The 72,089-nt window shown below is 43.4% G+C and overlaps 2 protein-coding genes and 2 long non-coding RNA genes across 31 annotated transcripts; 1 reads left to right on the top strand and 3 right to left on the bottom strand.

The window, feature by feature from the left end:
• Positions 1 to 19,399: 19,399 nt before the first annotated feature.
• On the top strand, positions 19,400 to 22,758 carry LOC127318046 (uncharacterized). 3 transcript variants are annotated; one of them, XR_007861650.2, is made up of 5 exons: positions 19,400 to 20,070; positions 20,260 to 20,675; positions 21,446 to 21,597; positions 21,740 to 22,000; positions 22,091 to 22,758. It is a non-coding gene; the product is annotated as an uncharacterized lncRNA (long non-coding RNA). The 3 variants fall into 3 exon arrangements; XR_011746791.1 differs by lacking the exons at positions 21,446 to 21,597; positions 21,740 to 22,000; positions 22,091 to 22,758 and adding an exon at positions 20,940 to 21,433 and having other exon boundaries at positions 20,260 to 20,427; positions 20,546 to 20,675; XR_011746790.1 differs by lacking the exons at positions 21,446 to 21,597; positions 21,740 to 22,000; positions 22,091 to 22,758 and adding an exon at positions 20,940 to 21,433.
• Positions 22,759 to 33,529: 10,771 nt separating this feature from the next.
• On the bottom strand, positions 33,530 to 35,716 carry LOC127317967 (putative F-box/FBD/LRR-repeat protein At1g78760). Its single transcript, XM_051348575.2, has 3 exons — positions 34,547 to 35,716; positions 34,325 to 34,459; positions 33,530 to 34,123 (listed from the first exon to the last, which is right to left on the bottom strand). The coding sequence occupies exons 1-3, from the start codon at positions 35,600 to 35,602 to the stop codon at positions 33,725 to 33,727; spliced, it is 1,590 nt and encodes a 529-aa protein (XP_051204535.1). The 5' UTR covers positions 35,603 to 35,716; the 3' UTR covers positions 33,530 to 33,724.
• Positions 35,717 to 36,154: 438 nt separating this feature from the next.
• On the bottom strand, positions 36,155 to 42,845 carry LOC127317974 (uncharacterized). 26 transcript variants are annotated; one of them, XR_007861628.2, is made up of 11 exons: positions 42,274 to 42,841; positions 42,048 to 42,168; positions 41,654 to 41,783; positions 41,008 to 41,074; positions 40,071 to 40,097; positions 39,869 to 39,969; positions 38,613 to 39,399; positions 38,182 to 38,306; positions 37,751 to 37,895; positions 36,584 to 36,655; positions 36,155 to 36,487 (listed from the first exon to the last, which is right to left on the bottom strand). It is a non-coding gene; the product is annotated as an uncharacterized lncRNA (long non-coding RNA). The 26 variants fall into 26 exon arrangements; XR_007861627.2 differs by having other exon boundaries at positions 39,869 to 39,966; XR_007861618.2 differs by having other exon boundaries at positions 40,071 to 40,159; positions 41,008 to 41,783; positions 42,274 to 42,843.
• A 3,074-nt stretch (positions 42,846 to 45,919) lies between these two features.
• On the bottom strand, positions 45,920 to 47,382 carry LOC127310544 (uncharacterized). The gene is made up of 5 exons (XM_051341239.1): positions 47,135 to 47,382; positions 46,856 to 46,927; positions 46,595 to 46,738; positions 46,327 to 46,398; positions 45,920 to 46,229 (listed from the first exon to the last, which is right to left on the bottom strand). The coding sequence occupies exons 1-5, from the start codon at positions 47,353 to 47,355 to the stop codon at positions 46,169 to 46,171; spliced, it is 570 nt and encodes a 189-aa protein (XP_051197199.1). The 5' UTR covers positions 47,356 to 47,382; the 3' UTR covers positions 45,920 to 46,168.
• Between the last annotated feature and the right edge of the window lie 24,707 nt (positions 47,383 to 72,089).

Raw genomic sequence — 72,089 nt, 5'->3', positions numbered from 1 at the left:
ACTAGAGGTGGTGTCTCTACCCAGGATCCTCTATATCCTGAAGGGCATCCCAAAAGAATTGAACAAGATTCTCAACGCATTGAACCTAGTGCTCATTCTAGGAAGAAAAAGAAGAAGAAACATAAAAATGTTGTAGAATCCTCTGAACCTGCTAATGATCCTAATAGTATTTCTATTTCTGATGCTGAAACTGAAAGTGGTAATGAACATGATAATGATAAAGATAATGATAAGAATGATACTCCTGATAAAGAAGAGGTTGAAGAAGAACCTGAAAAGCATGCTAAAAATAAAAAGTACACTAAAGAAGATTTTATTGCTGAGAAACATGGTAATGAAAGAGAACCTTGGGTGCAAAAGCAAATGCCTTTTCCTGCTAAGAAACTAAAATCAAAGGAAGAAGAACACTATAATAAATTTTGCGATTGGATGAAACCTTTATTCTTGCAAATCCCTTTGACTGATGCTATTAAATTGCCTCCTTATTCAAAGTATATGAAAGATATTGTTACTAACAAAAGGAAAATCCCCAATGAGGAAATTTCCACTATGCTTGCTAATTACTCTTTCAATGGCAAAATTCCAAAGAAGTTGGGCGACCCAGGTATACCTACTGTTCCTTGTTCTATCAAGAATAATTATGTTAAAACTGCTCTATGTGACTTGGGAGCCGGTGTTAGTGTTATGCCTTTTTCTCTTTATAAGAGACTTTACTTAGATAAGTTGATACCTACTGATATATCTTTGAGAATGGCTGATAAATCTACTGCTATTCCTGTTGGTATATGTGAGAATGTTCCTGTTCAAGTTACTACTAATTGCTTGATATTAACTGATTTTGTTGTGTTGGAAATGCCTGAAGATGATAATATGTCTATTATTCTTGGGAGACCTTTTCTTAACACCGCAGGGGCTGTTATTGATTGCAATAAAGGAAAGGTTACTTTCAATGTTGATGATAGGGAGCATACCGTTTATTTTCCCAAGAGGATTGAGAAAGCGTGTGGAGTTAATACTATTTCTAATGTGAGAACTATCAAAGTGGGAACTATTGATTGTCCTATATATGAGCCTAAGGAAGAATATCAAACTCTTGTGATTGGATCCATATCAATACAATTCAAGGTAACATGATTGATTTGAGGTTTATTTCTTCTTATGCTATGTAAAATTTATTTGGTGGCAAGACTTGATCAACCTTGTTAACGAATACCTTTTACATGCATAAAGAGGGTAAACAACATCTTTTTTTTTCCTCTACTTGCTCTAGTTGCTGTAGCATTTTTAATTTGCAAAGTTCCTTAGTTGTTTGAAGATTTCAAAATTTTTCCTGGCCAGTAATAATAAACTAAATACCCAGAAATGTGCGTTTTTCAAAGTTTTCAAAAATTCGCAAAAATTATACCGTTGGTCCTATTTTTCGACGAGGCACCTGGGAGCACCAGAGGATGACCTGTGGGGCACCAGAGGGCGCCAAACCACAGGCCGGCGCGGCCAAGGAGGTGGCCGCGCCACCATGTGGTGTGGGCCCCCCTTTGCCCCACTTTGTCATCTCTTTCTCCCAGCACCTTCTCTCTCCCGAAAAAACTCGTACCAAGTTCCTCTCTCTCGCGTTTTTGCTCCAGAGCTCCAGATTTCTCGATCTCTTTGCTCAGCCCAGATTTCCTGCTGAAATTTGGCACATTTGCTCCTTGGTATGTGACTCCTCCGCCCATCCAAGTAGAATTTTGTTTGGTTGAGTATATCTTGAATATTTTGCTGCTGTAGGTAACATGTTTAGTGAGCTTGCATGCTTGTTCTAAGTGGTAGAAACTAGCTTTGATGCATGATTAGTACTCTAGCAAGTTCCTATGGTAGTTTCCCTCAATTATATGTCACCAAATCAAATTTTTATATCATTTGTTGAAAATTTCAGAGAAGCTATGAAGAAGTTCAACTTTGGAGAGTTGTTCAAGAAAGGGACAACCAGCACCGGGAGGCCTTCTAGGGCCGCCACCCGGATTAGGCGATCATACAATGAAGACATCATCGCGCCTAGCTTCGCGCCCGAAGAGGACAACGGGCCTCCTAATGCTTCTACTTTTCCATGCTATGATTTTCTAAGGAATGCAGGGATATTGGAGGATTTCTTAACCCTTGTCAACAGGGCAGGGTTAACCACCTATATGGGAGATGAAAGGGAGCAATACTATATGCTCACCAAAATCTTCGTCGAGAGTTTCCAGTTCAACAACAAACAATATGAGCCGACGGTTGCATTCTGGATCTATGGTAATCCTGTTACTATGCAATTGAAGGATTTTTGTCGTGCATTGGATATTGCCCCTGTAGGTACAGCAAGTAGGATTGATGACAACCCCCGGGACTTGTTGGAGCTTTATCGAGGGATCACCGATGATGATTGTCGCACCATTCAGCGTGGCAAGATAAGGAACATTCAACTCCCTGCCATTAAGTATTTTGCATACTACATTGCTACTAGCATTCTTGGTAGGGAGAACACTAGCAACATTTCTAGTTACCATCTTGCTTTCTTGAATATTGCACTTACTGGTCAAACATCTTATCACCTTGGTGCTCTTATTGCTCGCCGCCTGACTACCAGGGGGCCTATTTTTGGAGGAACTATCGCACTGCGTGTTTTAACATATCTTAATCTTCCCATTGATCCTAATGATGTGCCATTGGCCCCTAGGAAACTTGATATTGTTGCTATGAAGAGTCATCATTTTGTTACCACTGATTCTACTTTAGATAATATGGTGTATAGAATGTTGTTTTCTGACGGGGATGAGAAAGAAATTCCTCTTCCCCAACCAGGTTTGTTAAGTATTGACAGGCAATCATGGTCGTGCACTAAGGAGGAAGTGGATGAGCATTTGAAGATAAAAGACTTCCACTAGCAACATGACTTCGAGGACGCCGGGGCCTCCTACGACCACACCGTCACATATCCGGGTGCTTCTTCTAGCACATACCCGGAATACGATCCATCTTCATCATACTACGGAGACACTACTTCATGGGATCGATGGGATTGAACTCCACTTAGGCCAAAAGCCTAAGCTTGGGGGGAGGTATACCGGCATCACTCATTCTTTGCATATTATGGTTGCTGGATACTTGTACATACTTGTTTTGCTCGTTTGAGTGGTTTTCTAATGAGAGGAAGATGATATTTGGGGAAATGCTGCCTGAAAACAGATTCTGGAACGTTACCGTAAAAATTCTCAAAAATAGCCAGAGCGTCATTTTGAGCTGCCAATTTTTGTGCAGGTTCCCCAGGTTGTTATCTAACTTTCATTAGTTGAACACTTTTCGATCTGAGCAACGTAAGATTTTTGTAAAAATTGATTTCTGTACTGCTGTCAGGTTTTGGCAGATTTCTGCCATCTCGCTTTTCTGTGTTTCTTTTAGTTTGCTATTTCTTGTTTTCGCTTTGTTTCTTTCCCAAAACACAAAAAGACCAAAAATATTTCTGTTGTTTCTCTTCACCATTTGTTTGCTTTGGTTTCTTGCATTTGTTTCACTTTATTTGCTATTGCTAGTTTGCTATAAGAAAACCCAAAAAGATTTTGCTTTGTTTGTTTGTTCCCTCTTATTCTTGTTTCTAATTCGAAAACACCAAAAATATTTGCTGTTCTTCTTTGGTTTGTAAAGTTCTTTATGAGTTCAATGGTCTTCGGTGGCTGGAGCGTGGTTTTCATTTCATATTATCCAAGTTACACAAGTGAAAAGGCAATAATGACGATCTACGACAATCTGATTGTGGTGAGAGGCTGGTATGAACTCTATTTGTTTTCATTTTTGTACATATACTCATCCATGTGGGCATGCTTAGTTGGTTCATGTGAGGTATATGTTATTTGAGAAAGTCTAGTAGTTTATGATCTCTCATGATTAGCTCCAATTTATTAATATGAGTAGCATGTCATGGATGTTTGCTTGCATTGTTTTATTCATAAGTAAGTATGGCATTGTGGTATCCTCCTCTGAATAATTCATTTATATCGACTTGGCACATGCTCACGCATGCATATGACTGAACAAAAAGTCAATTAAGCCTCGATGATCTATATTGCTTCAGAGTTCTTGTATCACTTTTATGCCTCCGTTAATTTATTTTGCCGCAAGCATGATTATGACAGTTACTGCTTTCTTAATTTGTCGCTCCCTAGTCTATTTCTAGCCTTCATTTGTACTGAGCGGGAACGCTGCTCGTGCTTCCAAACACCTGAAAACCAAGTTGTTCCAAAAGTGTCCACCATAAATACCTATGCATGGCATTTCAAACCATTCCAAGTAAATTCTCGTGCGCTACCTTTAAAACCTTCAAAATGCTTCTCAATTTGTGTTTATGTTTCATAGCTCATGAGGAAGTATGTGGTGTTTAGCTTTCAACCTTGTCATTTACTTTTGACGGACTCTCATATGGACTAGTGGCACATCCGCTTATCCAATAATTTTGCAAAAAGAGCTGGCAATGGGATTCCCAGTCCCAAATTAATTAAACTTAAATAGACACTCCTCCATGGTTTGTGATTGTTGGACGGCACCCGAAGGATTCGGTTAGCCATGGCTTGTGTAAGCAAAGGTTGGGGGGAGTGTCATCATCATAATAAAACTAAAATAAAAAGGCACTCCTTCATGGTATGAGATTGTTGGCAGGCACCCGAGGATTCGGTTAGCCATGGTTTGTGAAAGAAAGGTTGGAAGGAGTGCCAAATAAATATGCAATAATTCATGGGAGCCGCTCTTGAAAGTCCGGTTGGCGAGGTAGTTGGTGTACCCATTACCATTCGTTGACAACAACAAACACCTCTCAAAATAATTTTACTCCTGTCTTTATAAAAATGAAAAGCTCTAGCGCATGTTAATCCCTGCTTCCCTCTGCGAAGGGTCAATCTTTTACTTTTATGTTGTGTCTCCATTATTTCTTTGAGCACTATCTTGAGAGCACAACTGTCATTCTTAGTATAATATGCTTGTCTCAAAATATGATTGATTGTGGTATAACTTTGATGCATTTATCTTTGACAATCACTACTTCTAGTCTTTCTATGAACTCCAAAGGTGCCCGGGCATTTATGTTTTGCCAACCAAATACAGGCAAGCGAGATACCACTTTATCATACTCTCTTATGAACATTGCAATCTTGCTTATATACATGATTCATGATGCTTATTATTAATTGTTGGTACCTCTCCATGATTGACATAGCTGTTAGATGATCTTATTTGCATGTATCTCATTATGAACTGCTTAAGTATTAGCCATTGCATGAGAATATATACATCATATGAGCAAATGTGTTCGTGAAAGTTCTTTTATCGCTCAGTTGTTAACTGAATTGCTTGAGGACAAGCAATAAGCTAAGCTTGGGGGGAGTTGATACGTCCAAAACGTATCTACTTTCCCGAACACTTTTGCTATTGTTTTGCCTCTAATTTGTGTATTTTGGATGCAACTAACACGGACTAACGCTGTTTTCAGCGAAGCTGATACAGTGTCTCGTTTTTGTGCAGAAATCCAACTTTCGGGAAAATCCTCGGAATTTATGCAGAAGGCCCTATTTTCCCAGAATAATGACGGAGCCAGAAGGACAGAAAAGGTGGAGGCCCGAGGGCCCCACACCATAGGGCGGCGCGGCCCAGGGGGCCCGCGCGGCCCTGTGGTGTGGCCCCCTCGGCCGGCCTCCGACGCCCTCCTTCGGACTATTTATCGGCCTCGACCTAAAAACGCACGGGGAGAAGTCGAAGTCGCCAGAAACCCTCCAGAATGCCGCCACATCGCGAAACTCCGTCGCGGGAGCCAGAAGTCTCCGTTCTGGCACTCCGCCGGGACGGGGAATTGGAGGAGATCATCGCCATCATCACCGCCATCGCCTCTACATCAACCAGCCATGTTTCCCCCATCCATGTGTGAGTAATTCCCCCGCTGTAGGCCGAAGGGGATGGTAGGGATTGGATGAGATTGGTCATGTAATAGCATAAGATTGTTAGGGCATAGTGCCTAGTGTCCGTAATTGGTACTTTGATGATATTGTTGCAACTTGTTATGCTTAATGCTTGTCACTAGGGCCCGAGTGCCATGATCTCAGATCTGAACATGTTATTGTTTCATCATGATATTCATTGTTTATGGTCTTACCTATAAGTTGTATACACATGTCGCTGTCCGGAACCGATGGCCCCGAAGTGACAGAAATCGGGACAACCGGAGGGGATGGTAGCGATGTGAGGATCACATGTGTTCACGGAGTGTTAATGCTTTGCTCCGGTACTCTATTAAAAGGAGTACCTTAATATCCAGTAGTTTCCCTTGAGGCCCGGCTGCCACCGGCTGGTAGGACAAAAGATGTTATGCAAGTTTCTCATTGCGAGCACGCACGACTATATATGGAACACATGCCTATTGATTGCTTTGTACTTGGACACCGTTTTATTATTATCTGCGAATGCCCTGCTATGATTGTTACATGAGTTTCTCTCATCCATGCAACGCCCGTTCATCCGTCCCCGTGCCTACAGTATTTTAATCCTGCTGTTTACTAAAATCACTACTGCTGTCTCTGTTACTCTGCTGCTGTTATTTCTCTACTGCTACTTCTATAAAACTATTACTACTGATAAACTCTTGCGAGCAAGTCTGTTTCCAGGTGCAGCTGAATTGACAACTCCGCTGTTAAGGCTTCCAAGTGTTCTTTGTCTCCCCTTGTGTCGAATCAATAAATTGGGTTTTACTTCCCTCGAAGACTGTTGCGATCCCCTATACTTGTGGGTTATCATGCCCTAACAATCTTATGCTATTACATGACCAATCTCATCCAATCCCTACCATCCCCTTCGGCCTACAGCGGGGGAATTACTCACACATGGATGGGGGAAACATGGCTGGTTGATGGAGAGGCATTGGCGGTGATGATGGCGATGATCTCCTCCAATTCCCCGTCCCGGCGGAGTGCCAGAACGGAGACTTCTGGCTCCCGAGACGGAGTTTCGCGATGTGGCGGCGTTCTGGAGGCTTTCTGGCGACTTCGACTTCTCCCCGTGCGTTTTTAGGTCGAAGGCAATTTATAGTCCGAAGGAGGGCGTCAGAGGCCGGCCGAGGGGGCCACACCATAGGGCCGCACGGGCCCCCCTAGGCCGCGCCGCCTTATAGTGTGGGGCCCTCGGGCCTCCACCTTACTTGTCCTTCTGGCTCCGTCAGTATTCCGGGAAAATAGGGCCTTCTGCATAAATTCCGAGGATTTTCCCGAAAGTTGGATTTCTGCACAAAAACGAGACACCAGAACAGTTCTGCTGAAAACAACGTTAGTCCGTGTTAGTTGCATCCAAAATACACAAATTAGAGGCAAAACAATAGCAAAAGTGTTCGGGAAAGTAGATACGTTTTGAACGTATCAACTCCCCCCAAGCTTAGCTTATTGCTTGTCCTCAAGCAATTCAGTTAACAACTGAGCGATAAAAGAACTTTCACGAACACATTTGCTCATATGATGTATATATTCTCATGCTATGGCTAATACTTAAGCGGTTCATAATGAGATACATGCAAATAAGATCATCTAACAGCTATGTCAATCATGGAGAGGTACCAACAATTAATAATAAGCATCATGAATCATGTATATAAGCAGGATTGCAATGTTCATAAGAGAGTATGATAAAGTGGTATCTCGCTTGCCCGTATTTGATCGGCAAAACATAAATTTCCAGGCACCTCTGGAGTTCATAGAAAGACTAGAAGTAGTGATTGTCAAAGATAAAAGCATCAAAGTTATACCACAATCAATCATATTTTGAGACAAGCATATTATACTAAGAATGACAGTTGTGCTCTCAAGATAGTGCTCAAAGAAATAATGGAGACACAACATAGAAGTAAAAGATTGACCCTTCGCAGAGGGAAGCAGGGATTAACATGCGCTAGAGCTTTTCATTTTTGAAATCAGGAGTAAAATATTTTTGAGAGGTGTTTGTCGTTGTCAACGAATGGTAATGGGTACACCAACTACCTCGCCAACCGGACTTCCAAGAGCGGCTCCCATGAATTATTTGCATGTTTATGTGGCACTCCTTCCAACCTTTCTGACACAAACCATGGCTAACCGAATCCTCGGGTGCCTGCCAACAATCTCATACCATGAAGGAATGCCTTTTTATTTTAGTTTTATTATGATGATGACACTCCCCCCAACCTTTGCTTACACAAGCCATGGCTAACCGAATCCTTCGGGTGCCATCCAACAATCACATACCATGGAGGAGTGTCTATTTAAGTTAATTAATTCGGGACTGGGAATCCCATTGCCAGCTCTTTTTGCAAAATTATTGGATAAGCGGATGTGCCACTAGTCCATATGAGAGTCCGTCAAAAGTAAATGACAAGGTTGAAAGCTAAACACCACATACTTCCTCATGAGCTATGAAACATAAACACAAATTGAGAAGCATTTTGAAGGTTTTAAAGGTAGCGCATGGGAATTTACTTGGAATGGTTTGAAATGCCATGCATAGGTATTTATGGTGGACACTCTGGAATAACTTGGTTTTCATGTGTTTGGAAGCACGAGCAGCGTTCCCGCTCAGTACAAGTGAAGGCTAGCAAAAGACTAGGGAGCGACAAATCAAGAGAGCAGTAACTGTCATAATCATGCTTGCGGCAAAAATAAATTAACGGAGGCATAAAAGTGATACAAGAACTCTGAAGCAATATAAATCATCGAGGCTTAATTGACTTTTGTTCAGTCATATGCATGCGTGAGCATGTGCCAAGTCGATATAAATGAATTATTCAGAGGAGGATACCACAATGCCATACTTACTTATGAATAAAACAATGCAAGCAAACATCCATGACATGCTACTCATATTAATAAATTGGAGCTAAACATGAGAGATCATAAACTACTAGACTTTCTCAAATAACATATACCTCACATGAACCAACTAAGCATGCTCACATGGATGAGTATATGTACAAAAATGAAAACAAATAGAGTTCATACCAGCCTCTCACCACAATCCAATTGTCGTAGATCGTCATTATTGCCTTTTACTTGTGTAGCTTGGATAATATGAAATGAAAACCACGCTCCAGCCACCGAAGACCATTGAACTCATAATGAACTTTACAAACCAAAGAAGAACAGCAAATATTTTTGGTGTTTTCGAATTAGAAACAAGAACAAAAGGAAACAAGCAAACAAAGCAAAATCTTTTTGGGTTTTCTTATAGCAAACTAGCAATAGCAAATAAAGTGAAACAAATGCAAGAAACCAAGGCAAACAAATGGTGAAGAGAAACAACAGAAATATTTTTGGTCTTTTTGTGTTTTGGGAAAGAAACAAAACAAAAACAAGAAATGGCAAACTAAAAGAAACACAGAAAAGCGAGATGGCAGAAATCTGCCAAAACCTGACATCAGTACAGAAATCGATTTTTTCAAAAATATTACGTTGCTCAGCTCGAAAAGTGTTCAACTAATGAAAGTTAGATAACAACCTGGGGAACATGCACAAAAATTGGCTTCGCAAAATAACGTTCTGGCTGTGCGCACAAATTTTTCTAGTAACAGTCCAGAATCTGTTTTCAGGCAGCACTTCCCCAAATATCATCTCCCTCTCATTAGAAAACCACTCAAACAAACTAAACAAGTATATACAAGTATCCAGCAATCATAATATGCAAAGAATGAGTGATGCCGGTATACCTCCCCCCAAGCTTAGGCTTTTAGCCTAAGTGGAGTTCAATCCCATCGAGCCCATGAGGTAGTATCTCCGTAGTACGACGAAGATGGATCATATTCCGGGCATGTGCTAGAAGAAGCACCCGGATACGTGACGGTGTAGTCGTAGGAGGGCTCGGCGTCCTCGGAGTCATGCTGCTGGTGGAAATCTTGTATCTTCATATGTTCATCCACCTCCTCCTTAGTGCGCGACCATGGTTGCCCGTCAATACAGAACAAACCTGGCTGGGGAAGAGGGATTTCTTTCTCATCCCCGTCAGCAAACAACATTCTATAGACCATATTATCTAAAGTGGAATCAGTGGTAACAAAATGATGGCTTTTCATAGCAGCGATATCAAGCCTCCTAGGGGTTAATGGCACATCATTAGGATCAATAGGAAGTCTTAGATGTGTTAAAACGCGCAATGCAATAGTTCCTCCAAAAATAGGCCCCCGTTAGACAAAGTGGCGAGCAATAAGAGAACCAAGATGATAAGATGTCCGTCCAGTAAGTGCAATATTCAAGAAAGCAAGATGGTAACTAGAAATATTGCTAGTGTTCTCCCTACCAAGAATGCTAGTAGCAATGTAATATGCAAAATATTTAATGGCGGGGAGTTGAATGTTCCTTATCTTGCCACGCTGAATGGTGCGACAATCATCATTGGTGATCCCTCGATAAAGCTCCAACAAGTCCCGGGGGTTGTCATCAATCCTCCTTGCTGTACCTACAGGGGCAATATCCAATGCACGACAAAATTCTTTCAATTCCATAGTAACAGGATTACCATAGATCTTGAATGCAACTGTCGGCTCATATTGCGTGTTTTGGAACTTGAAGCTCTCGACGAAGATTTTGGTGAGCATGTAGTATTGCTCCCTTTCATCTCCCACGTAGGTGGCTAAGCCCGCCTTGTTGACAAGGGTGAAGAAATCATCCAGTATCCCTGCATTTGTCAGAAAATCATAACATGGGAAGGATGAAGCATTAGGAGCCCCATTGTCCTCTTCGGGTGCGAAGCTAGGCACGATGATATCCTCATTGTACGATCGCCTAAGTTGGGTGGCAGTCCTAGAAGGTCTCCCGGTGCTGGTTGTTCCTTTCTTGAACAACTCTCCAAAGTTGAATTTCTTCATCTCTTTTCTGAAATTTTCAACAAGTGATATAAAATTTGATTTGGTGACATATAATTGAGGGAAACTACCATAGGAACTTGCTAGAGTACTAATCATGCATCAAAACTAGTTTCTACCACTTAGAACAAGCATGCAAGCTCACTAAACATGTTACCTACAGCAGCAAAATATTCAAGATATACTCCACCAAACAAAATTCTACTTGGATAATCGGAGGAGTCACATACCGAAGAGCAAATGTGCCAAATCTCAGACAGAAATCTGGGCTGAGCAAAGAGATCGAGAAATCTGGAGTTCTTGAGCAAAAACGCGAGTGAGAGGAAGCTGGTTCGAGTTTTTTCGGGAGAGAGAAGACTCTGGGAGAAAGAGATGAAGTAGTGGGGCAAGGAGGGGCCCACACCACAGGGTGGCGCGCCCACCTCCTTGGCCGCGCCGGCCTGTGGTATGGCACCCTGGGGTGCCCCACAGGTCATCCTCTGGTGCTCCCAGGTGCCTCTTCGAAAAATAGGACCAACGGTATAATTTTTGTGAATTTTTGAAAACTTTGAAAAATGCACATTTCTGGGTATTAAGTTTATTATTACTGGCCAGGAAATTTTTTGAAATCTCCAATTAACTAAGGAACTTTGCAAATTAAAAGTGCTACAGCAACTAGAGCAAGTGGAGGAAGAAAGAGATGTTGTTTACCTCCTCTATGCATATAAAAAGTATTTGTTAACAAGGTTGATCAAGTCTTGCCACCAAATAAATTTGACATAGCATAAGAAGAAATAAACCTCAAATCAATCATGTTACCTTGAATTGTATTGATATGGATCCAATCACGAGAGTTTGATATTCTTCTTTAGGCTCATATATAGGACAATCAATAGTTCCCACTTTCATAGTTCTCACATTAGAAATAGTATTAACTCCACACGCTTTCTCAATCCTCTTGGGAAAATAAACGGTATGCTCCCTATCATCAACATTGAAAGTAACCTTTCCTTTATTGCAATCAATAACAGCCCCTGCGGTGTTAAGAAAAGGTCTCCCAAGAATAATAGACATATTATCATCTTCAGGCATTTCCAACACAACAAAATCAGTTAATATCAAGCAGTTATTAGTAACTTGAACAGGAACATCCTCACATATACCAACAGGAATAGCAGTAGATTTATCAGCCATTTGCAAAGATATATCAGTAGGTATCAACTTATCTAAGTAAAGTCTCTTATAAAGAGAAAAAGGCATAACACTAACACCGGCTCCCAAGTCACATAGAGCAGTTTTAACATAATTATTCTTAATAGAACAAGGAATAGTAGGTATACCTGGATCGCCCAACTTCTTTGGAACTTTTCCATTGAAAGAGTAATTAGCAAGCATAGTGGAAATTTCCTCATTGGGGATTTTCCTTTTGTTAGTAACAATATCTTTCATATACTTTGAATAAGGAGGCAATTTAATAGCATCAGTCAAAGGGATTTTCAAGAATAAAGGTTTCATCCAATCACAAAATTTATTATAGTGTTCTTCTTCCTTTGATTTTAGTTTCTTAGCAGGAAAAGGCATTTGCTTTTGAACCCAAGGTTCTCTTTCATTACCATGTTTCTCAGCAATAAAATCTTCTTTAGTGTACTTTTTATTTTTAGCATGCTTTTCAGGTTCTTCTTCAACATCTTCTTTATCAGAAGCATCATTCTTATCATTATCTTTATCATGTTCATTACCACTTTCAGTTTCAAAGCATCGTAAATAGAAATACTATTAGGATCATTAACAGGTTCAGAGGATTCTACAACATTCTTATGTTTCTTTTTCTTTTTCTTAGATGGAGCACTAGTTTTAGTTCGTTGAGAATCTTGTTCAACTCTTTTGGGATGCCCCTCAGGATATAGAGGATTCTGGGTAGAAACACCACCTCTAGTTGTTACTTCATAAGCATGTTTTTCTTTAGAATTATTTCCCAACAAGTCATTTTGCACTTTAGTGAGTTGATCAATTTGAGTTTGAACCATATGAAAATGTTTAACAAGCATCTTAACATCATTGGAGGTTCTCTCTACAATATCATGCAATTCACTAATAGCTCGAGAATTTTCCATTAAATGATTCTCTACTCTCATATTAAAATTTTCTTGCTTAACAATATAATTATCAAACTCATCTAAGCATTGTGCAGGAGGTTTCGAATACGGAATATCTTCCCTAGTAAAGCGTTGAAGGGAGTTTACCTCAATCATGGATGAAGGGGGAATTATCTCACATATATCTTCTATGGGAGGAAGATTCTTCACATCTTCAGATTTAATACCTTTCTCCTTGAGAGACTTCTTGGCTTCCCTCATATCTTCATCATTTAATTTAATCATACCCCTCTTCTTCAGTATCGGTGTCAGGGTTGGTTCAGGTGTAGACCAATCATCATGATTCCGGCCTATTTTAGCCAATAATTCTTCAGTCGTAAATGCAGGTTCTTTTCCTAAAACACAACCAGCACAACTATCCAGGTATGCCCTAGACTCAATGGTTAGTCCACTATAAAATATATCAAGTAAATCATGCTTTTCCAAATCATGATCGGCCGAGCTCTAATAAGAGAGCAAAATCTCGCCCAAGCCTCGTGCAATTTCTCTCCATCTCCCAGGTCAAAATTCTAGATTCTCTACCACGCAATATGTTGAGCACTAGCAGGAAAGTATTTACGGAAGAAAACATCAAGCAATTCTTTTGGACTTTTAATAGAATTAGGTGGCAAACTATTATACCAAGTTTTAGCGTCATCCTTTAATGAGAATGGAAAGATTTTAGCAACAAAGTAAGTACGCTTCTTAACATCATCGTAAAACAAGCTACTCGGAGTAGATAGCTCAATCATGTGTTCAACAGACTTTCTTTTTCAGTACCACAAAAGGGTGTTTTCTCAACAATAGCTATATGAGATAAATCAAGAGAAAAATCATAATCTTTATCCTTAATGTTTATAGGAGATGTGGCAAACTTAGGATCAGGAGACGATTTATATCTAACGGCATGTTCTCGCAAGCAATTTTTTAATTTTTCTTGTATCGGTAGTAGCATTGCATTTTTCAATAAAATCATCATTAAGCTCCACATAATCTTCATCAGATCATCACTAGAATAATCAAGTTCGTGTGAATTAACAGTGTAGTAGCATTAGGAGTTTCAGTATTTTCAATTTGTCTAGACCTAGCAATCGTAGCATCTAGAAAGGATCCCAATGAACCACTATCATCAAGCACAATGAAGCATCATCAATATTATAAGAATTTTCAGATTCAGCAGAAGTACCCGCATGTGAAGCATATGGCGCTGAAACAAGTTTATCAATCACGCGTATGGTGAATCAAGAGCAAGCGAGAGGTACTCGAGTTGTACCTTTTCTTGTAGTGGATGGTAATATGGCGACCTTAGTATCGCGAGGTTTACCCATGATGGAGAATTTGCAGTGAACAATATCAATCCAAGTGAACTTCCAAATAAAGCTATGCTCCCCGGCAACGGCGCCAGAAAATAGTCTTGATGACCCACAAGTATAGGGGATCGCAACAGTCTTCGAGGGAAGTAAAACCCAATTTATTGATTCGACACAAGGGGAGACAAAGAATACTTGAAAGTCTTAACAATGAGTTGTCAATTCAGCTGCACTGAAACAGACTAGCTCGCAAGAGTTTATCAAGAGTAACGTTTTATAGCAAGAGTAGTAGTGAAATAACAAAGAAGCAGAGTAACAAAGACAGCAGTGGTGATTTTAGTAAACAGCAGGATTAAAATACTGTAGGCACGGGGACGGATGAACGGGCGTTGCATGGATGAGAGAAACTCATGTAACAATCATAGCAGGGCATTTGCAGATAATAATAAAATGGTGTCCAAGTACAAAGCAATCAATAGGCATGTGTTCCAATTATAGTCGTACGTGCTCGCAATGAGAAACTTGCACAACATCTTTTGTCCTACCAGCCGGTGGCAGCCGGGCCTCAAGGGAAACTACTGGATATTAAGGTACTCCTTTTAATAGAGTACCGGAGCAAAGCATTAACACTCCGTGAACACATGTGATCCTCACATCACTACCATCCCCTCCGGTTGTCCCGATTCTTGTCACTTCGGGGCCATTGGTTCCGGACAGCGACATGTGTATACAACTTGCAGGTAAGATCATAAAACAATGAATATTATGATGAAACAATAACATGTTCAGATCTGAGATCATGGCACTCGGGCCCTAGTGACAAGCATTAAGCATAGCAAGTTGCAACAATATTATCAAAGTACCAATTACGGATACTAGGCACTATGCCCTAACAATCTTATGCTATTACATGACCAATCTCATCCAATCCCTACCATCCCCTTCGGCCTACAGCGGGGGAATTACTCACACATGGATGGGGGAAACATGGCTGGTTGATGGAGAGGCGTTGGCGGTGATGATGGCGATGATCTCCTCCAATTCCCCATCCCGGCGGAGTGCCAGAACGGAGACTTCTGGCTCCCGAGACGGAGTTTCGCGATGTGGCGGCGTTCTGGAGGCTTTCTGGCGACTTCGACTTCTCCCCGTGCGTTTTTAGGTCGAAGGCAATTTATAGTCCGAAGGAGGACGTCAGAGGCCGGCCGAGGGGGCCACACCATAGGGCCGCGCGGGCCCCCCCTAGGCCGCGCCGCCTTATGGTGTGGGGCCCTCGGGCCTCCACCTTACTTGTCCTTCTGGCTCCGTCAGTATTCCGGGAAAATAGGGCCTTCTGCATAAATTCTGAGGATTTTCCCGAAAGTTGGATTTCTGCACAAAAACGAGACACCAGAACAGTTCTGCTGAAAACAGCGTTAGTCCGTGTTAGTTGCATCCAAAATACACAAATTAGAGGCAAAACAATAGCAAAAGTGTTCGGGAAAGTAGATACGTTTTGGACGTATCATGCCCCAATAGTTGGAGGATTGGGACGCCTTGCGTCTTCAACCTTCGTACATTCCCATAAAACTTATGAGTTTATGTAGTCTCACCAAATTATATTCTATCATCTTGCAATAAGGTCTTAGATATCACATATATCTCATACCTTGATTATTTCTGAAAACTAAATTTTCAGCTCCTTATTTTTCAAACAGATTTGAACTTCAAGTTTTACGGAGACAAGATAACTTTAGGTACTAGTTGAAACCATACTTCTTTGAATCAACAATGTGAGGTTTACTAAAAGTTTGCAATAGGACTTAATCATTTCTTGATTCTTTAACAATACGGTACCAGACCGTAAAGTTTATTGTCAGATTTTAACAGTATTTCTATCTCAGTTACAAGACTAGCGCATGGTAGAAAAACGGATGCCAATACTACAAAATTAATTCAAAATACTACTCAGACTATGTTTATGATAATTAGTCCATGTTTTAATCTAATTACTAATGAACTCCCACTTAATACAACATCCCTCATAGTTGTTAAGTAGTACACAATCCAAATCCACTACACCAAAACCGATCATCACGTGAGATGATGTAGCTTCAATGGTGAACATCAACATGTTGATCATATCATCCATATGACTCGTGTTCAACCTTTCGGTTTCCGTTGTCCCGAGGCCATGTCTGTACATGCTAGGCTCGTCAAGCAAACCCAAGTATTCCGCGTGTGCAAACATGGCTTACACCCGTTGTTTATGAACGTAGAGTCTATCACATCCGATCATCACGAGATGCTTCGAAACAACGAAGTGTTGCAACGGTGCATACGAGGGGAGAACACTTTATTATCTTGATATTAATGTGAGGGATCATCTTATAATGCTACCGTCGCGATCTAAGCAAAATAAGATGCATAAAGGATTAACATCGCATGCAATTCATATGTGATATGATATGGCCCTTTAGTCTTTGCGCCTTCGATCTTCATCTCCAAAGCACGGACATGATCTCCATCATCAACGGGCATGATCTCCATCATCGTCGGCGTAGCGTCAAGGTCCATGGCGCCGTCTTCATGGTTGTTCACCTCATGTAGCAACTATTACAACTACTTTGAAATAGTACTCAACATGAAATTTAAAGACAACCATAAGGCTCCTGCCGGTTGCCACAATACAATAATGATCATCTCATACATATTCATCATCACATTATGGCCATATCACATCACCAAACCCTGCAAAAACAAGTTAGACGTCTCTAATTTGGTTTGCATATTTTACGTGGTTTAGGGTTTTCGAGTAAGATCCAATCTACTTACGAACATGAACCACAACGATGATACTAGTGTTGTCAATAGAAAGAGTAAATTGAATCTTCACTATGGTGGGAGAGACAGACACCCGCAAAGCCACTTATGCAATACAAGTTGCATGTCGAACGTGGAGCAAGTCTCATGAACGCGGTCATGTAAAGTTAGCCCAAGCCGCTTCATCCCACCATGCCGCAAGATGCAAAGTGCACGAACTAAAGACAACAAAGCATCAACGCCCACAAAACAATTGTGTTCTACTCGTGCAACCAATCTATGCATAGACACGGCTCTAATACCACTGTAGGGATTCGTAGCATAGAAAACAAAAAATTTCCTACCGCGAGAACGCAATCCAAGCCAAGATGCAATCTAGAAGACGGGAGCAACGAGTGGATGAACGAGACTAACCCTTGAAGATTTCCAAAGCCTACAAGAGGAGGCTCTCGTTGCTGTGGTAGACGATCACTTGCCGCTTTCAAAAGCGCGTAGAAGATTTTGACGGTGCCACAGTCGGGCAGCACCTCCGTACTCGGTCACACGTACGGTGTTGATGAAGACGTCCTTCTCCCCGTTCCAGCGGGCAGCGGAAGTAGTAGATCCTCCTCGGAATCCCGGCAGCACGACGGCGTGGTGGCGGTGGTGGTGGAGAACTCCGACAGGGCTTCGCCTATGCGCTGCGGGAGTTGTATGTGGAGGAGGGGCGCTAGGGTTTGGGGAGAGAGGGGGTGTAGGTCGCCGGCCACTTGGGGGCTGCGGCCTAGATGGATTTTGTGTGGCCGGCCCCTCCCCTTGGCTCCTCATTATATAGGTGGAAGTCCCCAAGAGTTGTAGTCCAAGTCTTCGAATAAGACCCCAACAACAAAACCTCCCAAAAGTGGGAAACCTACTCAAGGAGGGAGTCCTACCCAAGGTGGGACTCCCACCTTTCCCTTAGGTGGGGTGGCCGGCCACCTATGGTGGAGTCCACCTGGGACTCCACCCCCTTAGGGTTGGCCGGCCATGCTAGGTGGAGTCCTTCCGGGACTCCGCCTTCCATAGTGATTTCTTCCGGACTTTTCTAGAACCTTCTAGAACCTGCCATAAATGCACCGGATCATTTCCAAACTTGGAATATGACTTCCTATATATGAAGCTTATTCTCCGGACCATTCCGGAACTCCTCGTGATGTCCTGGATCCCATCCGAGACTCCGAACAAAACTTCGAACTCCATTCCATATTCCATATCTACTTAAACGACATCAGACCTTAAGTGTGTCACCCTACGGTTCGCGAACTATGTAGACATGGTTGAGACTTCTCTCCGACCAATAACCAATAGCGGGATCTGGAGATCCATAATGGCTCCCACATATTCAACGATGACTTAGTGATCGAATGAACCATTCGATACCGATTCCTTTTGTCACGCGATATTTTACTTGTCTGAGGTTTGATCATCGGCATCTCTATACCTTGTTCAACCTCGTATCCTGACAAGTACTCTTTACTCGTACCGTGGTATGTAGTCTCTTATGAACCATTCATATGCTTGCAAGCTAATAAGATGACATTCCACCGAGAGGGCCCAGAGAATATCTATCCGTCATCGGGATGGACAAATCCCACTGTTGATCCATATGCCTCAACTCATACTTTCCGGATACTTAATCCCACCTTTATAACCACCCATTTATGCAGTGGCGTTTGATGTAATCAAAGTACCTTTCCGGTATAAGTGATTTACATGATCTCATGGTCGAAGGACTAGGTAGCTATGTATCGAAAGCTAATAGCAAATAACTTAATGACGTGATCTTATGCTACGCTTAATTTGGTGTGTCCATTGCATCATCTTCTCTTTCTTAATAGATGGCCCCATTTTCCTGATCTCACAGCGAGCCACGTCACCTCATAAAAAATTTCCACTTCCACTTATTGTTTCGAGGCGTACCCAACGTTTTTGCACCCAGACCGACACGGCACGACTGAGGAGCCGAACCGGAGCAGCTTCCTCGCCAGACCCAGGGCACGAGCGGAACCACGGGACATTCGTCGCCAGCACCACGTCCGTCCACCAGATGGGCCGACGGAAGGCAGCCCATGAATCGTTGGACCGACGTTCGCTTGCCAAAAAAAAGAAACCGGCTCGACAACTGTCTTCGTCTTCCTCGCGTGGTCGCCACGGGATCCCGGTCTCAGCAACTTCGCATTGCTTTGAACCGACATGGGCTGCACATCCGTAGGTCAGCTTGCAAATGGGCTTCAGATCCCTTCCCCCCGTGTACTCGCTAGATGCCCGACTCCATTGACCTGGCAGCTAGACGTTCGTCAGCTCCAAAAAAAAAGGTCAGATTGGTCGTCTTCCTCCGCCGCAGCCAAAATCCGCCCTCCTTCCCAGACTCTGTTCGCCTTCCTCCGTCCGCCACGAGTTAATACTCATCAAAACACCTCTTAAATCCGAGCATTCAACCACTGAAAACTGCTCAATGGAGCTCATCAGCCGCCTCAGTTGCATGCACCTTAAAAGGAGGCCCCGCTGCCATCCGCATCCACACTTCTTTTGGCCTATGTGTGTTCTTCGTGTGTACATAAATTTGATCCTCAACGCCTCAGTAGTTCACGACACCAACTCACCGCTCACCTCGCACCTGCGTTCCTCCTCCTCCTTATCCAATTTTCTTTGTTCACAGAGAATTAGAGGTGTTGCTACCTCAGTACCTAGGTGGCCTCCTCCCTCGAGCTTGCAGTCCTCCAGGCCGGTCCCTTCATTCTCCAGCTCTGCATCCGTTGGCTTCACCATACCTACAGCTTCTTATGTGTCTCTTTGCTCTATCTGTTGAAGTAGTAATCTATTTATATGGACCGTTTAGGAAAATCTTTGTTTAGCGGTTTCTGGGATATGAGGGTGCGATTGGTATTTGGTATCAGCTAGCACCATATTGGGGATTTATCAGCTAGCAGCCGAGCTAGGATTTATTAGAACTGGATCGAAGGTGGGTGCCGTATCCTTTTGTGCCTATCCTTTATTTTGTCATGGTTGTCTTAAGGCTTCCTTGCCGACTTCTGTTAGCAATTTGGGCAAGAATTACTCATTCGCGTTCTTTTTCAATTGCAGGTCTCCTTCAAAGACTATTTTAAATTTGATAGGAATTTACTAATTCACTTTTATTCTACCATTGCAGATTGGCAGAATTTTCTCTAGATATACTACTGGCAGAATTTTGGATCTCACCTTGCAAGATTTCCAGTTTGATTGCAGCGTTTACACATATTTTTTGTTAATTAGTGAAAATACCTCCTTAATTCAGTTCAGTCAAAGGTGGCAGCATCTGAACTTACATTATTATACTGTAAGTAACAATATTCGGTGGCCTCAACTTCATAAAGGTTCTACTGAAATTAGCATGCCTCTTATTCTGAACTATTTAATTGACTGATCTTCATTGTGGGTCATTGGAATTTGGAAAGGCCCATTGTCAAGACACCATTGACAGGGAAAATTCTGTAACAGAGGATGCATTGGAAATATTCTTCATGTTATGTTATACACGTGTTAAACATCGCTTGATCGAATTATCTGCAAAACAAATTAGGGCAGGTATTTCACAATTTCCATTAAGTTGTATGCGCTCCTTCTATTTCTGCTCTTCATCATTTCATTGGCAATTTTTTTTTTCAAATTCAGTGTTGTTGGCCTAACACTAGATGGCTAGTGGAAACCCAATTACTTATTCTAGACAGAAAATAAGGTTTCTTGGCTTTGGGGTAGCATGCTGCTAAATAAAATATGAACTTTTTTCCTTGAAACCTGTAGATGGAGCAAAGTTTTCTATATTCTTGAACTTTGTCTGTTTGTTTGCAGTCAGTGTTCTCAAAGGTTATTATGATGACAGATGCCAAGTGAAGCAACACATGAGGTGTATATCATTTCTAGAGCCTCAAACTTCCACTTCGTGTCTACTGCAAGTTGTGGAGAACGAAACCCTTTTGCGAAACCGGCTTCATTTCTCTAGATGCACAGAAAATAGCAATAGCTATGTATTTTTGAAAAATATGTCTCAATTTGTAACTATATACGTACATACTTATAAAAAGGCTGCTATTTCTCCCCAAGATTTGTATTTCCCTCAACCTCGAAAAAAAAGATTTGTATTTCCGTTGAATCATCTATTCCTAAATATCTAGCCCCCACTACTAGATTTCTCTGCAATTCTATGCAGCCACGTCACCCTAAATAGATAATACAGAACTTGGCACCCATGCGATCCCTTCATCTCCCGTAGTTATTGCGTTTAATCACTATTTATCCCCCTCCCAATTCTTTTCCGCTCTCTCACAAAGTTCTATCTCCATGAGGTGAGGTCGCAGGACTCCTTGAGTGGAAGGAGCACTGAAGAATCCCATTAATGGAGGTCACCCCTGCGGCTGGGTGGCTGCGGGTTTAGAAGCTAAACAATACTCCAATACTCCAATACTGCGTATCTTTGTTAGTTCTCCAAAATCAGACCTCCAGTGGCCGGGTGAGTATCATGCCCTCTTTCAATACTGCGTATCTTTTGGTAATTCTCCAAAAGATCAACATATTCAGCCGCTAGCAATGAAGTTTCTGCTGAGGCTGCCGGTCAGCTCTCTTTCCCCACTTATTTTTTTCTGTGTGTACAGCTAAACTGGATGCATGCAGAAGCAAAGTGGATCCACTAGGCACTATGGACACCAAGTTACCAGCAGTTTCCTTTTTATGCTAAATTTGTGTATATTTACTCTTGCTATACTACATATTTTTCTATGTATTTTTTGTAAAAAACTTTGCACATTTTCCATGCTGAAAATTTTAGAGCAATACACTACTGTTTTGTAGTAAGTTACATGAATGCCTCATAGTTGGTCGAAGGAATGGCTCCGATTCAGAGGGCTTTCTTCTTGGTGAGAAACTTTGTTCTATCACATGAACGTTGCATATGGCATGGTTAATTGTCTGTTTTTAACACATTGTATTGTCTTGGTTGTGTGCAGGTCTAACCAAAGCCTCATCCTACGTTTTCTTCTCTATTTTCTATAAACTGATAGAAATCAGTTTCACCTTGGGCATTTACAACCTTATATCGTTGGTTTGTTTGAACTGCTTATCAGGCTTGCCATGCAATGACAGTATAATTACGGATTTACTTTTTAACCTTGACCAGTTATACCTTTCTGTAGTATACTCCTGGAGATATATGTTAGCTCTATGGAAGTTTGTTATATTTACCACATTTAGGCCAATTTTGTTATGGAATCTAAAATTATTCGCTACAGATGAATGAAAAAATTAGATACAATATGTACTCTAACTGAACTCAGACTAGCACAAATAGGATATCCATAATTAGGTACGGTAATACTCCTCTTCCCTGTCCTGATGTATCTGAATGAGCTATGTCTATACTTGCACTTAACCATTCATATTGCTCCTCTTCCCTTTCCTACTGTATCTAAATGACCTTTTTCTATACTTGGTACTACCAAGTCTAGATTACGTATTCATTGACTAATTTCTTCAGTATCTGTAAATCATTTGCCTTTGTATTATCTACTGCTCTTGGGCACCAATAGAACTGAAAAGATATCGTGCCGATGCACAAAATTCAAGTCCGATTTACTAATTAATTGTTATATAACATGGTGTTGTGCCTGCCCTGCAACGTTCTGAGTCTGTTTTTCTCATACAAAACAAGGTTTGCTAATTCATTATATAAAGCAGATTACCATATTATCGATATAATTTGCCGCTGCAACGCGCGGGGTGTCATCTAGTTCATATAATGACATAACCTTGTTTATTAATAACATCCAATGTTCATGATCATGAAACTATGATCATCTATTAATCAACAAGCTAGTTATACAAGAGGCTTACTAGGGACTCCTTGTTGTTTACATAACACATATATCAATGTTTCGGTTAATACAATTATAGCATGATTATCGGAAATTCAATTCGGCTCCCGGGTGCGTATGCTCCCTATACCAAAAAATTATATTTTGATTGTCGAAATTTTTTGACAAAAAATTCTACATGTACATGTCCATAATATATGTGCATTCGTCAAGTTTCATGAAAAAACAATATTTTTTGTGGTCTATGTAAAAAAGAGAAAATTTATCTTATAATAAGCATTATATTTAGCACTGAGTTTTGTCTTTTTTACACACGTCACATAACAAGTCCATTTTTTATGAAACAACTTTGTGAGCGCGTAGCACGTAAAGATGTACGTGCGAATTTTTCGTTTTTGTTTTTTTGAAATTCAAAATATTTATAAGATGAATTTTAAAATAGAGGGAGCATATGCTCCCATGTTCCAAAACACCACTCCCATCATTATCCCATAAACACAAAGATATATAATAACCATTTATTATTGCCTCTTGGGCATATCTCCAATAAGTTTCATTTCATCCCCCGAGACAACAAATGTTAGTTCCCGAATCAAATTTCACGAGAAGTAACCCTAGAACTAAATACCACAATCGTTTTATGATTTTGAGTAGTAACTTAAGTTTTCACAACTGCGCCAAAAAATGACACGTGTGAGTTGGTGAGGGGAGTTTGTAGATCATGAATCGTCTACTCGAATAAAACGTTCAAACCATAAGGGTCGTCCATTTAATTAACTCTCCTAAACTAACAAGCCACTTCTACGGTTAACTTGGAAAGACCATCTAACAAAGACACCTACGACGACTTGTTTTACGCTAAATGTTTTTTCTTGGGCAACCGTAGAGAGATGATTAGGAAGTTACACTTGGTCGCCGAAGCCAATGGTTCTCCTGCCCTCTGTTGAGCACTATGGCAACATGACTACATGTGTAGGGGAACCTTGGATCGGGTGTACAACCTTGTAGGCTATTTGAGTTAGATGTATTACACCCTATCTCCAGGGGTTGGGATCCCTTTTGATGGGTTAGTGGAATCTTTATGCCCAAAACTTTGATTCGAGTAATTATTTATTTGGTATCGTTCAAGGAGCGGGAATTTCCATTCTAACTCTTCTTGGAGGATTCCATCCACAAAGACAAAGTTTGTGGTTGACCGATATTGCTCATCATCATTTAGCGATTGCATTTATTTTTCTAATTGTTGGTCACATGTATCGAACTAACTTCGAAATAGGGCACAATATCAAAGATCTTTTAGAAGCGCATACTCCTCCGAGGGGGGTGATTAGGGTGTGGGCATACATACACAATCAATAATTCAATTCATTTCAATTAGGTAAAACACCTACTAACCAATCACATCAATACCACAATTGCAGTATGTATAAGCCAGAGAAGAATTCTTCCCGTGGGCATGCTAGAGACAAAATTAGGCATGTATAGTTATAAGCACGGGTTTCTTCCAAATGGGATAATAGAATTCTTATTACTCCCTTCGTATAAAAATAGGTGCCTCACTTTTATCTAGATACAGATACATTTTAGTTAGAGATACATCTATATCTAAAAAAAGTAGAGACACTTATTTTTAGATGGAGGGAGTACTACCTTTCTTTCTCTCAATTGAAGAGGTAATTAGAAGATAAAACAACATGTACAAAAATAAGTAATAAACCCAGTATAGACCGGTACACACCAGTACGATTCCACTCAACATTTGATCATTCGGGTTTTGATTGTGCCATAGTTCTACGGTTAGAATTTTATTTACCGATGGATGAACTGCATTGCTGATATTGAAGACGCATTGACGACGATGAGAATAAAAGCCCTTCAGCCCGTCCTAAAAGATCGATGCTCTTCCCCATAGAGTCGTCGACGGGCTGGAGTTTGTAGTCGATCGGCGGGCATTAGGCCAAGTGTGGCAAGTGTATGTGTACGCCGGTGACGTCCTATGGAGGGCGATGATGTCGCGGCGTACTCGTGTCCTCAAGTTCCACCTCCGCCCGATGACGCTCAGGCAAGTCATGGCTTCGACAGGGAACTTGCGAGTTCGGTGTCCCCCATCTCTCTCTAGCCCAAGCTGGGTTTATCTCGCGACCCATCTGTGTACTAGCCAATTTAGGACCTAGGATCGTGGCCACCGACATCTTCTGGTCTACGGCGATGATTTTTCGGCTGCTGCCCCTACACACCCTTAGGGTTTTAAAGCTTTCTTTGACACGAGCTTCACTACGTTGGAGACCGAGAGGCGACATCGAGATTTGCTCGCGGTGCGCCGTGGAGAGACGCGAGAGGAGGCTAATGCAGAAATTTTCAAAAGCTTGTGTTTTAGTTATTTTTCTTGTAAGGATGTATTTTCAAAGGTTGGTTTCAGATATACATGGCATTATGCCTTTTTGGCAGAAGAAAAAGGACACCCACGGTGGAGACTAGCGTGAAGGGCAAGGGAGGTGACACAGAAGCAAGCCAAAATCGTTTTTTACAGTGGACCCCACGTGCCCTGAGGCTATGAGCACAGAGCAAAGATAGGTTATCTACCTACGGAGTACTAAGATAGAATGACCGAAGAGGCCAACAACGTGGTGGCCGTAATGAGAGCCATAATTAGAACATGGATGGATGGATGGATGGAGGTGAGAAGAGCATTGATTCTGTGCCTCCCAAACGATAAGGTTACTGTTTGAGAGGGGCGACTCGCAGGCGGCGCCGTTCTTGGTCCTTGGCGGCGATTCCGTCGCTCCCCTTCGCCTCCGGTTGCCGTTCTGGCACCGCGAGGTGGAGGGGAGCCCTGGGATCTCGTCGGGGCTGTATATAGGTAGGTCTAGGAGGTGGGGCTTCGCCGTTTGGAGGGAGGCGGCGGTGTTGTCTCCAGTTTGGTGTCCGGTGCTCCAGCCCCTTCTCGACGGCGTCTCTCGGGGTGGCGTCGAGGAGCTCTCGGAAGGTGTGTCTTGGTCGGATCCGTCGATCCAGGTGAGTGTTGGTGCTCGGTGTGGCCGTCTGTGCGAAGGAGACGGCCAGCTGTGGGAGCTTTTGTCCCCTGCCTTCTGCTTCGTCTTCGTAGAGCTGCTCCTGCATCTGCGATGGAAGTGCTGGGGGTGCGGCGGTGTGGGCTCGGCGCTGGTCGACGGGCGTTGCTGCTGCTTGTACAGGAGCTTGTTCTGGGTGAAGCTACAGCTGTTCCTCCTTCTCTGGCGTGTGCTGTTGCAGGCCGGGGTGTTGGTCTTGGCCACTGACCCTGCCCTGACCGCCGGAGTGGACCGGGGCGTGTCCCCCGCCGACGTGCCTTCAGCCTCCTTCAGATCCCGGCGTCCGCGTCGGGTGGCTACTGCGGCGCCTTCTACGAGGCGTGGTCCTCTAAAGGTCCGCTCCGGCGACCTAGCTGCGGCCACTGGAGGGTTCGTCTCTCCGTCCGGCGAGGTGGAGCTCTCGAAGATGGCGGCGGCCGATCGTGTTCGTCTCAGTGGAGCCCGAGGACTTGATTGCGTTTTTCATGTCTTTTCAGGGTTCTATCTGTATGTTGGGGACAGCTGTCCCAGTTTCTGGTTGTTTTCTGTAATATCTTGTTTCCTTACTAAATGAAATCAGATTTCTGGGTTCAAAAAAAAAAAAAAAGATCGACGGGCGGGTGGGTGGATAGGTAGGGCCGTGCTTATCCAATCCAAAGCAGTCTGGGCGATGCGATGATCTTCTGCGGCGCGTGCCCGTGTGGTGCCCCACCCGTGCTGAGTGCTGATCTATGCGCGCGCGCAGGTTGGCGGTTGGCGGCAGCGTTCTGGAGAATGGAGATCGATGCAGAGCAGGGCGTGTGTCAGGCTGTCAGCGTGTGTGTTGGTGGGTGGTAGCACCGTCTAGTAATCCTTATCCAGCTGCGGATCGCACGTACGGACGCACCCAACAATCCCGTGTTTAAAACTGTTGGCGGTGCCTGTCAACAGCGAGTCAGTGCAGTGACACGACACATCTCAGGATTTGCAGCAGGACGTGTCGTGTGCCTCTCGGCCTTTTAACGGCCTGCACGACGTGCGTCCAGCTACGTCAGTCAAGCACGGACTCTATCTCTCTCTTGGTGGATGAACGGGCCGGCGTCTGATCTGTCCGGCCCAAACTCATGCAACAAAAATAGGGAAAAAAAAACAGGACGACCCATCCATTTCATTTTCTCCATGCGGAGGTTGCTCTCTTGTAAGGATTTCTCCTAGGAGGCCAGAAACCCGTCTTCTAAATTTGTTTAAAATTGTAAATTAATTAATATTGTGTATATATATATACTAATTTGTTTAAAATTGTAAATTAATATTGTGTACATATATATACTAATTTGTTTAAATTAATATTGTGTATATATACTAATTTCCAAGTCTAAGCAAGTTTAGGCTGAGAGAAGCTGAGAGAGAGGGTAGCATCTCCTAAAAGCTGAAAGGAAGTCACCCTTACGGTCTCAAACATAGTACCACTTGGCGATTAACCTGGATGCCGACCGATGCACGCTAACTACCCGCTTGCAGTCATCTCCATCTAGCAGCCGCCGTCAAGCAGGCGCGCGGGTAGTTGGCGAAGCTGCACGCGGCAAACAAAACATGACGGAAAATGCATTTATCATCCACTCTGAAGCTATTTAGACTATTGAGAAATAAGTTACTCCCTTTGTTCTGTGGCTCAGTGTGACAATGATAGGTAGTGGTCGATGCAGCGGGAACGATAAGCGGCATGCATACCGGCCAAGCGAAGCGGCGAGGTGGAGCCGTTTGGACAGTGCAATATATTTCTCGCCCTTTTAAGGTTCTCCCAGTTCTTTTCGCTGCTATGCTTTCAGCTAACAATAGCTGTGTTCGTCTCAAAAAAAAAAAAACAATAGCTGTGTTTGCCAAAATATAATAATGTTACTTGTTTTGTAGGTTGAGTTAAGCAAGGTGTATCATGGAAGCTAGGATATTTTTGATCCAGAGGATTATGTTGTGTAACAAAAAAAAATTAAAGGTGTTGCCATATTCTTTCTGTGTTGATCTTATTTGTCATAGTTGTATCCAGTCAATTGCTAATGTGGTACCTTTTGTAGAGGTCATCTTATTTCTCTTTGTAAGGGAGTGAACATTTTCAATTTTGACAATATGAATTTTAAACGAGCATCATTCTGTTGTTATGTTTTTTGGAGAAAAGAAAATCCTGTTTTAGATGCATTGAAGTGCCATTTGGCTACATTTGCTTATGTTGTGTTGATGCCCGTTTACCATCTTTGAATGATATAGTACAGGTTTATTTTTTTCCTCTGGGTGTTTTCTTTTCTTCAGTTTAAACGGGACCTCCTGATACATTTCTCATTTGTGCAAATTATTTGTATTATTTTTTTCATACAAATACTAAAGCAAATATTATACTCCGTAACATCCTTATCTGTCCGAGAAACAGGGGAATTTATCAATCATCGTTTTTTTTATCTCTAACTGGATCTTAATGTATAGCCGTTTTACTCTCTGAGGTTACACAATGGGTGTGGATAACTGGATATGAGCAGTCAAATTCTAAGTTCCTTCCCAGGAGTACACAAACTCACAAAGGCAATAAAATTCAGGAGTGTCTTTGTATGTCTCCCCATTTTGTAGCCTCATGGATATCTGGCACTAAACCAACAAAGACACTGGTATGCCTCTTCGTAAACAAGCATATTATATTCTATTAGTATCTATTCCCATTTAGTACTAACATCTTTATGTTTTGTTTGTGAAACTTTCATTACACTTTTCTACCGTTTATCCCTTCCCAGGTGATGCCATCAGTTTTTCCTGATACGGTTAGCGGCCAATGCATGATTACTGAGTAAGCTAGAAATTTGGTAATATTTTTTTTTGAAAAGTTATGTCATGTATTCATATTCCCATTGCATAAAAGTAATACCACTAGCTATAAAGAAGCTGCTACTTATGGGACAATATATTATCTTTTTGTCATGAGGTATGCTTCAGCTAAGTTATTATTGATTTTCCCAGCTTAAGATTGTTAATCTTGCAGGTCCACACCCCACAAAGTTAAGATGCACATGTAACCGAGTAGCTACAAGTTAACGATTTTCTCAACAATGCTGGAAGTAAACATTCAATACTTTTGTAGTCAGCTTTGTGGTGCTTTCATTCTTGGATGTTGCTGGCAAGGATTGGAAATCTCTGTTCCCTTTTTTGAGGATTTGACAGGCGGCAAAAGAAGGGAACCTACTCTTTAGTACTCTTGGGCAAGCCACTCTGTAAGATTAGCCTTATTGCCATCGTCTTGGCTTCCAAAAGGCGACAAAATATTGTCTGGCATTTCTCTTTGTTTTGTGGTTTTGTGAAAAAATGTCTTTTGTGCCATCTGTGACTTGTTTGATAATTCTTGGTCTCATGTAGTATTCGAACTCACTCACATTGTACAAGATTATTTGTCTTGGCTCTGTCTCTACTTAGTTGCATGATATGACTTTTGTGTTGATCACTCCACGTGTAAGGTCTTTTTGAAGTAGTTATTGTTGATTACCATTTGTCTATGACCTTTCAAGAACTCTTTTAAATGGACATGGCACTGGAAATCAGTGAACCTAAAGGAGATCAAAACGGGTTGCGTTGGCCTAAATCTGAAGTGCACATATGCCTCTATCTGTACATACAGCTACATATGAAGATTGCTACCTCACAGTACGTCTGCTTTGTTATTTGGCGTTAGCATTGGATCGCACAATGCCGGCGAGAAGACACCCCAATTGATGAATCTGGGAAGTCACAAAAGCCTTCCTAAAATTTTGTGAGAAACTACTTCGCAACCGTAAGAATGTAAATTGATTAGAGCATCTCCACTCGTCCCCCCGAGGAGGCCCCCGGCGAGCGTTTTTTCCATCCGGACGGCGAAATTCGGCCCAGTCGCGCCCCCGGTTCCTCGTTTTCGTCCGGATTTGGGCCTAAATTCATCCGGCGATCCCACGCCCCCCCCCGGCCCCCCGGGGAGCTCTCGGGGACTCCGGACGAGTGAAAAGCGGGGAAGGGCCCGATCTGTCGGTGACTCGACGCACGAACCCCACCGCCACGTCGCTCAAAATCTCCCCCACCCCTCGTATCTCTCTCGCCGCCGGCACCACCCCGCCGGCTTGTTGCCCAGATTGCGCCGCCACTCCTTCCCCACCTGCCTATATTCCGCCGTGTTTGGACGACGGCCTATCTGGCTGCTCTTCCGCCGGCCTGTTTTCCGGCCTGCTTGCTCGTCGTCGCTCGCGGCTCGGGTTGCCTCGACCACGCCCGTCAGGTGTTCGTCCATTTGCCTCGCCGGCCATGGACTCGGACGAAGAGGAGGAGCAGATGTTCGTCGAGCTTATGCAAGAAGAGATGGCAGCAGCCGCCCAAGACGACGAGCACATGATGATCCTTGGTTGCTTGGCAAGCATGTACGCCGGACTGGCAACTCGTCGGCGTGGTGGGTCGGCACGAGGTCGCCGGAAGTGCAAGCCGAGACAGCGACTGGAGGGCTACTGCATGTTGTACGCCGACTACTTCGCCGACAATCCGTTGCATGGTGAGAGTGTTTTCCGGCGTCGTTTCAGGATGAGCAGAAAGCTATTTCTGCAAATTGTGTATGCCATCCGCCACTTTGATCCCTACTTCAGATGCAAGGCGGATTGCACTGGTTTGGTTGGATTTTCGTCACTGCAGAAGTGCACAGTGGCTATGAGGATGTCGGCGTATGGAGCTCCCGGTGATACCGCAGATGACTATCTTCGGATGGCGGAGTCCACCGCCCTTGATTGTTTCTACCGGTTACAGTGGCCGTCATAGCGTTGTTCGGGGACTATTACTTGAGATCACCCACTGTCGAAGACACTCGAGGAGGATCCTTGCAACAAATGAAGCTAGAGGTTTTCCAGTGGATGCTTGGAAGCATTGACCGCATGCATTGGCAATGGAAGAACTGTCCGTTTGCGTGGCAGGGAATGTACAAGGGTCACAAAAAAGGCTGCACTGTGATACTTGAAGCAGTGGCTACCCATGATCTTTGGATTTGGCACTCTTTCTTTGGTATGCCTGGATCCAACAATGACATCAACGTCCTAAACTGCTCCCCGATCTTTTCCAAGCTTGTTGAGGGTCATGCTCCCCCGGTGGACTATGTGATCAATGGTCGGCACTACAACAAAGGATACTACCTTGCAGACGGTATCTATCCAAAGTGGGCAACATTTGTGAAGACGATCTCCAACCCTAGCACCCCCAAACTTTGCGAGTTTGTCAAGAAACAAGAAGCTTGCCGAAAAGACGTCGAGCGAGCATTTGGTGTCCTACAAAGCAGAGATTTGTCAGTCGTCCGGTTCCCGCTATGACTTGGTCCAAAGATCGATGTGGGAGGTGATGAACTGCTGTGTGTGCCTACACAACATGATTATTGAAGATGAGCGAAAGCATCCGGTTCCTCTGGCTGAGCAACAAGCACCATATGAGAGAGAGGGTCCTCTTGCACAGCCTAATCACCAGGTGCCTCCATCATGGGCCGCCTTCATTGCTATGCGCCAGGAGATTCGAGACTCTACAATGCACCAGCTGCTGCAAGATGATCTGGTGGAGCACATATGGAGGCTCCGAGGCAACGCCAACGCCGACGCCAACTAGTCTGTCTTAATTTGTTTGAAAAATTGTGAAATTTGTGTGCTTCATTTGTTTCACCACTTGTTAAACATTGTACTGTTATCGCCGAATTTGTTTCAGCAATTTTCGTCCTCTTGTTTGCCCAACTTGTTAAATTTTATGTTGAATTTGTTTGAAATATGTCAAATGGTCGAGGTTGGGGGTTTCCTGCCGGGGGGACGGCTGGAACTTCGGCGCTCCCCACGCCAAATCTTCATCCAATCCGGACGAAAATTTCGCCGGATTTGGGCGTGGGGAGCGCCAACGAGTGGGGATGCTCTTAGTTCCAGGATGGTTTTTGAAAACTTGGATGATGTAGGTGGAGAGTTTGGCATGATACACTGGCCCTGAGCAGTCGCAGCCCACACCATTCTTTTACCACTGTTCGTACTTCAGAGTTTACACTGCCACGTCAAATGTTTCTCTCCATGTAGAAGTACATTCTCCTTTCTCTAGGATGCACGATATTGGGCACCCAAGATAGGGTTCTAAGAATTGATTCGATAGCGAGAACCTAACAACAAAAATAGTGGTTGTACAATCAATAAATTAATCATCAAGTTGTACAGAATCCAGGGTACTGCGAAGTAGACTAATCATCGAACAATGATAGTTCCCATAGCGAGTCCATCACATCACAAAATTTGAATTTGAGGCCTGAATATGGTGCTTTGGAACACCGGTCAGACTACTAACTATAATTTGTTTCAGCAAAATACTATATGTAAAGATACCTAACAAACGTGATGTAGCATGAACAAACTTAAACTGAAAAAATAGCACGGTTCAAAGACAAAAGATGAATGTAATACTTGGAAACCTAGTGTTGCAGTGGATGAAAGAAAGTTCAGTTGAAGTTGATTCATCTACCTTGAAGAACTAATCCAGCATGAAGTTTTGCCATTCAATTTCCCCCCTTCTCGACTCATGGTTTTTAGTCTCTACATCTCTGTTGCCTTGGCATGCTCTTGGGGCTGAGATATTATTTCTACGTGGGCGGCGATTTACGGTTGTTAAAAGACTACGGTTTAATGCATGCATCCATGGTATACATACACTTCCGTCAATTCAATTGTCATCAGAGTATGCAATGCTAGCTGGCTCATTGAGTTATTTTGTGCATCATAGTTAGGAGCAGGACTAGGTGTGCTTATGACCCACAGTCTTGCTCCTGTATTTGGAACACCAGTAGCAGAACAATTTTTGTATTGCATAAAGTTCCCATCTCCTCATTCTGAATGTAACAGCAACAGGTCACATCTGTTTTCTAGCATTGTATAGGTAGGTAAGTGGGTGGACTGCAGATCTCGAGCATGAACGGGTCGACTAGAAACAAACAACCAAGACGAGGAAATTCAAGCCTGGCAATTTGGGCGGGATTGGGCGGCCACTTCACGGCGAGGAGGCACCCCAACCACTAGTAAGCATTGTTCGTGATCCAGAAAGATACATGCGGGCGACTCAAAAACAACATTATTTTGGATATTCCTTGGCAGGGTCATTTTGGAAACCTAGAACACAAAAAAAACTTGTGAAGCGAAGGCCGATGCTTAGTTTTTTTATGTCCATGCTTCACACCTCATTAATATTAGATACCATTTCTTTTTGAACACCACCTAATTTAGTTTAGGGCCTATAAAAATGTAAGGAATTGTACCTATGAAATTGTTGTGCTGAAACAGTGAAATCTGCTCAAAGCGAACAGTGTGTTTCTAACGGCACTAACTTGAAACTTTGGCAACACATCTGGTGCCACATATCATCGACAATATATCGTTGTACACCATAGTAATTTGGGCATACTGATTCGTTTGACGTAACTACAGGTATTTGAGTTCTAAATTGGATCTACATTTTTCTTACGTTGCCTTGCTTGATCAGTGACGTGCAAAGCACCTGCAGTTTACTAGTCCACATAATTACTTAATTAGCACAAACTGTGCGACATAATAGAGATATCTGAAAGCATGCCACAGTGTGCTGGAGAAATCCCATGAAATGCAAGTCATTAGCTGCTGCAAGTCCGATAAAAGTCTAGGTGCAAGTAGTCTTGTACAAGCTAGGCATGGTACCACTAGTTAAACTTCAGCACTTACAGAGATTCTTGATAGTAGACGAGGTCAAAAGGATCAGGAAACGAAAGGTCAGATGCTCGTTGCTGGCAGAAAATCGGAGGTCCCCCGTGAGTGCGTGGGCTCTTGAAGAGCTGAAGTTTACAAGCTTGACTAATCCAGTTTGCACTTATCAGGGGCTTCAGTTTGACATTCACATTAGCCCCCGAAGAGAAACATTCACTTGCCACCACAACCACCATCTTCTCGAGCACCCGGGCTCTCTCTGCGATGAACTTGAGGAAAGCAACCTCATTCTTCGACCCTTGGAACTCATAGAAGAACACCTTCTTCAGCATCTGCACGACACATTTGATGGGACCACCCTCCTGCAAGAACTTGAGATTGACCTTGCCAGTGGGCTCTTCAGCTTTCTTGGACTGCAAATGAAATGGGTGCATAAATATATAACTGAGGATATATCATGCAGCAGCAATTACTATAATCCTATTCAGGGTTTTTGTCCATGTTAGATATACAAGCACTGGTAATGCAAAATGCCCAATGCAGCAAATCTGCAAGTGGAGTTAAGTTAAACCAAATTTACCTTTTATCTAGTGTAAAGAGAAACCAGATTTTACCTGGACATGGAGCGTCTGGAGATTTGGGAAACTTCTGAGGTAGCCAGGCACCTTCTTCAGAGCGCTGCGGACTCCAAATTGCACCTCTATGGCCAAGATGTTGACACTGGGGACAATTTTCTCCTTGGTGCCAGCCTGCAATGCACCCAAAATAGAAACTAATTGAGATCATCATGAGTTTATGACATGTGTAGCAAGTGTGCTGCCTAATTAAGTACATACCACAGTGACAGTTTTGGTAATCTCGATGTCACTATCTCCTGGCTCATGGTATCCCAGCATACGCAGTTTGGGTGCATGGCCAATCTTGACCATGGAGGGGCGCAGCATACCCTTACTGCTGCTGTGCTCGCCAAAATTTGTCCACTGAATGAGCCTCTCCAGGCGAGGGGCATCCACCACATCGATGTCCTCCAAGTAGGTAAGGCCGAGCAGTAGGCACCGCAAGCTGCGACTGACCAGGCGGAGGCGCACTCCAGTCTGGCTTCCCGTGATGACGAGAGTCTCGAGAACAGGGCTTCTTTCGAGGATGAAGGCGAGGTCCCGGTCCTCCATGACAGTGAAGCAGAGGCCGAGCTCCAGGAGGTTGGGGAAGGTGGCGCGGCGCGGCACGGCGGCGGTGTCCGGGAGCCTCCAGACTCCGAGGTAGAGGCGGGTGAGGGAGGCGCAGCTGAAAAGCGTGGCGGGGAGGCGCAGGTCGACCGGCCAGGGGCGGTTGACAAAGATGAGTTCTTTGACGCCCTTGGCGGCGAGGACGTCGAGCCAGCGCGCCATCTCGCCGCGGTGCTCGTTCATGGTGGTGCGGGTGAGGTGGACGCAGTGGAAGGGCCCCGGGTGCGCCGCGAGGACCCGGGACACCGCCGCGGTGACGGCGCGCGGGGAGGGGGCGCCCATGGCGTACGGCCCTCCCGCGCCGCAGTCCGGAAGCAGGTGGCTGTCGACAAGGGTGAGGGGCGCCGACAGCCAGACGGGGCGCCAGCGCGAGGAGAGCGCAGCGGTGCGCGCGGCGTCCTTGACGGGGAGGCGCGAGACGATGTTGCGGAGGACATTCTCCGGCAGGCGGCTGATGCGGTCGACGCCTTGGTGGAACCGCAAGGCGGCGGAGGGCGAGGAAGTGGCGGAGGGGGAGACCGGCGGGCGAGGGAGGTAGTGGTATACCAAGTAGAGCATGAGGTTGGTTCCCAAGTCCAGCGTCCGGGGATCCAGGCCGTCGCGCTCTATGCCGGCCTGCATATCGCTCAGGTTGTGGCCGATGATAGGTTGCGGTTCCATTTCCATGGCCGCCGGCGCCGGTGGAGGGGAGTACAGGGCAGCTGGGCGAAGGCGAGGATTTTGGATTGGCAACTAGGGAATGAGGACTAGGGAAGTGAGTGAGCAGGGCCGTAGGGTTTCGCACGTTTGTTGCAAGCGAGTAGTTATTGGGCAAAGTATCTGTACCGGGCTTGCAGGCCCATGAAACAGTTCTATCTCTCGACGCATTTCTGCCCGCGCTAAAATGTGGTCAGCTGTGCTTTTGACATGAAACTAGATTTAGATGTGCGCCTTGGCGCACGACCCCGTAGATCTCATGTGAAAATTTATTTTGTATTTAATACCCTCTTAAAATCGTTAATTTAATGGATATAATAAATTATATCATTAGAAAGCATAGCATACTCGCCTCAAATGTACTTTCCAATTGTAGTATACTCAGTTCTGCTCTCCCCGTAGAATACGTTGTACAACTAATAAGACAAAACAGAAGACCAAATACATAGAGATGATGACTGTGTACTAAATGGACTGATTATAAAGATCAAATGTGGTACAAAAATAGATGAAATAGACGTATAAGTGTGATAAAAAAAGCTGCCAATATGATAATCCATTTCAATACAAAGTCTTTTTCTCCAAACCAAGTATGGCAGCTAGTAGAAAGTACAAAGCAGTAAAAAATAAGAGTGGAGATAGCAACATGAAGCAAACACAATTGTACAGAAAGAAGGACACGGAAGGGTCAAGCCACCAGCTAGAAGAGATGCAGAAGACATCTATTGCATCGTACGGTTGATTCATATGTCCAATACATAGCAAAAGAGAAGAGTGGAACGGTAAAAATTCTACAGCACCTAGATAGCTGGAAGAGAACTATCGGCGGCCCGTGTCACCTATTAGACAACTTTCCTGAAAAGTAATTCACGTAATAATTAACGTTAGGTCCGATTTGACGGTAAGCAATATAGAGTTGGCATCATTTTAACATGAACGGTTCATACTCACCTAACGGGGAATCAACTGATGTTTTTCTTGCCATCGGCATCAGGCACGTCTTCGACAGGGTTTGTTCCATATCTGCAAGTATATCTTTTTTCAAGTCATATTGAACAAATGCAAAACTGATCGGTGAAGAATAATCGTGCTGCCCATACGGTGTCACCCACAAGGCCACAACCCCTTGCTAATGCTTAAAAATCGGACGGTCCACATGCTTTAATCTCTGTGAATGCACATTTACATTAATAGGTAAGCACATATTCTACTTCAACACTTCCAAGAAATTGCTCTGTGCCTACCATGTTATGATGAAAACCACTTGCAAAACTCCTAATTTATGATGAAAAACACTTTACAAAACTCCTTATTTATTAGTCAGCTTTGTAAGTAAGTGAACTGGGCCTTGAGAACTCATCAATTATCAACCATGCATCTCTGGAAGTAACTGAACTGGAAGCCTTCCCTATTCTGCCTATAGTGCAGAAAAGTAAAAAAAAAAGTGCTAGTTATAGAGCAGAATGAAAACATGGAAGTACTATAAGTAAAGTTCTTATTCCAGATTACATGGACGGGTTGCAATTTCTTATTGGAATTTGCAAAGAACCAAAGATAACAAATGTGTACGTCCTGTATCGAGTAGTGCTGCCATCCAGTTGGGATGTGCACTGATAGTTCCTCCCTATGTCCTGGGATGTAAACATTTTTCTATCTTTTCAATGAAATGAAACGAAAAGGAAGCGCTTTCTCGAAAAACAAATGTGTATGTACTAACGAACTCTCAGAAAATAAATAAACCATTTTTCATATGTAAACGGGCAGTATCTACCCAGCAAAACGAAATGAGAAGCGAATTCAGACTTGAGATTTCGCCTCATTGCCGTGAAAAGTTTTTTTTTTGGGGAAATAGCATATTTAGTATAAATATTAATAAACCGGCATTTTTTCTTGATCTACAAATACCAATGATATTTTAAGACCAGGATAGGTACAAGTAATTAAGCTTAGGTATAATCCAGTAAAACAGTGCACTTAATTTGCATACCGAAGAAACATATTCAGTACACATATATAAAGTATGTTCTGCATAATTTATATGAAGAACACTGTACTTTTTAAATTTCTAAGTCTTGACATATGAAACTGGGGAGTTTATCCACTCAAAAAAGAACAAACCTTCATTGGCTTGGAAATAGTTAGAGTAGAGCTCCTTTCGTCCTTCAATATGTCGACACAAATGCTCCCATTGTTGTTGATGTCCTTCAGGCCAACTGAATGGCTGCTTCAGTTGTTAGGGACCAATCTCCTCGAACTAATGGGCCTTTTGTAAGAAAGGAAACCTCATTAGATAGCTTATCAAAAATAATTGCACCTCATTTCTATGTTCAGCATAGTTGTCGCAAGTTCTATAGGGAATATGTACAGATGTAGACTGTAGAGTAGAATTAGTGGCAAAGTTAAGTAGTGTTTTTTAATTCGAAGTTCTCATAAGCACCATTTCAAATTAGGAAACAGTGCCATAATTTGTTGAACTGAATTTGTTCGCCTTCAAAAATAGGTAAAGAGCATCAATACTTGATAGATGGGGAAAGAACAGGAGAAAGTACCTGTAGGCTGTATCTCGCTGCCGCTGATCTCTCGACAGTCCATTGTGGCGCAACATACGGTCTAGAGATAGTAGGCAAAAACCTAGATGACGATCCCGATGCTGGTACTATGGAGGCCGCTAATGCTTTAATAGCAAAGAACATAAGGAACCAATGAGCTAAATAGAAAAAAATCATGAAGGGGCAAAATCAAATCTAGTAAACTCCATGGTCAAATCTTTCGCAAGGCACGCTCCATGCTTAATTTTATAATCCAGAAAACCGCACGAAAAGGATTTATGATGAGTAGCTGAACTGAATATTACTATGCACATGTAACTCAGTACATACTGGCCACCAATACAGGTCAGCTTAACATCTTCCACTGATGAGCTGAACTGAATAAGCTCTAGACAAAATAATTGGTACCAAACATATATCGATTCATGTACCTCACGTTAGACGGGCCAAGAGGGCTGTAGCGCTAGATGGCTGATGATGGCGGGGTGACAGCATGCATGATTTCCAACACTCTATGTAACCTCTGTTGTGGAGATGGCATGTACAATTGGAAGAGAGTAGCAGAGAAAGACAAATTAAATAGTCAATGATGTGTAAATAAAGTCTACATCTTAAAGATAAACACTGTAATCTTTGAAGCAAATAAATAAGGAGAACGTTGTAGGTATAATCATCATACATCATAAATTTGTATCAAAGCAATTTTGTTTGTTGTTTTAGACCAAAAGCTGAACTATTACCATTACTTTGTGGTGTGCTTTCTTTCTAATTTTCAGTGCCAGGTCTAGGTATTGTCGTGTTGTGTGTTTGGATTTAGCTATGAGCTATATCGATGCTCTGTTTGTTCTGAATAAAAGAAAGATGGGCAGATACACGCAGCCAAGGTGTGTGAAGGACTTCAGATTATTTTATTATTTATGATACGTTAGGTCTTAGGTGCCATCAGAAAGAGAATGCATAAACTGGATTCCATGATGATGAATGTTTCACGCCCTGATAAGGAAAAACAAAAATGATGAGAAAGGCTGAGCAAAGGCAAACATTTGGCACCAAACTTGAAATATTCATAGAAAGATCCCGAATATGAGATTACTCACTTAGAGAAGGAACATGAGCAAAGGCAACATACCAAATAGGGACACACTTCTCAAATATGCATTGAAGGATCCATAGTTTGAAATTACTCATGTTCTTAACAGAAAGGCATACCAAAAGAACCTACATAGAGAAGGATTATAAGCAAAGGAAATACACTACTTTGCTAATGTCCACCAAATTTTAACGGGCAATATTTAACTTCCTAGCATCGCACAATACATGCCCGCGAGCAAATAAAAAGTACCACTTTTCATTTTTGAAGGACAAAGAAATGGTTATGAATATTTTTTAATCTTCGATCAGAAAGCCTACTGGAGCAGTTCCTTTAGTAAATATACATAATTATCAGCCACCAAGATTGATGTGGGAATAACTTAATTAAGTAAATGCAAAAAATATGCAGTGCCTGTTTTCCACCAAAAATTATGGAGCACGAGAAATGGGGCAACAAAATTTGGGAGGAGATAAAATGCATGCCCTCCGCAACTACAACGGTCCCCATCAGCAGCCGCCGCAAGCTAGTTGTAAATTGAGAGGACATGTACTCGCAAAACACATGTTCTATTTGTTTATAGTTGACAAACCTCACCTACAACATGGACCTGGGCACAACATGCTGCTTCGGCAATTTGGCCTCAGTGACAACCAGCAGCACTTGAAACAGAGCATTTCTGGACATCCGTGAAGCTGCTGGTAAACAAAAGCAAATCCAAAAGGTTTATAAAAGTTGATGATAAACAACAAATAAGCAAATCCTGAGCACATGAAGAATAGTTACAGGAGTAGATTACCTATATGATCTCAGGTCCATTAGCTGACTGATAAATTGAAGATCAAAAAAATATAAAACGTTTGATGTACCTAAATTAGCAACAATAGGCTATACAATACAGAAGAAACTGAGTATGATACATATAACAGTGGAATGGTTCTGCTATTTATAGATGCAGTGACAATGGGTGCTTTGTATATAAGAATGGAAAGTGACTTGATAATCGGCAGGTAGTTCCATACAACAGGGACTGGCTAAAAAACATCGGGGCCACATTAATGTTGAGTGGCGTAATAAAACACGAGTGATGAAGTACTTATTTAAATATGTCTCCATCGGTCCTCATTTTTCAATGGATGTTTCAGAAAGAGTTGAAGGAAAGGGTGTCACATCTGAATCTACCGGTGATCTCGCCTGGAGCTTAGTCCCACTTCTTGGCATGTATAAAGATAAGGATGGCATGACGCCGTGCAGTACTTTTAGCAGAAGCTAATTCTTTGTAAGTATGACTAACCAAGTTTAGCACAGCATATGAATTACTTAGTGTCCATCCTCCAGTCATGTATATATAACATATTCAATCAATAAATGGCTCGAACAAAAGATTTCACGAACAAGATCGAGTTTATCAACAATGCAAAAAACTGTAATACGACACGAGATCACTGGCCAAGTCATACTTTGAGGTAAATAAATTATGTTATCCACTGATTGTCCACTAATAATTTGGAATAAAAAATAATATATGTCTGCCACAAGAATAGAGAATAACTAACCAAACCAAATCTCTAGAGCAATGCAAGAAATAGCACGTACATGAATGTCAGTCTTCACATTCAATGGACAAACACAATTTACAAAACAATAGTAAATGAATGCAAAATCAAAGATGAGGATCTGTGTGTGATGAGAGAGAGAGAGAGAGAGAGAGAGAGAGAGAGAGAGAGAGAGATAACCTTGCTCCTTGTACTTGTTCATCTCTATGGCTGCAGCCTTCAGAGTCGCCCTCTAGCAAATATGGTTCTGATGCCAACAAAATTCAGAACTTGGAATAAGATTTCAGTTGTAGAAAATACATACATTGGTATTGCTATTGAATATTTGTGTACGATGACAAATTCCAGCATAAAAAGTATAAATCATTAAATAGTCGAATTTCAGATACAATGGATCTGAAAAGGAAAAAAATCGCACATACATGAATGCCAATCTGTATATTCATTGCACAAACACAATTTTAAAAATCACATTACATTGATTAATCTTCCGCTATAACCTGATAGGATTTTTCATCGAACACCTTGTAAAAGTTAAAACAAAATATAAATATACAAAGATGAAAAGGAGAGGAGTGAGATAGATGGTTACCTGCAAGAGACTACTGGAAATGCAACAAAACAGACGCCTCAAAACTACATGTCAAAGTAATTGCTGATCCATGCTTTTATTTAGATTAATAATACAAGGTAGAGAAAACATTGAATATCGTTGCATATAAGAAGCATGCGCATCGATTAGATTACCATGAATTATAAATAGTTTGTCTTAGACTAAACTGTACTCAAATGCAACAAAGTTGTATAGGAACAAATCATCAAATACCTGCAAGTCCATCCAGCCGGTCACGCCATATACCTTTATCGGAGAGACGGCTTAATCCTTATCAGCGAGGCGGCAAAGTAAGATAGAATCATAGCAGCACGTAAAAACCCGGCGATAAATCTATTGTGGCCTGTAAATCATGGACTGAATATTAACAGGAAGATTTTCTTTGTTCTGTCAATTTCGAGGACACGGGAAAGACATTTACAAAACTGGAACAAGATAATATAAAAAGAGCTCAATTACTTGAATTCTCGTAGAGGCAAGATTAATCAATATCCAAATAATTTGAGTCCATAAAATCATTGCAATTATCCAATTGATTGCTTGGAATATATGAGATCTATGGATGGCATATAAATGAAAAATCCATTTACTGAAGCCATAATATTACCTTCACTAAATTTCTGGAAAAACGAAATTCTTGAGTAAACAACAGAGCAATATCAGATTTGGTTCATCTCTCCCTTACAGGATTTTTGTCAAACACCTTGTAGGCATAGATAAACTAAAACCTGCAGAAACAAAGATGAGGATATGTGGGAGATTGGAGAGAGAAAACCATGCAAAACAAAGATGATAAGATGTGGGGATTGTAGAAAGAGGAGCTAGGGACGGACCTGTAGGTGGACTAATTCTTAGCCAAGCCCCTCTCCACCTAGCGCCGCCCCCATGGTCGCCCCTTTCTGCTCCACTTCCGCCCCAGAGCTGCCCCGTGCTGCTCCTCCACCTCTGTCCCAGCACCGCCCCTAGAGCACCCATCTGCTCCACCTCCAGAACGGCGCGAGGAGGTCCAGAACGGGGGCGTAGCGTGACCATGCCGGCGCCGCTCCTCTTGGCCGCCCCGTGCTCCGCCTCTCCGCCGCCGGCCCGGAGCTCTGCGGCGCCGTCGACACCCTCGTGCGCCACGTCGACGCACGGTTCAAGGGCAAGCCCGCCGTCGCGCCGCCCCCGCGGTGGCCCGTCACTCGCGCCTTGCTCGCCGCCGCGGAGGAGGTCGCCGAGATGGTGCACCTGCTCCTCTCTCTCCTGCATCAACCGCCGGCGCTGCTCAAGGCGGCGAATGGGGAGCGGGGATTGGGGAGAGGAGAAGAGGCGGCTCAAGGCAGGGGAGGCGGGGATTGGGGAGAGGAGGAGAGGCGGGGATTGGGGAGGAGCACACGATGCGCCAACGCCGGGCCGGGAGGGCTTTTAGCGACCCATGGATAAAACGTGGGTTCGCGCGAGGGCCTCGCGCCTTGGATCGAACGGACGGCCGAGATCGCGCCACGTCAGCTCGATCGGACGGCCGAAAATCCAAAGCGCTGTGAGAGCTCCATGGGGGTGCAGCAATCATACCGTGGGATGCAATTTACCAATATCTCTCGTTCCCGTTGTCCATACATCTCCACTAATCACTATCTCTATCTCCATTAATATAAAAATATGAAGAGAGGCAGATTCAACACATCTCAGCCGATTCAACCACGTGGATTTGATGGTTAAGATCACTCCAATATTGAGCAGCAAACGCGTTGAGCACTGAACGCCTAATTAATTCATTCTACGCAAACTGAGCCCCGTAACCTCCCCTTTCCCCCATCGCATCATGTATGTCATGTCTCCTCCATTCGTCGTCCTTCATCCAGGTCATCACCCACAGTTAGGTTGCCGCCCTCCGCTCTCGCCTATCCACGACTGTGACTTCAGCCCGACCCCACTTCATTCCTCCACACTGGCACGACCACAGGGGATAGACCAGTCGCCGATGCCAATGTGGCATGCACATGCACTCCACCGCCGCCATTGACGATTGCCGAAGCCAGCGATTGTCCGCGCAGGGGATAGAAAACTCGGCCGCCACGGTTGCACCACGACGACGATGCAAGCAGATCTGCTACCGCCTTTGCTACCCTCACGCCGGCGAGAAAAATCAAGGGTGTGGAACTCGGCTTTGTGTTGTGCAAGTACGTTTTCTATGTATCATAACTTCTTTTTCTACATGTATTGCAGAGAATGGATTTGTTAATAATGTTTCAATCAAATATAAGTTCCAAATATGAACTTTTTTCTTGTACTTGTTTCATTATTTTTTAACTAAGACGATTTTGTTGATCTTTCCTATGTCACCATTACTTGATCTTAACAGTTCATCAGGGCGTACGTGCGCTTCAACTTGGTGGCGGTCGCGTGGATGGGACGGGACCACACGCGGATCGATCAGGAGAACTGCGAGCTGGAGGAAGCCATCATAGCGAGGGACGAGGCGGTGAAGGCATCGGCGAGGGACAGACCCCGCTACCACAACGACCTGGCGGTGGCGGAGGAGGAGGAGGATGCGCGCGCGGACGAGGGGCTGGCGCGCTTGGCGTGCATGAAGGCGACGAAGGTGGCAGCTAGGGAGGCGAGCGCGGCAGCGCTGAGAGTCCAATGGGACTCCACTCTGGGTGAGGCCATCGATAATCGCCAACGCGCACCCCGCAAGGCGCTCTTCGCCCGGAAGCGTTCCGACGATGGTGTCGGCCCTCATGTCACGCCGGTGGCTAACAGTAGGCCGCATGACTTCGAGGAACCCCGGCCATAGTAGGCTGCACGACGGCGAGTAGGTACGAACGTCGTAGTTTTAGATTAACTCGACTAACCATCTTCGTAAAGATTGTCCTTTTGCCCAATCAATAGTAATGAGATTTTTCTACTTATCTCTGTCACTGCCCGGCGGGCCTAGATACAACCAACGCGGATGTACGGCACGACTGCGCATTGTTCGCGCAAACGCAAACGCGACACATATTTGGGCACCGTTTGCGTCTCCGTGAACAACCCGATCACTACACGTCGGGCCCTTGGGCCTGGGTGCAGGTGTATTTTTTAACCGCCCGGTGGAAAGCGGTCGCTCCGCCGTCAGGCCATATCATATCCCACAATCCAAATCCAAACACATTGCATCAGCTTTTAAGTTCAACGTTTTGCGAAGAAGAGAAGGTGCTTGCAAATGCTTTTGCTGTTAACAACTTTTGTTTATTCAGAGCATGTCTAACAGGCCCCTTATAACCCGTCCACCCCGTAAAATTCCGGCGAGATACGGAGCAGGCGCGGTTTGGGCCGTCTAGCAGGCCCCGTATTCGGGCCGCCCCATTTCGGCGGAATACGGGGCCCAGGAAATCGGCCCCTCCGCCCCCTACTTATACCGGGCGCAGGTGCGAGTGAGGGGTTAACCCCTCACTCGCAACCCTAGCTCCGCCGTGCGCCGCCGCCTCCTCCTCCTGCTCCGGCGAGCAATTAGTCGCTCCCCCGCGCCGCATTCCACCCGCCGCCACCTGCATGGACTCCCGCCGCCGTAGTAGCGCCTCTCCGGCGAGCGGATCGAAGCGATCCCGCTCGCCGGACACCGTGGAGGAAGCCTGGCGGCTCAAGTGCAAGCGCTCCGCCGCAGGGAGCCGCCGTGCGGCGTGCCGGTACGCCGGCGCGCTGTACGTGCCGGATCCGCTCCGGGAGTACGCCGCGGGTGGGCGGTGGTACCGGCAAGACCCGCCGCTCAAGCCGATGAGCGGCGAAGCCTTTGAGAAGTGGCTCGCCGAGTGGCAGCGCGACCGCGCGGCGAAGGCGGCATGGAGGGCGACCATCGGCAGCACCAGCGGCGGAGGAAGCGGAGGCGGCGAGGAGGAAGAGGAGGCGGCGGAGGAGGACGCGGCCTTCCGGCGTGCGGTGGCCGAATCCGAGGCGGATGCCACCGAGAAAGCTCGGGCGGAGGCAGAGGAGGAGGCGGCGGCCATCGCCGCTGTGGCGGAATTCCAGGCGAAGGAGGCTGCCGCCAGGGCGGAGGAGGAGGCTGCCGCCAGGGCAGAGGAGGAGGCTGCCGCCAGGGGGCCTTTGGTGCCATTCATCATCCTCGAGTAGCTAGGATCGCAGTAGATCGCTATGTATATGTATGATCCAGTGTATGATCAATGAATGAACTATGGTTTAATTTTCCCGGGGTTTTAATTTTTAAAAATACATGGCGAAATACGGGGTCTGCTAGACGAAATGGTTCAGCAAGACGCACTTTTGGGATACGGGGCGAAAAACTCGCGTTATACGGGGCATAGAAATAAGGGGCCTGTTAGACCTGCTCTCAGAAGTGCACAACTAGCTGTACATTGCTATCAGCTGCTAACGGTTAATTTGATCACGAGTATGTGTTCATGCATGCTGTCTCGTGCTTCAGATATCTGACTTGATCAGAGAATCATATTTCCAGTAGTACCGTGCGACAGAAACACAAAATGATATACGATCCGGCAGGCAAAAAGGAAGGCAACGCATGGATTTCATATTTTCATTATGGAGGCTGGTATTTACCTCTTGATCGTACGTACAAGAGATAGACACCCACCCTGCTGTAGCACATACACACAGACATAGTAGCTAATTAAACCTCGCACACTGAATCCAGCTAGCTAGCTAGCTACATCGACCCTCCCAGCTAGCTCTGGTAGTAACCTTGGGCGCCGATTGACGGCTCACGTACGCTGGCCGCCGCCATGTCGATCTAGTCTAGCAGCCGTCGTCGTCCTGCTGCTGGCCGGGGCCGCGCAGGCGCGGGTTGTTGGCGAAGCTGCACGGCAAACAAAATGGAGTGAGTATCGCTACAAACACCCGTGGCATTTGTCAGAAGAGAAAGCAGATTTGTACAGTAACAAACAAGTAAGCACCTGCTGGGAGGAAGGTTCTGAAACGCTCCAGATGTCGGGATGGTGCCGCAGAGGTCGTTGTTCGAGAGGTCCCTGCATGCAGGAGGAAATGGAGGCCGGGGCAATTTAGTGACGGCAGAACACCAGGGCGTCGTGCAATCAATGTGTTAGCACGGTGTAGTAGAGAAATTCAGAGTCAAAAAACGAAACTAATAAATCATAATCATATGTACCGATCATATAATTCAGATGTAATATATATGAACACTTGAGGAAATCATGAGCTTACAGGAATCTCAGCGCGGACAGCTTCCCGAGCGACGCGGGTATCGGCCCCGAGATGCTGTTGTTGGACAGGTCCAGGCTGATGAGGTTACCCAGGTTGCCGAACTCTTCCGGGATGGTTCCCTGAATATTGCTCGCCCGAACCATCCTGGGACGCCAAAAAGATCGAGTCGGTCCTAGTGGCAGGAGTAATAGACAAGGCACGAAAAGCTGGAAGCATACGAAGCAAAGAAGAGGTACATGTGGGTCAGACAGAAGTGCTCACATGTCCCGTAGCTGGTCTAGCTTGGCGAGCTCCGGCGATAGTGGACCGGACAGGTTCGAATAGCCAAGCATTCTGAGGAAACAAGCAAATCAGAATTTGCAGTGAAAATTAGACGAATGTCGACGAGGCTTCCGAGTTCCGAAAAACATAAAAACCACTAAGTTCATTCATACGCCGCCTTAAGCAGATACGATCAGTGCATGCAGACGGAAGCAAAATGCATGCAGATGATCCGAGCGGAAAAAGGGAAGCAGATGGATCAGTGCGAACAATACTTACATGTGGGTGACTCGATTGTTGGCGTCGCAGATGATGTGGAACCAGGTGCAGGGGTCCGCCAGCGTCGGGTCCCAGCTCTGCAGCACGCCGTCGGGGTCCTGCAGCCCGATCCGAAAGGCCTGGAGCGCCACGGCGTCGGGTGACAGGCCCGCCACCGCCAGGGTCGAAGCGACCGCCGCGAGCAGGACGATCGCGATAACTCCGGCCACCGCGGGCGCCATGGGTGCAGTGCAGGGCAGGGCAGGTGTTGCAAAACTTTTGCCGCGATGTGTGTTCCCTGAACTGGTGTCATGGCGGTGGTTTGGCTGGGGTTTTTAAAGGGGGCGGGCGCGGGGGAGGGTACCGCCTTGTCAGTTGTTGCTACTGCTCTACGCCGAGCTTGGGAAGCAAAATTCCACATACGCTCATCTCGTTTTGTTTTTGTTTGGCCCACTAATAGTATGGCCGTCTTCTGTAACAGTCGGTCCGCAATAGCATGGTTGTTCCAAAAAATCCACATATGTGCATCGTGCTTTCTTCGCCCACATGGTGTGTTCTAGCTAGAGGCTTCTTGCGGGAGTCTCGAGAAATGAAAATTCGAAGAAAAAAAGATGTTGTGCATGACAGTAGACGGTAGAAGATTTTTATTTTTGCCAAAACAAATATGCGGAAAAGGTGAGTTTTGGAGCATTTTGAATAAATGAGAAGTGTTAATTATGAATATGATTATTTGCATAGGTAACTCTCTGAAGTCTACTCCCTCCTCTTTTAAAATCTCGCACTAGTAGCATCTGCCATCATATTTGTTTTTTCGTGAAAATGCAAGTATTTTCAGCTCATATGCATAATAACACATTTTTCAATTTGGAATTCGAATTTTATTTTTGAACAGGGTAGATCCTAGAGGGACCTGGAAGCATTCATTTCAGAGGTGGATCAGCAATTACACATAGGACTACAAGAAATAAAGAAATTACAAACAAGTCAAAACATTTGACATTGAAGACCCTAGAAGATGAACTGAAAGTGAGATCGGGTCTAGCTCCGTCTCCACCGCTTCTACGCACCGCAGCACAGACAAGCCCCTCACCGTCAGGGACGAGACCACTTGTGGTGAGGCACCGGGAGCCTTCTGAGTTGTAGCGGAGGGGCCTCTGCATTGGCATCATAGCCTGGAGGTTAATCTTGATCTGAAATCGCCGGTCGGAGTGAACCGTCATCGATGACGAGGGTGGGAGTGGTTGCCCTTCGGCCATCTAGGACAACAACTGAAGAAGAGCCACCATGGATGCATTCTCGGGAGCAGCTTCGTCACTCCCCTGCCGTAGATCTGGCCTCCATCAGCTCAACAAAGCAAGACCTCTCCCAATCTCGCCACCATGACGAGCAGAAAGGAGAGATCTCTTACCTTGAACTCCAGCTCAGATCCGTCGGAATAACCAGCCTTATTGATGGAGCCGCCCACTGCTTCTCTTCCCACTGCATCTAGCTCCATCCTCTGGAGCATCGTGACAACAAGAAGAAGCGGAAGCCGACATCAGACCCCGCTGGAGGGATTCCATGCAGTGCTCCCAGAAACACACTGAAGACTAGCACGAAGCCGAAACAAGCTAACATTTAACTTACTGAGACTAATAATTACATTCCTAAGACCGGGGCCCATCTCCGGCCGGCTACTCCGGCTCGGAGGGTGTCGGATTGGCCCGGCACACTAGACGCGACTCTCAAACGGTGGGGAAGATAGGAGAGGTTTCGAGATGCGGTGGTCGTGGTCTTGTTTAATGAGGACGGTATTTGGAATTCAAATTAAGAATATGGCTATAAAAGGAAACCTCACAACGATGGAGAACACCTATTCCACTCCACAAAGAATATGTCCATAGCATGATATCAAGCCTTTTTCAGGCAGTAGGAACTACTCGCAATCATTTCCCTCCATTTCTTATTGTCGGTTTCGATATAGCCGCAATGAGTGGGGGTAGGACCTAGTCACCATTTTAGTCCATTTCTTAATGTCGGTTTCGATATAGCCGGATTGAGAGGTGGTAGAATCTGGCCATCATTTTAATCCATTTCTTACCACCAGTTTTGATATAGCTAGGTTGTGAGAAGTAGGAACTGGCGATCATTTCTATCCATTTCTTGGCATCGATTTCAATATAGTCCAGTTAATAGCGAGTTGTCAAATTATTCTATCTAAAAAGGGCGTATCCAGTGCTAAAAACTCTCACGCATTATTGGGTGTAGGAAAAGGTATTTCTAGGCAATCTTTTCCCTTGCTTGACACAAGTGGTGACTTTTTACTGTCAAATTATTCTATCTATTGTACTGAAATCCCAAGGCAACTTTTACGGACCGTCGGTTATCTCGTCATGTATGCCGATTGGTACCAACCGACCAGATGAATCATATCATTTTTTGTCTAGGTCACATACAGGTGGCCACCATTTGTCTAGATGATTTAGAGTCACCGGTTCGGCCATGTCTTAGTTGTCATTGTTATATGTGTGGCCATCTAAAAAGTTTATCTATTATATCTTTTTAATCACAATAATTGTGTATCTCCTATATCAAGCACCCATGTTTTTTTATGGATATTGTGGATGTAAAATTGGGCGTTGTGCCATCATGTGTTACGATATATAGAGTGTGCATTATCTGAAAATTAGTTGGCAATCTAGATCAGTCAAGAAGTGTACTTCTTTTATTAGAGTTATATGTGAGGGCAAGTTTTAGGGGGTGACTGAGAAAAAAAGATGTACAGTATTATATGTACACGTAGCGACTCTTTGACGCCTCACTTTCTCTCGTCTTAAAATTTCATTTAATGCATGGACATCTGTGTTTTATTGCTAAATGTGTACGCATAATCTGCGCATATGGATACCTAGCGGCTTTTCACGTTAGAAAAAAGAAGTCCAGTATGTACATTTTTTGTTTGATTCATTGATAGTTAGCCACCCACCTTTACCTGCCAGTCCAGTATAGCATGATTACTGGTGAGTTGTCTGTCCAGTTACATATACATTCAAGCCTAAGTAGAGTGATGTTTTTCTTGGAGCCGACATGATACTATATAGATGTAGACCAAGAATGTGTGTTGTTTGGAATAGAATTGACGATCCAGACGAGTCTTTCCTCACAAATGAGATGATAAAGATAGGTAAGCATTAACCCTTTTTACTCTTTCAACCTGATCTCACATGAGTACTATGTGTCTATGTGCTTCTCTTATGCAGCTAATCTATCGATGCACGGCTATGCTCCATTCGTGGTCACCTCTACAGCGTGTGGAGGATCGCGATCTCTTTACGGAATGTGTCTACATAATTGGACGATATGGCGAGGGATATTTTTTCAACATGGATAGCAACGTGATCTGCGGATTGGCCCTTTTACGCCTTAGGCTATTTTACTTTCGGTTTTGTGTACTCGACTAGAACTTTAGTCTGTTTTTTGTTTGCAACTTGTGGTTTGGTATGGTTGTGTGCATCTTGGATATGCAGATGCCAAGTGTAATGCTTAAATTTTAAGTAACAAAACATTCATTATCGAAAAACTGAAAACTGGCTGTTTACCTACCTCGATGTTCTCACCACCGATTTTGATGTAGCCTGGTTTTCGGTGAGTGCGTTGTACTGTTATACATGCATGGTACCAAAAATTGGGGCTAATTTGTCCCAAACCGTGGACTAAAATTATGTTGTCATGCATGGGCTATCTAGGAAGCGGAGACGGCGGTTTTCCAGCCTATCGGTATCAGATATTGCCTGAATACGGTCCAATACGTCTGGGATACATATTGACTAGTTTTTAGTTAAAAATAAAAAGTTGCATACATGTGGGATACTTCGACATCTTTGAAATGAAGTTGCAGCAGTGATGCGGTTGTGTGGTCGTCTCATTTTGACGGAGCGGTGTTGCGGTTGTGTGGGCTTGGCCCCGTAGCGAGTATGGGCGTGGCCCCGTGTGGTGTTGGCTCTGTTGTATGGTTTTAGCCCGGTTTCCCGTTAATTAACTAGGCATTTCCTCTTCTTAATTATTAGAAAAAGGCAAAGCTTTTGCCTTTGTTTCAAAAAAAAGAAAAGCTGCAGCAGTTTAAGAATAATAGGATCAACTTTAGGGTGCATTCCATGTTTTTATCACTTATGAAGAATAACATTATCTGTTTTCATTCGTCAACGGTATTTTATCCCGTGTAAATCATTACTTTTTTGTATATATACCAATGTATTCTTGTATCTATGTTTTTGAAAAATCGATGTATCGTGGTATGCATGTATCGCTTATCAGAAACGTATCCAAGTATATGTGCTTCCTAGTGGGCTTTCATGCATGACGATTGATATTGTTGGCCCATAACATGCATACTATTTGAATAAGACATGCAATTTCTACGTTAACCAATAATAATGAGCTAATTCTTCAGTGCAAATGATATGTTCTAAAAGAACAAAAAATGTTGAGCATTTCGAATAATTGAGATGTGCACACGCATATTTAGCCTTTTGAAACAACTATATTGCTACTTGATAGAGTTGATGTCCTTTGAGATTAATCCATCCATGTACATATATTTTTGTAATACATATTAACAACTTATATATTGACCTAATAGTTTGAGCAATGCAATCTGCATAATTCACCAATATAACATGGTCTTGTCAGGTGGTGTCTGGATTTTTAGAGTATTCTATTGAAATGGTAGGTTCAAAACTGTAGCTAATTTCTGAATAGATGTGCTAGGCATTTTTTGGTTTGATGAACTAGGCATATCCTTCATGGGAAAGATATTCTCGAAGAAAGTTGCATCACTCGACTCCATGATTGTACGCACATGTATGTCGGATATCTCAGATTTTACTATCAAGAATTTATAGCCGATGTTATGAAACGCATAGCCCCAAAAAACATAGTCCACTGTTTTTGGCCCAAGTTTGCGCTTCTTGGAAATTGGCACATTGACTTTCGCCAAACAACTCCAAGACCATAGATAAGAGAGTTTTAACCTTTTCTTGTTCCATTCTTCAAATAGAGTTATTTATTTGTTCTTTGTGGGAACTCGGTTTAGAACATAACACGCAGTCAATATCGCCTCTCCCACCATTTCTTGGAGAGATCCGATGTTTCTAACATGGCGTTAACCAAATCAATTAAAGTATGGTTCTTTCTTTCGGTCAACCCATTTGACTGAGGTGACTGATACGTCTCCGACGTATCGATAATTTCTTATGTTCCATGCCACATTATTGATGTTATCTACATGTTTTATGCACACTTTATGTCATATTCGTGCATTTTCTGGAACTAACCTATTAACAAGATGCCGAAGTGCCAGTTGCTGTTTTCTGCTGTTTTTGGTTTCAGAAATCCTAGTAAGGAAATATTCTCGGAATTGGACGAAATCAACGCCCAGGGGCCTATTTTGCCACGAAGCTTCCAGAAGTCCGAAGACGAAACGAAGTGGGGCCACAGGGTGCCCAAACCCTAGGGCGGCGCGGCCCCCTTGGCCGCGCCGGCCTATGGTGTGGGGCCCCTGCCCCCTCTGACTTGCCCTTCCGCCTACTTAAAGCCTCCGTGACGAAACCCCCGGTGCGAGAGCCACGATACGGAAAACCTTCCAGAGACGCCGCCAACGCCGATCCCATCTCGGGGGATCCAGGAGATCGCCTCCGGCACCCTGCCGGAGAGGGGAATCATCTCCCGGAGGACTCTACGCCGCCATGGTCGCCTCCGGTGTGATGTGTGAGTAGTCTACCCCTGGACTATGGGTCCATAGCAGTAGCTAGATGGTTGTCTTCTCCCCATTGTGCTATCATTGTCGGATCTTGTGAGCTGCCTAACATGATCAAGATCATCTATCCATAATTCTATATGTTGCGTTTGTTGGGATCCGATGAATAGAGAATACTTGTTATGTTGATTATCAAAGTTATATCTATGTGTTGTTTATGATCTTGCATGCTCTCCGTTACTAGTAGATGCTCTGGCCAAGTAGATGCTTGTAACTCCAAGAGGGAGTATTTATGCTCGATAGTGGGTTCATGCCTCGCATTGACACCTGGGACGATGTGAGAAAGTTCTAAGGTTGTGTTGTGCTGTTGCCACTAGGGATAAAACATTGATGCTATGTCTAAGGATGTAGTTGTTGATTACATTACGCACCATACTTAATGCAATTGTCTGTTGCTTTGCAACTTAATACTGGAGGGGGTTCGGATGATAACCTGAAGGTGGACTTTTTAGGCATAGATGCAGTTGGATGGCGGTCTATGTACTTTGTCGTAATGCCCAATTAAATCTCACTATACTCATCATGATATGTATGTGCATGGTCATGCCCTCTTTATTTGTCAATTGCCCAACTGTAATTTGTTCACCCAACATGTTGTTTGTCTTATGGGAGAGACACCTCTAGTGAACTGTGGACCCCGGTCCAATTCTCTTTCTTGAAATACAATCTCTTGCAATCGTTTCTACTGTTTTCTGCAAACAATCATCTTCCACACAATACGGTTAATCCTTTGTTACAGCAAGCCGGTGAGATTGACAACCTCACTGTTTCGTTGGGGCAAAGTACTTTGGTTATGTTGTGCAGGTTCCACGTTGGCACCGGAATCCCTGGTGTTGCGCCGCACTACATCCCGCCGCCATCAACCTTCAACGTGCTTCTTGGCTCCTCCTGGTTCGATAAACCTTGGTTTCTTTCTGAGGGAAAACTTGCTGCTGTGCGCATCATACCTTCCTCTTGGGGTTCCCAACGAACGTATGAGTTACACGCCATCAAGCTAGATTTCTGGCGCCGTTGCCGGGGAGATCAAGACACGCTGCAAGGTGAGTCTCCACTTCTCAATCTCTTTACTTTGTTTTTGTCTTGCTTAGTTTTATTTACTACCTTGTTTGCTGCACTAAATCAAAATACAAAAAAATTAGTTGCTAGTTTTACTTTATTTGCTATCTTGTTTACTATATCAAAAACACAAAAAAATTAGTTTACTTGCATTTACTTTATCTAGTTTGCTTTATTTACTGTTGCTAAAATGGCCAACCCTGAAAATACTAAGTTGTGTGACTTCACAACCACAAATAATAATGATTTCTTATGCACACCTATTGCTCCACCTGCTACTACAGCAGAATTCTTTGAAATTAAACCTGCTTTACTAAATCTTGTTATGCGAGAGCAATTTTCTGGTGTTAGTTCTGATGATGCTGCTGCCCATCTCAATAATTTTGTTGAACTATGTGAAATGCGAAAGTATAAAGATGTAGATGGTGATATTATTAAACTAAAATTGTTCCCTTTCTCATTAAGAGGAAGAGCTAAAGATTGGTTGCTATCTCTGCCTAAGAATAGTATTGATTCATGGACTAAATGTAAGGATGCTTTTATTGGTAGATATTATCCCCCTGCTAAAATTATATCTTTGAGGAGTAGCATAATGAATTTTAAACAATTAGATACTGAACATGTTGCTCAAGCTTGGGAAAGAATGAAATCTTTGGTTAAAAATTGCCCAACCCATGGACTGACTACTTGGATGATCATCCAAACCTTCTATGCAGGACTAAATTTTTCTTCACGGAATTTATTGGATTCAGCTGCTGGAGGTACCTTTATGTCCATCACTCTTGGTGAAGCAACAAAGCTTCTTGATAATATGATGATCAACTACTCTGAATGGCACACGGAAAGAGCTCCACAAGGTAAGAAGGTAAATTCTGTCGAAGAAACCTCTTCCTTGAGTGATAAGATTGATGCTATTATGTCTATGCTTGTGAATGATAGGACTAGTATTGATCCTAATAATGTTCCATTAGCTTCATTGGTTGCACAAGAAGAACATGTTGATGTAAACTTTATTAAAAATAGTAATTTCAACAACAATGCTTACCGGAACAATTCTAGTAACAACTATAGGCCATATCCTTATAATAATGGCAACGGCTATGGTAATTCTTATGGGAATTCTTACAACAATAATAGGAGTTCACCCCCTGGACTTGAAGCCATGCTTAAAGAATTTATTAGTACACAAACTGCTTTTAACAAATCTGTTGAAGAAAAGCTTGGGAAAATTGATATACTTGCTTCTAAAGTCGATAGTCTTGCTGCTGATGTTGATCTTTTGAAATCGAAAGTTATGCCTAATGAAAATTATCATAATAAATTTTTTACTACAGCAAATGCCATCCAAGTTAGAATTAATGAGAATATAAGATTAATGGCTGAACTGCGTGCTAGGTGGGATAGAGAAGAAAATGAAAAACTAGCTAAAGAGAAGAATGTAGCTAAAGTTTGGACTATTACCACCACTAGTAATGCTAATGCTACACATGTTGCTGCACCTCCTACAATTAATAATAAAAGAATTGGTGTTAGCAATGTTTCCACTTCTAATGCAAAGCGCGAGAAACTGCCTGAAACTGCTAAAAAAGCTACAAACCTGCTTGTGATAAAGCTGCTGAAATTTTTTCCAACATTGGGGATGATGATCCCATTGCTTTAGATTATAATGGTTTGAATTTTGATGATTGCCACATCTCTGAAGTTATAAAGTTCTTGCAAAAACTTGCTAAAAGTCCTAATGCTAGTGCTATAAATTTGGCTTTCACGCATCATATTACAAATGCTCTCATAAAAGCTAGAGAAGAGAAACTAGAGCGCGAAGCCTCTATTCCTAGAAAGCTAGAGGATGGTTGGGAGCCCATCATTAAGATGAAGGTTAAAGATTTTAATTGTAATGCTTTATGTGATCTTCGTGCAAGTATTTCTGTTATGCCTAAGAAAATTTATGATATGCTTGACTTGCCACCGCTGAAAAATTGTTATTTGGATGTTAATCTTGCTGATCATTCTACAAAGAAACCTTTGGGGAAAGTTGATAATGTTCACATTACCGTTAACAATAACCTTGTTCCCGTTGATTTTGTTGTCTTGGATATTGAATGCAATGCATCTTGTCCCATTATATTGGGAAGACCTTTTCTTCGAACTGTTGGTGCTATCATTGATATGAAGGAAGGTAATATAAAATATCAATTTCCTCTCAAGAAAGGTATGGAACACTTCCCTAGAAAGAGGATGAAGTTACCTTTTGATTCTATTATTAGAACAAATTATGATGTTGACACATCGTCTCTTGATAATACTTGATACACACTTTCTGCGCCTAGCTGAAAGGCGTTAAAGAAAAGCGCTTATGGGAGACAACCCATGTTTTTACCTACAGTACTTTGTTTTTATTTTGTGTCTTGAAAGTTGTTTACTACTGTAGAAACCTCTCCTTATCTTAGTTTTGTGTTTTGTTGTGCCAAGTTAAGCCGTTGATAGAAAAGTAAGTACTAGATTTGGATTACTGCGCAGTCCAGATTTCTTTGCTGTCACGAATCTGGGTCCACCTCCCTGTAGGTAGCTCAGAAAATTAAGCCAATTTACGTGCATGATCCTCAGATATGTACGCAACTTTAATTCAATTTGAGCATTTTCATTTGAGCAAGTATGGTGCCATTTTAAAATTCGTCAATACGAGCTGTTCTGTTTTGACAGATTCTGCCTTTTATTTCGCATTGCCTCTTTTGCTATGTTGGATGAATTTCTTTGATCCACTAATGTCCAGTAGCATTATGCAATGTCCAGAAGTGTTAAGAATGATTGTGTCACCTCTGAATATGTTAATTTTTATTGTGCACTAACCCTCTAATAAGTTGTTTCGAGTTTGGTGTGGAGGAAGTTTTCAAGGATCAAGAGAGGAGTATGATGCAACATGATCAAGGAGAGTGAAAGCTCTAAGCTTGGGGATGCCCCGGTGGTTCACCCCTGCATATTCTAAGAAGACTCAAGCGTCTAAGCTTGGGGATGCCCAAGGCATCCCCTTCTTCATCGACAACATTATCAGGTTCCTCCCCTGAAACTATATTTTTATTCCATCACATCTTATGTGCTTTTCTTGGAGCGTCGGTTTGTTTTTGTTTTTTGTTTTGTTTGAATAAAATGGATCCTAGCATTCACTTTATGGGAGAGAGACACGCTCCGCTGTAGCATATGGACAAGTATGTCCTTGGTTTCTACTCATAGTATTCATGGCGAAGTTTCTCCTTCGTTAAATTGTTATATGGTTGGAATTAGAAAATGATACATGTAGTAATTGCTATAAATGTCTTGGGTAATGTGATACTTGGCAATTGTTGTGCTCATGATTAAGCTCTTGCATCATATGCTTTGCACCTATTAATGAAGAAATACATAGAGCATGCTAAAATTTGGTTTGCATATTTGGTTTCTCTAAGGTCTAGATAATTTCTAGTATTGAGTTTGAACAACAAGGAAGACGGTGTAGAGTCTTATAATGTTTTCAATATGTTTTTTATGTGAGTTTTGCTGCACCGGTTCATCCTTGTGTTTGTTTCAAATAAGCCTTGCTAGCCTAAACCTTGTATCGAGAGGGATTACTTCTCATGCATCCAAAATACTTGAGCCAACCACTATGCCATTTGTGTCCACCATACCTACCTACTACATGGTATTTTCCGCCATTCCAAAGTAAATTGCTTGAGTGCTACCTTTAAAATTCCATCATTCACCTTTGTAATATATAGCTCATGGGACAAATAGCTTAAAAACTATTGTGGTATTGAATATGTAATTATGCACTTTATCTCTTATTAAGTTGCTTGTTGTGCGATAACCATGTTCACTGGGGACGCCATCAACTACTCTTTGTTGAATTTCATGTGAGTTGCTATGCATGTCCGTCTTGTCTGAAGTAAGAGAGATCTACCACCTTATGGTTAAGCATGCATAATGTTAGAGAAGAACATTGGGCCGCTAACTAAAGCCACGATCCATGGTGGAAGTTTCAGTTTTGGACATATATCCTCAATCTCAAATGAGAAAATTATTAATTGTTGTTACATGCTTATGCATAAAAGAGGAGTCCATTATCTGTTGTCTATGTTGTCCCGGTATGGATGTCTAAGTTGAAGAATAATCAATAGCGAGAAATCCAATGCGAGCTTTCTCCTTAGACCTTTGTACAAAGGCATAGAGGTACCCCTTTGTGACACTTGGTCAAAACATGTGCATTGTGATGATCCGGTAGTCCAAGCTAATTAGGACAAGGTGCGGGCACTATTAGTACACTATGCATGAGGCTTTCAACTTGTAAGATATAATTTACATGATACATATGCTTTATTACTACCGTTGACAAAATTGTTTCACGTTTTCAAAATCAAAGCTCTAGCACAAATATAGCAATCGATGCTTTTCCTCTATGAGGACCATTCTTTTACTTTCAATGTTGAGTCAGTTCACCTATTTCTCTCCACCTCAAGAAGCAAACACTTGTGTGAACTGTGTATTGATTCCTACATACTTGCTTATTGCACTTATTATATTACTCTATGTTGACAATATCCATGAGATATACATGTTGCAAGTTGAAAGCAACCGCTGAAACTTAATCTTCTTTTGTGTTGCTTCAATGCCTTTACTTTGAATTATTGCTTTATGAGTTAACTCTTATGCAAGACTTATTGATGCTTGTCTTGAAGTGCTATTCATGAAAAGTCTTTGCTATATGATTCACTTGTTTACTCATGTCATATACGTTGTTTTGATCGCTGCATTCACTACATATGCTTTACAAATAGTATGATCAAGATTATGATGGCATGTCACTCCGTAAATTATACGTGTTATCGTTTTACCTGCTCGGGACGAGCAGAACTAAGCTTGGGGATGCTGATACATCTCCGATGTATCGATAATTTCTTATGTTCCATGCCACATTATTGATGTTATCTACATGTTTTATGCACACTTTATGTCATATTCGTGCATTTTCTGGAACTAACCTATTAACAAGATGTCGAAGTGCCGATTCTTTGTTTCTGCTGTTTTTGGTTTCAGAAATCCTAGTAAGGAAATATTCTCGGAATTGGACGAAATCAACGCCCAGGGGCCTATTTTGCCACGAAGCTTCCAAGTCCGAAGACGAACGAAGTGGGGCCACGGGGTGCCCAAACCCTAGGCGGCGCGGCCCCTTGGCCGCGCCGGCCTATGGTGTGGGGCCCCCTGTGCCCCCTCCTGACTTGCCCTTCCGCCTACTTAAAGCCTCCGTGACGAAACCCCCGATGCACGAGAGCCACGATACGGAAAACCTTCCAGAGACGCCGCCAACGCCGATCCCATCTCGGGGGATCCAGGAGATCGCCTCCGGCACCCTGCCGGAGAGGGGAATCATCTCCCGGAGGACTCTACGCCGCCATGGTCGCCTCCGGTGTGATGTGTGAGTAGTCTACCCCTGGACTATGGGTCCATAGCAGTAGCTAGATGGTTGTCTTCTCCCCATTGTGCTATCATTGTCGGATCTTGTGAGCTGCCTAACATGATCAAGATCATCTATCTGTAATTCTATATGTTGCGTTTGTTGGGATCCGATGAATAGAGAATACTTGTTATGTTGATTATCAAAGTTATATCTATGTGTTGTTTATGATCTTGCATGCTCTCCGTTACTAGTAGATGCTCTGGCCAAGTAGATGCTTGTAACTCCAAGAGGGAGTATTTATGCTCGATAGTGGGTTCATGCCTGCATTGACACCGGGGACAAGGATGAGAAAGTTCTAAGGTTGTGTTGTGCTGTTGCCACTAGGGATAAAACATTGATGCTATGTCTAAGGATGTAGTTGTTGATTACATTACGCACCATACTTAATGCAATTGTCTGTTGCTTTGCAACTTAATACTGGAGGGGGTTCGGATGATAACCTGAAGGTGGACTTTTTAGGCATAGATGCAGTTGGATGGCGGTCTATGTACTTTGTCGTAATGCCCAATTAAATCTCACTATACTCATCATGATATGTATGTGCATGGTCATGCCCTCTTTATTTGTCAATTGCCCAACTGTAATTTGTTCACCCAACATGCTGTTTGTCTTATGGGAGAGACACCTCTAGTGAACTGTGGACCCCGGTCCAATTCTCTTTACTGAAATACAATCTCTTTGCAATCTTTCTACTTGTTTTCGCAAACAATCATCTTCCACACAATACGGTTAATCCTTTGTTACAGCAAGCCGGTGAGATTGACAACCTCACTGTTTCGTTGGGGCAAAGTACTTTGGTTGTGTTGTGCAGGTTCCACGTTGGCGCCGGAATCCCTGGTGTTGCGCCGCACTACATCCCGCCGCCATCAACCTTCAACGTGCTTCTTGGCTCCTCCTGGTTCGATAAACCTTGGTTTCTTTCTGAGGGAAAACTTGCTGCTGTGCGCATCATACCTTCCTCTTGGGGTTCCCAACGAACGTGTGAGTTACACGCCATCAGTGACTAGGTAGGCGTCCTCTCATGGATTATACCATGTTCCGCACAAAATGAATCGAATTCATTAGAAAAATACTCCCCCCCATGGTTAGGCCTAAGCCGCTTGATCTTTCGATCTAGTTGGTTTTCTGTGTTAGCTTTATAGACTTTGAAGAAATGTAGAGCCTCATCTTTTGATTTTAGGATATACACATAACAATATCTGGTAGAGTCATCAATAATCATCCTTAAATATTTCTTTCCACATTTTTTCAACACACCATTCATCTCACAAAGATCTGAATGTATGAGTTTCAGAGGTGCTAAATTTCTTACCTCCGCAGTCGTATGAAACTCGCGAGGTTGCTTAGCTTGAAACCTTGAACACACACTTGACACTTAGAACCCTTGACAATAGTGAAACTCAGGATTCAATTCATTTTAGCTAGCCACATCACACGACAACCAAAATTAACATGACAAAGACGTGAATGCCAAACATTTGTCTCAATATCACTGCAAATATGATTGACAACTTTATTATAAATGCTTGACAAAGATAAGCAGAACACGTCTCTGCACTCACAACCTTTACCAACAAAAGTTCCAAACTTGGACACAACAAATTTATTTGAATCAAAAACTATCTTGTAGCCATATGGACACAGCAGAGATCCGCTAACAAGATTTTTGTTTTGATGGAGGGAACATGATGCACGTTATTCAAGTACACGATCTTTTTACCAAAGTGAACTTCAAATGCGAGCCATTTCCCATCAACACGAAGGAATTCCTTGCGACCTGATAAGAACAAAACATAGAGATATGAGAGCAAACATGTACATTGGCACGTGTGTCATTTCACCATTCAGGAGAATGACATAATAAAAAGACAGCATGAAATATATCGTGCTTAGCATCGTTCATCTCAATATCTCCAATGATAACATTGGTGGTCTTGCCGCCCTTCCCTTGCTGACGCTTGTTAAAGTGGTTTGGGCAATTGGGAGGACAATGATTAGGATCACCAAGATGTGGAATACTCCATTGTTTTTATCAATCTTCTTGCTGAAGTTGGTAGACTATGAGGCCTTGTTTTTTCCATCAAATTTTCCTTTGCCATCATACTTCTTCTTGTTCTTGTATTGTAGGATTGAAAGTTCTTCTTTTGTACCATGTTCGCACTAGAACCTCCCTCAACACCTCGAGCATGCATGTCTTTTGCTCTCACCTTTTATTTCACGTCACGAGACCCAATGAGATTCGTAGTGGAGAACTCTTGTCTCTTGTGTTTCAGAGAAGTTAGAAATATTTCTCCATGAAGGAGGAAGCTTGGCAATGATGCCTCCAGCAATAGACTTGTCCAGTAACACACAGTTAAAGTATTCAAGTTCCTTAGTGATGTCTACGCACGCTTCTATTCCTGTAGACAGTGTTGGGCCTCCAAGAGCAGAGGTTTGTAGAACAGCAACAAGTTTCCCTTAAGTGAATCACCCAAGGTTTATCGAACTCAGGGAGGTAGAGGTCAGAGATATCCCTCTCAAGCAACCCTGCAATTAAGATACAAGAAGTCTCTTGTGTCCCCAACACACCTAATACACTTGTCAGATGTATAGGTGCACTAGTTCGACGAAGAGATAGTAAAACACAGGTGGTATAGATGGTGGTAATATTGCAGGAAGTAAAGATGCAGTAAAACAGTAAACAAGCGATGTTTGCAGTATTTGGAAACAAGGCCTAGGGATCATACTTTTACTAGTGGACACTCTCAACATTGATCACATAACAAATAAATAATTTCTCGATCCTCACTTGTGCTACATACACTCTCTTGTTTGATAACAAACACCATTCACTGTGTAGGGCTACAAGAGCACACCTCAAGCCGGAGTTAACAAGCTCCACAACGTCATAAAGGAAACACACACGATGCACACACTGTCACCATTACACCGTGGAGAGTGAATCCGGAGTTCATATTAAAGTAACCTCTAGAGTGCATAGTAATAGTTAACTTCATAATCTACAAGAGATCACAATCATAACCTACGCCAAGTACTAGATGATGCACACACTGTCCACATTACATCATGAAGGAGGAATAGACTACTTTAATAACATCACTAGAGTAGCACATAGATTAATAGTGATACAAAGCTCATCATATGGATCTCAATCATGTAAAGCAGCTCATGAGATCATTGTATTGAGGTACATGAGAGAGAGATTAACCACATAGCTACCGGTAGAGCCCTTAGCCTCGAGGGAGAACTACTCCCTCCTTATCATGGGAGACAGCAACAGCGATGAAGATGGCGGTGGTGTCGATGGAGATGCCTTCCGGGGGTAATTCCCCGTCCCGGTGGCGTGCCAGAACAGAGACTTCTGCCCCCCGAACTTGGCTTCGCGATGGTGGCGGCTGCGTAACTTTTCTCGTCCCGTGGCTTATCTTTTTAGGGTTTTCACATCTGGGAGCATATATAGGCGAAGGGGCGATGTCGGTGGAGTCTCGAGGTGGGCTCCCCACCAGGTGGCGCGGCCAGGGGGTGGCCCGCTTCCCCTATGGTGTGGGCTCCTCGTGGCCCTCCTTCGTCTCTCCTTCGGACTCCGTGAAGCCCCTAGAAAAATAGGAACCTGGCCTTTTGTTTCGTCCAATTCCGAGAATATTTCCTGTGTAAGATTTCTGGAACCAAAAACAGCAGAAAACAGGAACTGGCACCTCGGCATCTTGTTAATAGGTTAGTTCCGGAAAATGCATCAAAACGATATAAAGTATGAATAAAACATGTAGGTATTGCCATAAAACTAGCATGGAACATAAGAAATTATAGATACGTTGGAGACGTATCAAGCATCCCCAAGCTTAGTTCCTACTCGCCCTCGAGTAGGTAAACGATAACAAGGATAATTTCTTAAGTGACATGCTACCAACATGATCTTGATCAATACTATTGTAAAGCATATGAGATGAATGAAGTGATTCAAAGCAATGGTAAAGATGATGATTAAACAACTGAATCATATAGCAAAGACTTTTCATGAATAGTACTTTCAATACAAGCATCAATAAGTCTTGCATAAGAGTTAACTCATAAAGCAATAAATTCTTAGTAGAAAGGCATTGAAGCAACACAAAGGACGATTAAGTTTCATCAAATGCTTTCAACTTGTAACATGTATATCTCATGGATAGTTGTCAACATAAAGCAATATAACAAGTGCAATAAGTAAACATGTAAGAATCAATGCACACAGTTGACACAAGTGTTTGCTTCTAAGATAGAAAGAAGTGGGTAAACTGACTCAACATAAAGTAAAAGAAAGGCCCTTCGCAGAGGGAAGCATGGATTACTATTTTTGTGCTAGAGCTTTTATTTTGAAAACATAGAAACAATTTTGTCAACGGTAGTAATAATTCATATGTGTTATGCATAAGACATCTTATAAGTTGCAATCCTCATGCATAGAATACCAATAGTGCTCGCACCTTGTCCTAATTAGCTTGGATTTCCATGGATTATCATTGCATTACATATGTTTCAACCAAGTGTCACAAAGGGGTACCTCTATGCCGCCTGTACAAAGGTCCAAGGAGATAGATCGCATTTGATTTCTCGTTTTTGATAGATCTCAACTAAGGAATCCATACCGGGACAACATAGAAAATAGATAATGGACTCCTCTTTAATGCATAAGCATTCAACAACATATAATATTCTCATAAGAGATTGAGGATTGGTGTCCAAACTGAAACTTCCACCATGATTCATGACTTTAGTTAGCGGCCCAATGTTCTTCTCTAACAATATGCATACTCAAACCATTTGATCATGATAAATCACCCTTACTTCAGACAAGATGAACATGCATAGCAACTCACATGATATTCAACAAAAGTGTAATAGTTGATGGTGTCCCCAGAAACATGGTTACCGCTCAACAAGCAACTTATAAGAAATAAGATACATAAGCGACATATTCAATACCACAATAGTTTTTAAGCTATTTTCCCATGAGCTATGTATTGCAAAGACAAGGAATGAAATTTTAAAGGTAGCACTCAAGCAATTTACTTTGGAATGGAAGAGAAATACCACATACTAGGTAGGTATGGTGGACACAAATGGCATAGGTTTTGGATGCACGAGAAGAATTCCCTCTCAGTACAAGGCTTTGGCTAGCAAGGTTGTTTGAAGCAAACACAAGTATGAACCGGTACAGCAAAACTTACATAAGAACATATTGCAAGCATTATAAGACTCTACACCGTCTTCCTTGTTGTTCAAACACTTCACCAGAAAATATCTAGACTTAAGAGAGACCAATCATGCAAACCAAATTTCAACAAGCTCTATGGTAGTTCTTCATTAATAGGTGCAAAGTACATGATGCAAGAGCGTAAACATGATCTATTGAGCAAAACAATTGCCAAGTATCGAATTATTCAAGACCATATACCAATTACCACATGAAGCATTTTCTGTTTCCAACCAAATAGCAATTAACGAAGCGGTTTTCAACTCCGCCATGAACATTAAAGATAGAACTAAGAACACCAGTGTTCATATGAAAAAGCAGAGCGTGTCTCTCTCCCACACAAGCATGAATTTATTCAGAGAATGAAAATAACAAAACAAAAATAAAAGCACACAGACGCTCCAAGTAAAGTACATAAGATGTGACGGAATAAAAATATAGTTTCACTAGAGGTGACCTGATAAGTTGTCGATGAAGAAGGGGATGCCTTGAGCATCCCCAAGCTTAGATGCTTGAGTCTTCTTGAAATATGCAGGGATGAACCATGGGGGAATCCCCAAGCTTAGACTTTTCACTCTTCTTGATCATATTGTATCATCCTCCTCTCTTGATCCTTAAAAACTTCCTCCACACCAAACTCGAAACAAACTCATTAGAGGGTTAGTGCATAATCAAAAATTCACATGTTCAGAGGTGACATAATCATTCTTAACACTTCTGGACATTGCACAAAGCTACTGAAAGTTAATGGAACAAAGAAATCCATCAAACATAGCAAAAGAGGCAATGCGAAATAAAAGGCAGAATCTGTCAAAACAGAACAGTCCGTAAATACGAATTTTTCTGGGGCACTTAACTTGCTCAGATGAAAAAGCTCAAATTGAATGAAATTTGCGTACATATCTGAGGATGACGCACGTAAATTGGCAGATTTTTCTGAGTTACCTACAGACGGGGCTGCTCAATTTCGTGACAGTAAGAAATCTGTTTCTGCGCAGTAATCCAAATCTAATATCAACCCTACTATCAAAGACTTTACTTGGAACAACAATGCAATAAAATAAAGATAAGGAGAGGTTGCTACAGTAGTAACAACTTCCAAGACACAACAAAACATTAATAAAAACATACATGGGTTATCTCCCAAGAAGTGCTTTCTTTATAGCCATTAAGATGGGTTCAGTGATTTTAATGATGCTCGCGCAAGAAATAAGAGTTGAAGCAAATGAGAGCATCAAGAAGCAAATTCAAAACACATTTAAGCCTAACCCACTTCCTATAAAAAGGAATCTTGTAAATAAACAAGTCATGTAAGCATAATGCGACAAGCATAGAAAAGCAACACAAGCGCAACTTCAAGATTCTCAACATAAAGAGGGGAAACTTAATATTATTAAGATGCATATAACCATGTTTCCCTCTCTCATAATAACTTTCAGTAGCATCATGAACAAACTCAACAATATAACTATCACATGAAACATTCTTATCATGAGCTACATGCATAAAATTATTACTCTCCACATAAGCATAGTCATTACTATTAATTGTAGTGGGAGCAAATTCAATAAGATAGCTATCATTATTATTCTCATCACCATAATCATCATATATAGGAGGCATATTGTAATCATAATTAATTTTCTCCTCAATAGTAGGTGGACTGAAAATATGATAGTCATCATTGTAATCATCATATATAGGAGGTAAAGTATCATCAAAGTAAATTTTCTCCTCCATGCTTGGGGGACTAAAAATATCATGCTCATCAAAACCAGCTTCCCCAAGCTTAGAATTTTCCATGGCATTAGCAACAATGGTGTTCAAAGCATTCATACTAATAACATTGCCATTAGCATGCATATAAAGTTCCATAGGTTTTTTAATTTTCTCTTCAAACACCTCATGTCCTAACTCAAGATAAAGTTCATAAAGATCTCTCATTTTTTGGTTGTTTTCCATTAAGCCTAACTAGTGAAAATAAAAAAAAGAAACAAAAAGATATAATTGTAGAATCTAAAGGAGATAGCTTCGAGCACTCACACACCGGCAACAGTGCTAGGAAATAGCTTAGTAGTCGGAGGATGTGAATACCTTTTACCTTACCTCCCCGGCAACGGCGCCAGAAAATAGCTTGTTGCCGTGGGAGGCAATTCTCTGTGGTGTAACTTTTCTTCAGATCCCCGGCAACGGCGCCAGAAAATAGCTTGCTGGCGTGCAGTTGACGTGGGAGATAGAAATCTTTGTGGTGTAGCTTTTCTTCAGGTCCCCGGCAACGGCGCCAGAAAATAGCTTGATGCCTACGCACGCTTCTATTTCTGTAGACAGTGTTGGGCCTCCAAGAGCATAGGTTTGTAGAACAGCAACAAGTTTCCCTTAAGTGAATCACCCAAGGTTTATCGAACTCAGGGAGGTAGAGGTCAGAGATATCCCTCTCAAGCAACCCTGCAATTAAGATACAAGAAGTCTCTTGTGTCCCCAACACACCTAATACACTTGTCAGATGTATAGGTGCACTAGTTCGGCGAAGAGATAGTAAAATACAGGTGGTATAGATGGTGGTAATATTGCAGGAAGTAAAGATGCAGTAAAATAGTAAACAAGCGATGTTTGCAGTATTTGGAAATAAGGCCTAGGGATCATACTTTCACTAGTGGACACTCTCAACATTGATCACATAACAAATAAATAACTTCTCCTCACTTGTGCTACATACACTCTAGGGATTTCTATTTTCGTGCCCCTGGTTCGTTAGTTGTACTCAGTTTTCCCCAGTCCCTTAGTTTTTCCTCAGTTTTCCCCTCCTCTAGTTTGAAACACGCACAAGTGCTGGAACGGCCGGTAGCCATCAGGTCAGAGGCCTTGACCGTTAGTCTGACCGGGTGGGGCCGCACAGGGGCAGCTCCTCCCTGACCGTCTCGTCCTGACGGGTAGGGTCAGGAGACACGTCGGAGCAGCCATCCATCTATCGCTGACGTGTGGGCCGTTTTATTTCATGATTTTATACGCGGTGCTGCCAATGACAAATGGGGCCTCTCTATAGGGCTGCCACAGCCAATGACCAGTGGGGTCGTATATTTTTCAGGAAAAGACATATATTGCCGCTCTGTGGGGCTGCCGCAGCCAATGACCAGTGGGGTCGTCTATTTATTTAGAGAAACTCATATATTGCCGCTCTGTGGGGCCTCCGCAGCCAATGACCAGTGGGGTCGTCTATTTTTCAGGAAAAGACATATATTGCCGCTCTGTGGGGCTGCCGCAGCCAATGACCAGTGGGGTCGTCTATTTATTTAGAGAAAATCATATATTGCCGCTCTGTGGGGCCTCCGCAGCCAATGACCAGTGGGGTCGTCTATTTTTCAGGAAAAGACACATATTGTCGCTCAGTGGCTGCCGCAGCCAATGACCGGTGGGATCGTCTACTTATTTAGAGAGAAAAAATCATATATTGCCGCTCTGTGGGCTGCGCAGCCAATGACCAAGTGGGTCGTCTATTTTTCAGGAAAACTCACATATTGCCGCTCTGATATATGTCTTTAGAGAATATCATAGAGAGAAGCAACAAGTTCGCTAATTAATTATTCTTAAGCTAGACCGGAGAACCGCTGGCAGCTCGTTCCCCACCGTCGGACGGAGCAGCCATCGCCGGCGCCTCGTCGCGCCGCCGGCTCTGTCCCCCGGCGGCGTCGGACGAACTGCGGCGCTGCACGTCAACCACGGCTCCAGCACTTGTTTCGTCCGCACGCATTGTACCCACCGCAGGAAAGTCCGCCGCAAGCAGATCCGCCGCCCACGACGACCGGGATTTGTTCCGCGCACCAATTGGTATAGCTTGGTAAGACCTCCGCTTCTGCCTCCCCCGCCCCCTAATCGATTCGGTTCCCGTAATTTATTGGAGTTTGCAGGTACGAAATAGTCCTCAATGTCTGGTTGTAGCGGGTACACCGGCGAGGGTGGGGATTCGATCATGTCGTGGCCACGTTCTACTTCTCCTACCTCGTCGGAAGTGCAGGTATCTAGCTTCAGCTCTCTGTACTACCATTGAATTTGAAGTTCCGCCATGGCCTGTTGGGGTGATTTCAGTTGTTCTTTTTTCCATTATTGTTACAGTTAGCCAGGCAAGCCGATGATCCATGGTACATTGCATACCAAGATGAATCAACCCAGTGGTGTAGCCAGAGGATGGATTTGGAGGAGAAGGTGGCCAATTTAGGTGATGAATTGGCCCGTAAAAACCTGATGATATTCGAGGTGAAGCGTATTGTGGAGGAAGAAAAGAAGAATTCAGAGCTTATTCGCAAGGAGAAGTTGAGAGTTGAGACAGATCTTGCGTATTTGATCAAGTGGTAGAAAATCTAGAACATGAACTTAAAGTGACGGGAGAGGAGAAAAGTAGATTCATCTGTGCAGTTTTATTAGGTGTCATCCCTGTCCTAGCAGTTATGTGGTTCTGGTAGACGATTTAGTATAGAATTGTTATTCAGTAGATGGCTCTAACCACTGTATTTTGTTGTGGCTCTAAGCACTGTATTTTGGTGTACAATTTCCTACTTGTGCTAAGTAATGCGCACGATAATTTTAGCATGCATGAACATTTTATAAAAGTGAAGGGATCCCAAAAGTGAAAGCATGTACCAGCCTCCGGATCAAATACATATCAATATCTTCCCAATCAAGTTGGGATAGAATTCAAATCATACATACGGATGTACGTGGACACATCAAGAACGTGGAGAAGCTTTTTTTGAGACGGAGGTAGTAGTTCGAACAATTTTATCCCATTTGGAAATTGAAAAATACAAATTTATCATAATTTATCCCTTGCAATGGAACCTCCACCATATCAACACATTGTTGGAGATATGCCCAAGAGGCAATAATAAAATGGTTATTATATATTTTTGTGTTTATGATAATGTTTACATACCATGCTATAATTGTATTAACCGAAACATTGATACATGTGTGTTATTGTTATCACCAGAATTTGACCGAATCAGAGGTGGGCCGCGATCAAGATGGACTTGAAGAATATACATGGAAGATATACGTGAATCGGCCTTATATGCAAAGTTTGGGATAGTTTGCCCGTGTATCTGTAATATAGTAGGATACGTGTCGATTAGTTAGAGTTTGACTCGTGCACGGTTGGGATTATTCCCACGTTAGAAAGTCTACGGACTATAAATATGTATCTAGGGTTTATGAAATAAACAAAAATCACGTTCACCACAAACCAATCTAGGCGCATCGCCAACTCCCTTGTCTCGAGGGTTTCTTCCGGGTAAGCATCATGCTGCCTAGATCGCATCTTGCGATCTAGGCAGTACAAGTTTATTCGCTGTTCATGCGTTGCTCGTACTGAAGCCTTTTTGATGGCGAGCAACGTAGTTATCTTAGATGTGTTAGGGTTAGCATTGTTCTTCGTATCATATGCTGTCGTCGTGCAACCCTTAGACATCTAGCCGCCCTTACACCTATCTTAGGTGTAGGGGCGGCACCCCGCTTGATCATTATTTAGTAGATCCGATCCGTTATGGTTGCTCCTTGTTCTTCAAGGATTAGTTTAATATCTGCATAGTTAGGCCTTACAAAGGGTTGAAGGATCCAGCGGCACGTAGGGTGTAGTTTGCTAGCCCTAGACAGGATGTTCCGGGGATCAACCTCGTGTTGGTTTTTAGGCCTTGTCTAGGATCGGCTTACAATCACCGTGCATGGCCGCGAGGCTCAATCACGAGTAGGATGTTCCGATTATGCGGTGAAAACCCTAAATCGTCATAGATCGTTTTAGCTTTATTCTGATCAAGCAGGACCACCATATATTCGTACACCTCGTGCGAATCATGGGTGGATCGGCTCTTTGAGCCGATTCACAGGATAACCTGAGAGCCGATCGAGGCTCGTATTTAATGTTTACGTGTATGCCATGCAGGAAACTAAGCGAGGCACATCCATCACCTTCCTGACCAGGTATAGGTCAGGTGGCACGCCCTTGCACCAGCATCGGACGTGCGTGCCGAATCTTTGCGGGCCGTCGCTCGGAGGGACCAGGGCCAGCCGCAGCCCTAAGTTGTTCCCGGCTCTACTGTGTTGCCCGTCGCTGCTCGCCGGTGGGTTTCTGACCGCAACACATTCTGGCACGCCCGGTGGGACAATCTTCGACATCAACCACCTCGCCATCTACATCTGAGATGGCGGACGGCACTCCAGTCACGTACGAGGATTTGACCGAGGAGCTCAAGAAGAAGTATGACGAGGTCAAAGCGATCCTCGAAGCCGACCTCATCGGCTCTTTTCACAGAACCCGCTCACATGGCGTCCGGTGGAAAGGGTTCTCACCTGAAGGCGCGCTCGATGTAGTGGACCTGTCCGCCCCGTCAGAAGAACGCACCAGGTCTCTGCGTCAGGAGATTAACTACATGGTACCTCACTCGCTGCACCGCCATTCTGAGAGCCTGGTGAACACTTTGGAGCGTGTCGCTCTTCGGGTGATCCAGAGATCATGAGGCATCGCATTCTCCGTCAGGACCAGCTCTCGGGACTTACCAAGGAGAGATGCCACTCCAGTCCCGTCCACCGCTGCCATTCGCGTTGGCAGCACCAGAAGTGCCGAGTTCACCGGCATACGTCGTCTACAAGATCGGTGGTGACCCTAGCGACTACCAGTTCTTGCATGAGGCGCCTAAGGAGATCCCTCACGGATACACGTGCACATACGTGCCGACCGCAGAATCGGGCACTCACAAACCGCATCGCAACAAACAGGACTTCTGGAACAACAGAGGAGCTTCGGGAATAGATCTTGAGAAGCGAGACGTGGCTAGCTAAGTATGCCACTCCGACAAACCTCCGTAGCTCAGCTCCTGCAGCTTGGCTCAGAGGCTGGAAAAGCAAGCATGGCTGGCCAAGTATGCCACTCCGGCGAATCTTCGAGTTCGACTCCCGGCCAAGCACCGCGGATCAGATCGCACAATCCTGAGAGACCAGTTCGGCATGGTGCCGAAAAGGAGGACAATCGGCTATTCCAAGCCGTACCCCAACGAGTACGAGTTGATCCCGCTGCCACCCAAATATCGGCTCCCTGATTTCTCCAAGTTTAATGGATCAGATGGTTCCAGCTCCATTGAGCATGTGAGCCGATATTTGGCACAGCTGGGCACGATCTCAAGATCAGATCCGCTACGCGTGAGGTTCTTCGCACATCCCTCACAGGATCGGCTTTCGGGTGGTACACTTCGTTGCCGCCGGACTCGATCCGGACTTGGAAGCGATTGGAGGAACAGTTCCACATGCGGTATCACTCGTAGGCTTCCGAGTCCGGCATTGCCGATCTAGCACAAGTACGTCGAAGCGCGGAGAAACGGTGTCGAATACATCCAGCGCTTCAGGACCATGAGGAACCGATGTT

The sequence above is a fragment of the Lolium perenne genome, chromosome 1 (assembly GCF_019359855.2).
Source record: "Lolium perenne isolate Kyuss_39 chromosome 1, Kyuss_2.0, whole genome shotgun sequence".
In the NCBI taxonomy this organism is placed as follows: domain Eukaryota; kingdom Viridiplantae; phylum Streptophyta; class Magnoliopsida; order Poales; family Poaceae; genus Lolium; species Lolium perenne.
This window is presented reverse-complemented; position numbering and strand designations above follow the sequence as displayed.

Coding starts and splice junctions, on each gene's coding strand:
- LOC127317967 (XM_051348575.2), bottom strand. CDS start 35,602: ATGGAAATGGAACCGCAACCTATCATCGGCCACAACCTGAGCGATATG. Junction 34,460..34,546: donor TTACCAAAACTGTCACTGTG/GTATGTACTTAA, acceptor GGTGCATTGCAG/GCTGGCACCAAGGAGAAAAT. Junction 34,124..34,324: donor TCCAGACGCTCCATGTCCAG/GTAAAATCTGGT, acceptor TTTCATTTGCAG/TCCAAGAAAGCTGAAGAGCC.
- LOC127310544 (XM_051341239.1), bottom strand. CDS start 47,355: ATGGCGCCCGCGGTGGCCGGAGTTATCGCGATCGTCCTGCTCGCGGCG. Junction 46,928..47,134: donor AACAATCGAGTCACCCACAT/GTAAGTATTGTT, acceptor TTGTTTCCTCAG/AATGCTTGGCTATTCGAACC. Junction 46,230..46,326: donor CAGAACCTTCCTCCCAGCAG/GTGCTTACTTGT, acceptor TTTGCCGTGCAG/CTTCGCCAACAACCCGCGCC.